General features: G+C 35.9%; 2 protein-coding genes across 5 annotated transcripts; one reads left to right on the top strand and one right to left on the bottom strand.

Annotated features, from left to right (window-relative positions):
* The first annotated feature begins 12976 nt into the window (after window positions 1-12976).
* On the top strand, window positions 12977-39433 carry LOC148943207 (ubiquitin carboxyl-terminal hydrolase 33-like). The gene is made up of 3 exons (XM_089101370.1): window positions 12977-13000; window positions 26630-26896; window positions 34881-39433. Coding segments are annotated over exons 1-3 (336 nt in total). The 5' UTR covers window positions 12977-12998; the 3' UTR covers window positions 34948-39433.
* A 3293-nt stretch (window positions 39434-42726) lies between these two features.
* Window positions 42727-54746, bottom strand: LOC148943206 (ubiquitin carboxyl-terminal hydrolase MINDY-2-like). 4 transcript variants are annotated; one of them, XM_089101870.1, is made up of 5 exons: window positions 54682-54746; window positions 49922-51185; window positions 46908-47048; window positions 45667-45864; window positions 43839-44076 (listed from the first exon to the last, which is right to left on the bottom strand). In XM_089101870.1, the coding sequence occupies exons 2-5, from the start codon at window positions 49961-49963 to the stop codon at window positions 43990-43992; spliced, it is 468 nt and encodes a 155-aa protein (XP_088957996.1). In that variant the 5' UTR covers window positions 49964-51185; window positions 54682-54746; the 3' UTR covers window positions 43839-43989. The 4 variants fall into 4 exon arrangements, with proteins under 4 accessions (XP_088957995.1, XP_088957994.1, XP_088957993.1 ...); XM_089101869.1 differs by lacking the exons at window positions 45667-45864; window positions 49922-51185; window positions 54682-54746 and having other exon boundaries at window positions 42727-44076; window positions 46912-47048; XM_089101868.1 differs by lacking the exons at window positions 45667-45864; window positions 49922-51185; window positions 54682-54746 and having other exon boundaries at window positions 42727-44076; window positions 46879-47045.
* Between the last annotated feature and the right edge of the window lie 17343 nt (window positions 54747-72089).

The raw sequence follows: 72089 nt of genomic DNA, 5'->3' as shown, positions 1-72089 counted from the left end.
AGGCTGGAACCTGATGTAGTGGCTTTGACAGAAACTTGGCTAAAAGACCTTAACTCTTCATTATTGGATATACCAGACTATAGGTTTTTTCTTCGGAATCGAGTGGAAAGACAGCATGGTGGTCTTGCAATTTGTGTGAAAAATGGATATCGAGAAATGATTTTTGAATCAATGGTGTTAGAGGTTTCTTTGTCTGGGCGTAAGTTATTTCTTGTTGTTGTTTATAGGCCCCCTTCAGGAAATGTGGATTAGTTTTCGGACCTGATGGATAATATGTTGAATAAAATACCGGATTCGCGAGTGCCTTGCTTTATAAGTGGTGATTTTAATATTGATTTGAATAATGTGCAAGATGTGAATTCAAAGGCAAGAAGTTTTTTGAATCTTCTGTATAGTTATGGTCTTTCCCCTTCTGTTAATATTCCACCTAGAATATCTGGAGCTTCCGCATCTGTGATTGATAATCTGTTTTTGAATGTTAGCTGCGACTTGTCGCGAGTGTTAGTGAACGACGTTTCCGATCACTGTGCTATTGTGATCCGTGCAGCTATTAGTTGTTGTCGTCAAGGAAATGGTATGACTGAAGTTAAACAGCCTATAATTGATAAGAAAGCTATATATAAATATAGGACTAAACTTACGAATGAGTCATTTGAATGCCTTGATGATACTGATTGTGTTAATGATAAATTTGGTAAATGGTATGATAAACTGATTCAGAAGTTATATGAAAGTCTAGAGTTCGAACAAAAGCGTAAACGTTATGATGTTGCAAAGAAACCATGGATATCGAAAGCTCTACTTAAATCGATTGATAAAAGACAAGAGCTCTATGAAAGGTCTACTAAAACTGGATCTCAATCAGATAAAGATGTTTACAAAAGTTATAATAGAAATCTTAACACCCTTCTAAGACAGGCTAAAAAGCTCTACTTTGAAAATAAATTTAAAGAAGCAGAAGGCAATCCTGCGAAAACATGGAGAATCATCAAGTTGGTAGTGAACCCTCGTGCTGCCCCGACTATCCCTGACATTCCTCATGCTCACTCGGATAATCAAGTTGCTAATATAATGTGTGCACATTTTACAGATACTGGTAAGAGTGTATCTGATAGTGTTGTACAGACACCAAATGATGGTTCTTATAATGACTTTCTCGATGAGGCAGCTGAAGTCTCTATATTCTTAAGACCAGTGACTCTTGCAGATCTTGAGACGACGGTGAAGTCAATGAAGAATTCAGCAGCTGGGTCGGATTTTTTCAGTGTTAGAATTCTTCGTTCATTTTTCTCTATTATTTCAGGTCATTTGTTGTATTTGATTAATTCATGTTTTAAGAGTGGAGTTTACCCGGATTGTTTGAAAAGTGCTCATGTGGTACCCCTGTTTAAGAGTGGTGATAAGAATGATATGAATAATTACAGACCAATATCAATGCTCCCAATAATATCGCGTCTGTTTGAAAAACTGATTTATATAAGAATGGTGGATTTTTTAAATAAAAATTCTTATTTTCACCCTACTCAGTTTGGATTTCGTCATGGGATGTCAACAGAGCAAGCTTTGCTTTTTTTAACAACATTTGTCCGTGATTCGTTGGATGCGGGGTTGAAAGTTGCGTCTATATTTCTGGACATTATGAAAGCATTTGACTCTGTTGACCATAGTGTATTATTATCAAAATTAGAGCATGCCGGTATTCGTGGTAATTTTCATAGTTTGATTTTGTCTTTTTTGAGTGGAAGGAAACAGTGTGTTGGGGTTGGGAGTGTTTATTCTGATTATATGAATGTGAGATGTGGATTACCACAGGGTTCTGTGCTTAGACCCTTGTTGTTTTTAATCTATATTAATGATTTGAATGCGTGTCTTAAAAGGATATTTAGTCATGTGGGACCTGCAGCTAGAAGGTCAAAGATGATATTTCCTAGTTTCGCTGATGACACACAGTTTTCTGTGGCAGCTGTGACTGAGGCAGATTTATTTCTGCTTTTAAATACAGGAATAAGTTGTATTGAACGATGGATGCGTTTAAATAAATTATGTTTGAATCATAGTAAAAGTAAATTTATTCTATATGGAAGAAATACTAATTATTATCCTTGGATCCATGGTATTCAACTAGAAAGTGGATATCTCCCGAGACATAGTTATGTCCAATATCTTGGTGTCCACGTTGACGAGTGTCTTATGTTTAAACCTCATATTGAATCACTGTGTACAAAAATTGTCAGGAATGTTGGAATGCTGCGGAAACTGAAACATTTTTTCCCTCCTAAAATTTTAAGAATGCTGTATTTCTCGCTGGTTCATCCGTATTTGTTATATTGTGTAAGTGTTTGGTCAGCGACGTTTATTACTTATCTACTGCCACTGAGGGTTCTAGAAAATAAAGCTGTTCGTGTTTAATCTGGAATGCGAGGTTCTGACTCGGTTCGAAGGCAATACGACGGTATTAAGATTCTGCCACTGTTCGGCTTAGTTAAGTTTTACTCGGCATTATTCATGTTTGAAAGTTTTAATAACCTGCTACCTGCATGTTTCTCGATTGCATTTACTGAAGCTCAACACAGGTATTAGACAAGAAATACCCATTCAATACGAACCCCGTTCCCTGTAACAACAAAGTCTACATTTTCTATCCGTTTTTATGGCCCGGCTGTCTGGAACAAACTTCCCAAGGAGGTAAAAAATAAGACAGATCTGGATGAATTTCGAAATTCCCTCAGAGTAAGCTGTTTAATTGTTCATGTTTTAGTCAACACAATGAGGTTCTTGGTGATTTGGAAGAGCCTGTGTGGGTATAGTCTGGTTTGGTGGGTATAGTCTGGTTATTGGATACTAGACAGTGTGGGTCGTAAGATAATTGAAAGTTGGGGAAAGTCTTTTTTTTAGGTAATCGACATGAAAGGTGGGTATAGAATGGTTTGGAGGGTATAGTCTGGTTTGGTGGATGTATTGTGGTTTTGTAGGTATAGTCTGGTTAAGCGGTTGTAGTCTGGCTTGTTGGGTATAGTCTGGTTTTGTGGGTACAGTCTGGTATGATGGGTTTTTTCTGGGGTGGTGGTAGATTTCTTCTATTGTTGGAATATTCTGGTTTGATTTTTAAATTATGGTGTGGCAGGTAAAGACTGCTTGTTTTGGTAGAGTCTGGATGTTGGGTGATAGTCTGGTTTGGTGGGCATAGACTGGTGGTGTGGGTATAGTCTTTAGGGGGTGTTTTAGTCTGGTTTGGTGGGTAAAAACTTGCTTGTTTGGCATTCTCTGGTTTGGTGATCGAAGTTATGATTGTGGGGACACTCTGGTTTGGTGGATATAGATTTTATTTGTGTTTGTAGTCTGGTTTGGCGGGTATAGTCTGGCTGGGTGGGTACTGTCGGGTTTGGTGGGTATTGTCTGGTTTGGTGGGGAATGCCTGGAGTTGTGGGGATAGTCTGGTTTGGCGGGTATAGTCTGGTGTGGTGGGTATAGTCTTGTGTTGTGGGTATTGACTGGCTTGGTCGTTCTAGTCTGGTTTGGTGTTTCAAGTCTGGTTTGTTGGTTAAAGTCGGGTTTTGTAGGTATAGTCTGGTGTTGAGTGCGTAGTCTGGTTTGTAGGGTATATACTTGTGTGGCTAGTTTATAAGGGTGTTGTGTGTCTATACTGGTTTGGTAGGTATTGGCTGGTTTGTTTGTAATAGACAGGTTAGGTGGTTGTTTACAGGATTTTTTTTGAGATTCTGTTTTGTGGGTATAGTCTGTAGTTTGTGGTATGGTCTTGATTTTTGTGTGTTTTTAGGAGTGTTGTATAAAGTTTTCAGTTGTGGGTTTGGTCTGGATTGGTGGATATAGTCGGGTTGTGGGGTGATTTTCTTGTTTAGTGGTTATAGTCTGGCTTGGAGTGTAGTTCCTAGTTTTGGTGGATATAGTGTGGTTTGGTGGGTATTGTCTTTTTTGTGGGTTCTTTAAGTTTTTGGGGCTGATAGTCAGGATATGTGGTTCTATTCGTGTTTGGTAGGTATTTTCTGTTGGTGTGGTTATTGTCTTTTTTTGTGGTTATATTCGTGTGTGTGGGGTAGTGTCTGGTGTTGGTGGTTTTGTCTTGTTCTGTTTTTATTTTCTTGTTTGGGGGGTATTTTTTTCTTTGGTGGTTATAATATTGTTTGGTGGTTAAAGTCTGGTGGGTATATTCATATATTGTGGGTAAAGAATTTTTTGGGGTTTCTATTCTTTGTTTGTGTTTCGAGTCTGGTTTGGTGGGTATAGTCTGGCTTTGGTGGGTATAGTCTGGTTTGGTGTGTATAGTATGGTTTGCTGGGTATAGTCTGGTTTGGTGGGTATAGTCTGGTGTGGTGGGGATATTCTGGTTTGGGGGGGCTTGTCTGGATTGGGAGTTAGCGTCTGGTTATGGGGGGATAGTCTGCTCTGGTGGGTTGTGTATGGGGTTGGGGGTATATTAATGCTTGATTGGTAATGTCTGTTTTGGGGGGTATTTTTTGTTTTGTTAGTTATAGTCTTTATTGGTGGGAATATTCTGTTTTAGTTGGTATAGTCTGGTTTGGTTGGTTTAGTAAGTTTTGGTTGGTATAGTCTGGTTTGGTGGGTATTGTCTGGTTTGGTGGGTATAGTCTGGATTGGCGGGTATAGTCTGGTTTGTTTGGTATTGTCTGGTTTGGTGGGCGGAGTATGGTTTGTTGGGTATTGTCTGGTTTGGTGGTGTTAGTCTTGTTGGTTTGGTTTTGTCTGGTTTGGTGGGTATAGTCCGGGCTCGTGGGTATAGTCTGGTTTGGTAGGCATAGTTTGGTTTGTTGGGTAAGTATTGTTTGGTGGGTATAGTCTGGTTTGGTGCGTAAAGTGAGGTTTGGTGGGTATTGCCGTGTTTGGTGGGTAATGTCGTGTTTGGTGTTTATTGTCTGGTTTGGTGGGTATATTCTGTTTTGGTGTGGATAGTCTGGTTTGGTGGGCAAATTCTGGTTTGGTGTGTATATTCTGGTTTGGTGGGTATAGGCTGGTGTGTTGGTGTATTCTGGGTTTGTGTGTAAAGACTGGTTTTTTTTGGAAAGGAACGTTTTGTGTGATAAGTCTTGTTTGTGGGGTAGGGTCAGGTTTGGTGGTTATAGTCCTGTTTGGTGGTTATAGTCTTTTTTGATGGGTATACTCTGGTTTGGTGTGTATAGTCTGGTTTGATGGGTATTGTATGGTTTGAGGGGTATAGTATGTTTGGGTGGTTAGAGTGTGGCTTGGTGGGTATATTCTGTTTTGGTTGGTATAGTCTGGTTTGGCGGGTAAATTCTTATTAGGTGGGTTTAGCCTGGTTGTGTTGGTATTGTCTTGTTTTGTGGGTATATTCTTGTTTTTTGGGTATAGTCTGGTTTTTTTTTTATTGTCTTTTTTTTTTGTTAAATAATTTTTTGGTGTGTAAAGTCTTTTTTTTTTTGTATTGTCTTGTTTTTTGTTTATATTCTTTGGTTGTGTGTATAGACTTTCGTTGTGGGAATAGTTTTGTTTGCTGGGTATAGCCTGGTTTGTTGGGTATAGTCTGGTTTTGTGGGTATAGTCTTGTTTGTGGCTATAGTCTGGTTTGGTGGTAATAGTTTGGTTTGGTGGGTATAGTCTTGTTTGTTGGGTATAGTTTGGTTTTGCGGGTATTGTCTGGTTTGGGGGTGACAATCTTTTTTGGTGGGTATAGATTTGTTTTTTGTGTATTGTCTGGGTGGTGGGTATAGTCTGGTTTTGTAGGTATTGTCTTGTTTTGTGGGTATATACTCGTTTAGTTGGTTTTTTCTTGTTGTGTTGGTATAGTCTGGTTTTGTGGGCATAGTCTGGTTCTTGGTTTAGTGTCTTGTATTTTGGGCATAGTATTTACTGTTTTGGCGTCTCGTTGGGTTGGGAGAGTGTCTGGTCGTGATTTTAGAGGCTGGATTATGGGGCATAATCTTGCTAGTTATTTCTATTCTTGTTTGGGTTGTATACTTTGGATTGTTGGGTATAGTCTGGTTTGGTGGATATATCTTGGTTTTGTTTGTTTAGTCTGCTTTGGGTGGGCTCGTCGTGTGGTTGGGGGAGAGTCATGCTTGGTGGGAAGAGACAGTTTTGGATGTTATTGTCGGCGTTGGTGGGTATAGTCTTTTTTTTGGTGTTAGTTCTGGTTTGTTGTTTCTTGTCAGTTTTGGAGGGTAAAGTATTGATTTGTGTGAATATTCAGTTTAGGTGTTTATAGTAATCTGTTTTGTGTATGGTCTTGTTTGGCAGGTATATTCTGGATTGTTGGGTATAGTCTGGTTTGTTGGGTATAGTCCTGTTTGGTGGGTATAGTCTGGTTTATTGGGTATAGTCTGGTTTTTTGTTTTTTTTGTGGTTTTGTTGTTTATATCTGGATTTTATTTTTAAGTCTTTCTTTTTGGAAAATGTCGTTTTGTGAGTTTATAGAATGGTGATTTTTTTAAATTCTGTTTTGGTGGGTATAGTCCGGTTTGGTGGGTATAGTTTGGTTTGGTGGGTACAGTCTGGTTTGGTGGATATAGTCTGGTTTGGTGGGTATAGTTTGGTTTGGTGGCTAAAATCTGGTTTGGCGGGTACAGTCTAGTTTGTTAGGTTTGCTCGGGTTCGGTGGATATAGTCTGGTTTGGTTTTATTTTGCTTCTGGATTTTTCAGATTCAGTCTTGGTATGTATTTTCTAGTTTTGGTGGGTTAAGTTTGTGAATGTTTGTAGATTCTGGAGTAGGGGTCGATTACATTGGTTTTGGTTATAGTCTGGTTTGGTGGGTATGGTCTGGTTTGGGTGGTATATTGGGTATGGTGTGTTTTAGCCGTTTGGTGGTTTGAGATTCTGGTCTGTGGGGTATAGTCTGGTTTGGTAGGTATAGTCTGGTTTGGTGGGTATAGTTCGGTTTGGTGGGTATAGTTTGGATTGGTGGGTACAGTTTGGATTGATGGGTATAGTCTGGTTTGGTGGGTATAGCCTGGTTTGGTGGGTATAGTCTGGTTTGGTGGGTATAGTCTGGTTTGGTGGGTATAGTTTGGCTTTGTGGGTATAGTCTGGTTTATTGGGTATAGTCTGTTCTGGTGGGTATAGTCTGGTTTGGTTGGTATAGTCTGGTTTGGTGGGTATTGTCGGTTTTGATGGGTATAGTGTGGTTTGGTGGGTATTTTCGGTTTGGTGGGTATAGTATGGGTTTGTTGGTATAGTTTGGATTTGTTGGTATTGTCTGGTTTGGTAGGTATTGTCTGGTTTGGTCGGTAGAGTCTAGTTTGGTGGGTATAGTCTGGTCTGGCAGGTATAGTCTGGTTTGGCTGGTATACTCTGGTTTGGTGGGCATAATCTGGTTTGGTGGGTATAGTCTGGTTTGTTGGGTATAGTCTGCTTTTGTGGGTATAATATGGTTTGTTGGGTATGGTATGGTTTGGTGGGTATACTCTGGTTTGGTGGGTATAGTATGGTGTTGTGGGTCGAGTCTGGTTGGTGGGACTATTCTTGTGTGGTGGGTCTATTCTGTGTGGGGGGGTATAGTCTGGTTTGACGGGTGAAGTCTGGTTTTGTGGCTGTGGTATTGTTTGGTGAAACGTGTCTGATTAGTTGAGAAATGTCTGGTTTGTTGTGTATTGTCAGGAATGTTAGTGATGGTCTGGTTTGTATTGTTTATTATGGGTTTGATTTGATCGAATTGCTTTTTTGTTATAGTCTTGTTTGATTTGTAGATTCTGGGTTTGTTGTGATATTCTGTATTGGTTGTTATTTTCTGGTTTTTATTTTCTTGTCTTTTTTTTTGTGTATTGTCTTGTTTTTAGGTTTTTTACTGGGTGTGTGGGTGTTGTCTTCAGTGTTATTTATTGTCTGTAGTGTTTGGTATAGTATGGTTTGGTGTGAATAGTTTGGTTTGGTGGGTATAGTCTGGTTTGGTAAATAGAGTAGGGTGTGGGGGGTATAGTCTGCGTTTGGGTTTAGTACCTTGTTTGGTAGGTATAGTTTGGTTTGGTGTATATAGTCTGGTTTGTGGCGTAGAGACTGGTTTGGTGGATATAGTAATGTTTTTTGGGTATAGTCTGGTTTGGTGGGTAATTTCTGGTTTTGTGTGTATTGACTTGTTTTGTGGGTAAAGTCTGTTTAGGTGGTTATATTCTGGTTTGGTTGGTATTGCTTGGTTTGGTAGGTATATTCGGGGTTGGGGGGACTATACATTTTTTGTGGGTTTAGTCGGGATTTGTTGATTTTGTTTTGGTTTTTTTTTTGATTCAGTATTTTTGTTTAATGTCTGGCTTGGTGGGTATAGTCTGGGATCGTGGGTATAGTATGGTTTGGTAGGTATAGTTTGGTTTGGTGGGGTAATTCTGGTTTGGTGGGTATAGTCTGTTTTGGTGGGTATAGTCTTGTTTTGTTGGTATAGTCTGGTTTGGTTGGTGTAGTCTGGTTTGATGGTTATAGTCTGGTTTGATGGTTATTTTCTGGTGTGGTAGGTATAGTCTGTTTTTTGGGTATAGTTTGGTTTGGTGGGTATTTTATGTTTTGGTAGTTATATTATGTTTTGGTGTGTCTATTCTGGTTTGGTGTGTATAGTCTGGTTTGATGGGTATTGTCTGGTGGGTATAGTCTGATTTGGTGTGTATAGTATGGTTTGGTAGGTTTTGTCTGGGTTGGTAGGTATAGTCTGGTTTGTGGGTTTATTGTGGTTTGGTGGGTATAGTCTGGTTTGGTGGGTATAGTCTGGTTTGGTGGGTAAAGTCTGGTTTGGTGGGTATTTTCTGGTTTTGTAGTTATAGTCAGGTGTGTTTTGTATTGTCTTTTATGGTTGGTTATGTCTTTTTAGTTTTTTTATGTCTTTTGTTGCGTGTATGGTGATGGTTTAATTGTAAAGTCGGTATTGTTGAGTATAGTCTGGTTTGGTGGTTATAATCTGGTTTGGTGGGTATAGTCTGGTTTGGCGGGTATAGTCAGCTTTGGTGGATCTTATCTGGAGTGGTCGTTAGAGTCGGTTTTTTGGTTGTTAGTCTGGTTTGTGGTTATTGTCGTTTTATTTGTGGTTTGACTTGTATTTTGGTTAAAGACTTTTGTGGTGTTTATTGACATGTATTTGGGGTATTGACTGTTGGTTTGTGTAAAGTCTGGTTAGGTGGGGAAAGTCTGTCTTGGTTGGTATAGTTTTGTTTGATGGGTATAGCCTGGTTTGTTGGGTATAGTTTGGTTTGGTGGGTATAGTCTTGTTTGTTGGGTATAGTTTGGTTTTGCGGGTGTAGTCTGGTTTGGTGGGTATAGTATTGTTTGTTGGGTATCGTCTGGTTTGGTGGGTATAGTCTGGTTTGTGGGTATAGTCTGGTTTGGTGGTAATAGTCTGGCTTGGTGGGGATATTCTAGTTTTGGTGGGTATAGTTTGGTTTGTTGCAGGAAGAGGCTGGTGGTGGTGGTATAGTCTGGTTTTGTAGGTATCGGCTGGTTTGGTGGGTATAGTCTGGTGGGGGGGGTATAGTCTTTTTTGGTGGGTATAGCCTGGTTTGTTGGATATTTTCTGGTTCGGTGGGTATAGTCAGCTTTTGAGGTTAAAGTCTGGTTTGGTGGGTATAATGTGGTTTTTTGGGTTTAGTCTGGTTTGGAGGGTATCGTCTGGTTTTGGGGGGGCAGGGGGGTGTGGGAGGTTTAGTCTGGTTTGGTGGGTATAGTCTGGTTTGGTGGGTATAGTCTGGTTTGGTAGGTATAGTCTTGTTTGGTGTGTATAGTCTTGTTTGGTGGGTATAGTTTGGTTTGGTTGGTATAGTCTGGTTTAGTGGGTATATTCTGGTTTGGTGGGTATAGTCTGGTTTGGTAGGTATAGTCTGGTTTGGTGGGTGTAGTCTGGTTTGGTGGGTATAGTCTGGTTTTGGTAGGTAGAATCTGGTTTGTTGGGTATAGTCTTTGATTTTGGGGATATTCAGTATATGAGGGTTGTTTCGTGCATTTTTTTTATAGTCTGTCTAGGTGTTTCATTACTGGTTTGTTTTGCAGAGAAGTGCTTTTTGGTTTTGGTCTGGTTTGGTGGGTATAGTCTGTTTTGGGGGGAATAGTCAGGATTGGTTGATATAGTCTGGTTTAGTAGGTATATTCTGTTTTGGTGGGTATAGTCTTGTTTGGTGTGTATAGTCTGGTTTGGTGGGTATAGTATTTTTTTTTTTGAATATTCTTGTTTGGTTTGTATAGTCTTGTTTTTTTTATATAGTCTTGTTTGGTGGGTATAGTCTGGTTTGGTGGGTATAGTGTGGTTTGGTGGGTACAGTCGGGTTTGGTGGATATAGTCTGGTTTGGTGGGTATAGTCTGGTTTGGTGGGTAAAATCTGGTTTGGCGGGTACAGTCTAGTTTGTTAGGTATAGTCTGGTTTGGTGGATATAGTCTGGTTTGGTGTGTATAGTCTGGTTTGGTGGGTATAGTCTGGTTTGGTGAGTAAAGTCTGGTTTGGTGGGTATAATCTAGATTGGTGGGTATAGTTTGGTTTGGTGGGTATAGTCTATATTGGTGGTTATAGTCTTGTTTGGGTGGTATAGTCTTGTTTTGTTGTTTTTGTCTGGTTTGGTGGGTATAGTCTGGTTTGGTGATAATAGTCTGGTTTGGTGGAAATAGTCTGGTTTGGTGGATATAGTCTGGTTTGGTGAGTATAGTCTGGTTTGGTGGGTATAGTCTGTATTGGTGGGTGTTGTCTGGTTTGGCGGGTATAGTCTGGTTTCGTGGGCGGGTGTAAGGAGGGAGGCTTTGAATAGATTGGGGTGGAGGAGGATCGTGCGTAGCTGTGTTGGCCTTAGGCGGCTTGGTGCTGTGGTGAGTTGTTAGTAGTAGTAATAGTATTTGTGTCCAGATTTTCAAAAGGGTGTATGTTGTTAAAACTTGCTGAAAATTTTTCTCAAGCATACAAATAGTAGGCCAAACTATAAAGTTTGAAAAAACGAAAAGATTTAAAATATTATTTTCTTTTTTATTGAAAAGACTGTCAATATAAAATGAACAGAAATTAATTTAAAAAACTTTTTCTACAAAATAAGTTTTTCAAAGAAAAGTAAAGAACTCCATTAAACTAAAAAAGAGCAAAAATAGAATCAAATAATCTACCAAGCGTGAAACTACCACAAATCAGTATTGATAAATAAATGAAACCCAAATGAACAGAAATTACAATAAATAACCCAGTCAAACTCAAAACGAGCAGAAATTAAGTTGAGGTGCAAAAACCCAATGCCTTCCCAAGGCCCGAACAAAATTTGCACTTTACTGAAAATTGTTTTTACTTTTGTAACTTTAATAAATCAAATAATATTAACATTTTGATTAATAAATACCAGTATATGTATATTAAACTGACAAAGTACATTCATTTGTATTTTTTCAGTAAAGTGCAAATTTTGTTCTGGCCTTGGGAAGACATAGGGGTTTTGCACCCAACCTATGTTATTTTCTGCTCTTTTTGAGTTTAACTGGGTTATTTATTGTAATTTCTTTTTGTTTTGGGTTTCATTTATTAATTGATGCTGATTTGTGGTTATATGATGCTGAATGATGCTGAAAGTTTCATGCTTTGTAGATTATTTGATTTTATTTTTTCTCTTTTTTTGTTTTATGAAATTCTTTACTTTTCTTTTAAAAAACGTATTTCCTAGAAAGTTTCTTTTAATTGATATTTAGAAAAAAATGATTTTTATGTGTCCTTGCTTCAATAAATTTGACAGTTATTTGAGACAACAGATACAAATGTAGGTAAAGAACTTCTAAATGAAGCTCTAGTATGAATAAGTAATTTGTAAGAAATGCATATCAAATTAAAGATTAAAAAAAACTTGCAGAAAACAAACAAGACAAGTGGATAAACGAATGTACACTTTTACAACCATTTAATGAAGTGTCACAAATATAGGTCACCCTTTAGATTGAAATGTACAAAGCTACAGTTATGTATCCGTTTTCTTTCAAAAGACTGAAGGAGCAAACCTCCAAGCTTTGACAAATTCAATCTCACCTTTTAAACTGACAATGTACATTCATTTGTATTTTTTCAGTAAAGTGCAAATTTTGTTCTGGCCTTGGGAAGACATAGGGGTTTTGCAGCCAACCTATGTTATTCTCTGCTCTTTTTGAGTTTAACTGGGTTATTTATTGTAATTTCTGTTTGTTTTGGGTTTCATTTATTTATTGATGCTGATTTGTGGTTATATGATGCTGATAGTTTCATGCTTGGTCGATTATTTTATTTTATTTTTTCTCTTTTTTTGTTTAATGAAATTCTTAATTTTTCTTTGAAAAAACGTATTTTCTAGAAAAGGTTTCTTTTAATTAATCTTTAGAAAAACAGGAGTTTTATGTTTCCTTGCTTCAATAAATTTAAATGTTATTTTGAGACCAGGGATTCCAAAGTAGGTCTAAAACTTGCAAATGGACCTCTAGTATGAATAAGTAATTTGTAAGAAATGTATATCAATTTAAAGATTAAAAAAAACTTGTAGAAAACAAACAAGACAAATAAAAAATTAAAGTACACTTTTACATCCATTTAATAAAGTGTCACAAATATAGGTCACCCTTTAGATTGAAATGTATAAAGCTACAGTTATGTCTCCATTTTCTTTCAACAGACTGAAGGAGCAAACCTCCAAGCTTTGACAAATTCAATCTCACCTTTGGGCTCTTTGCTTTTCAAATGGGACTTTTGTTTGATTTTTTCCATCCAACTAAAAATAGTAGGGACAGCATCAGGTAGCAGGTACAAGTGTAAACTTCTCATAAAGAGAATTTGGGTTAGATTGTTGACTATTGAGTTTATTCTAGATAGGAAATAATATTGCTTTATTCTAAGTAGTGGGGATGTTGATTTGTTGATAACTTACACTGTTTGTATTTTAGATAGTGAGGTTATTTGGGTTCAATTGACATTGGGAAGGATTATACATATGAATTTCTGAAGCACTTAGGTAGTCCATCTTTTGCCTTCGTTGTAGCAAGTTGTTCTTGTGCAGTGAAGTGCTAAAATATCCTGTTTCCAACTACATTTGTTAGTGTGGTTTGTTTATGCTATGTAAGTGTTTAATTATGCAAGTATTTTCTAGTGTTTATATTATGTAATTGTTTACTAGTTTATGCTTAAGAATGTTATTAGGTGAGAAGTGAATAATATGGTACGGGTATTGAATGTTTTTAATTCAATTAAAATTTGAAGGTTTAATGAGAAGGGGATAAGCCAAATCTGTGAAATATAATTTCAAAAAGGGGGGAGGGAATCTGTAAACTTCTGATAAAGAGAATTTGGGTTGGATTGTTGACCATTGAGTTTATTCTAGATAGGAAATAGTATTGCTTTATTCTAAGAAGTGGGGTTGTTGATTTGTTGATAACTTACAATGTTTGTATTTTAGATAGTGGGGTTATTTGGGTTCAAGTGACCTTGGGAAGGATTATACATAATGAATTTCTGAAGCGCTTAGGTAGTCAATCTTTTGCCTTTGTCCTAGCAAGTTGTTCTTGTGCTACCGTATTTTTTCTGTGTGTATTCTCACGTTATTCAATAAATACCTTATAACAACGTTTACTGACTATCTTCGAATTTATGTAAACCATTACATCCGCCAATTATAAAAGGGCATATAGAAAGAACGCTAAATACAGAGGTTTACACAAGTGACCTTCCACTGAGCCTAAATACCCTGGGGAAAATCATGCAGCTCTCTACTATAATTTACACCAAACCATTTATTAACTGAGAGGGAGGCAAAGGGGTGATTACATATAAAATAAAACGTGATCATACTGGTGCTATTATCTACATTTAATTTACTGAAAGTTCAGTAGCTACTCATATCCAGGGGATGGTAACCCTTTGTTGATTGAGAGGGAGGTAGGGAGGAGTGATCATATATAAATAAAACATAATTATAGAGTAAAATTCTACTTTAGCTACTTTTAGCTATCTTGGAAAGGGGTTGGATTAGAAAATTGAAACTTTCAGGGAGGGTCTACAGGCTAAAGTATGTCCCAGGAAAACAAATATATTTTAGCTTCACAAATTTGGTCAATCTCAATTAATAAGTTTTTAAAGATATGCAAATACATTTCCTAAATTTTGGAAAAAGCATTGATAATGCCCCCCCCCCAAAGACCTCTGGGTAAGGGTTGTAAGTAATGTCCATGGGGCAGATAAGGTTTTTATAGAAAGTGTTGTTGTAGAAACTTCAAAAAGGGCTTATTCGGTTGGAAATTGAAAGGGATAGTGCCCTTATTAATAGTCGAAAGTGATCGAAGGGCGACTAACCCCCCTTGCACGCAGACCATTTACCCAAACACATCCAACCAAAATTTTGAGATAGCCCTTTTGTTAACGTAGTTTAAAGTTCTGGAAATTAGATAATTGAGGATGACAACCCCACCCCCAGCAACCCACAGGGCAAGGGTTGCAAGCTGTGCCCTGGGGGCATATAAGGTTTTTTATAAAATGTGTTGTCATAGAAACTTCAAAAAGGGCTCATTCGATTGGAAATTCAAAGGACTGATGCCCTTTTTAATGTTCGAAAGTGATTGGAGGGCAATTAACCCCCCTCTCACGCCCACCATTTCCCCGAACTCATTCCATTAAAATTTTGAGATAGCCATTTTGTTCAACGTAGTTGAAATGTCCGGAAATTATGTCTTTAAGGATGACAAACCTCCTCGCAGCTCCCAGGGCAAAGGTTGTAAGTTATGCCCTGAGGGTCACTAAGGTTTTTGTAGATAGCGTTGTAGTAGAAACTTAAAAAAGGGCTAATTCAATTGGAAATTGAAAGGGCTTGTGCCCTTTGTAATAGTAGAAAGTGATTGGAGGGCAACTAACCCCTTCTTACGCCCGCCATTTTCCCAAAAAGATCCAATCAAAATTTTGAGATAGCCATTTTTTTGAACGTAATTTACAGTCTGGGAACTTTTTTATTCTTGGCCGACACCCCCCTCCAAAGACCTCTGGGTAAGGGTTGTAAGTAATGTCCTGGGGGCATATAAGGTTTTTATAGAAAGTGTTGTTGTAGAAACTTCAAAAAGGGCTCATTCGGTTGGAAATTGAAGGGGCTGTCCCTTCCTCAACGGCTCGCTCTTTACGCTAAAGTTTGACTTTCTCGCAACTCTATTTTTTTAAACAATAAAAACTTTAGCGTAAAGAGCAAGGCGTGGTGGTGGGGACAGTCCCTTTCATATACGGAATAATTTCTGTTCATTTTAAGTTTTAAAGTCGTTCCTTACTTTCAGTTAAAAAACTTGTTTTTTTTTATTTAATTTCTGAACGTTTTTGAAATAATGCAGGTTTTGATTTTGGCTCACCGTACATGAATAATTAAAACAAAATTTGCATATTAGTTTTACTTTTATTTGGTTAAATGACTTTTTCGAAACTTGTCTAATTTTATTTACGAACGTTTTTATTAGTAATAAATATACGTATATAACTTACGAATTAACTTACGTAACGAACTTCTATATTCATAGATTTTTAATACTTATATTAGGGGTTTGCCCCCTAGTCAATACCTTGCTCTTTAAGCTAAAGTTCGAATTTTTTTCCAATTCTCTAAAAATGACCCCTTAATCACAAAGGCAGTTATTTAGAATAAATAGCTCTTATGAAAGTACAAAAACTCTTTGGCCTAAAGAGTGATGTTTTGACTAGGGGGTGAACCCAATCATATACGTAATATTTTCTGTTCATTTTAGGTTTTGATGTTGCTCCTTACTTTGAGTTGAAAAACTTGTTGTTTTTTTTTATTTAATTTCTGATCTTTTTCTTTAATAATGCTGGGAAATCCGGCGCCCTCTTCATATTAATGTCACTTCCCCCATGAAAACTTCCTTCATGGAAAGACCTTCCCATGTAACCCCCGACCCCCCCCCCCCCCTACCAGGAAAAATCGCCCCTGAAAGCGTCTGTATACTTCCCAATAACCAATACTATATGTTAACATTGGGTAAAGTTCATAACTTTCAGCCCTCCCGCCGGGGACTTCGGGGGATTAAGTCATCCTAAAAGACATAGTTATCATATTTTCGACCTTGCTGAACAAAATGGCTATCTCAAAATTTTGATCGGGTGACTTTGGGAAAAAAATGAGCGTGGGAGGGGGCCTATTTGCCCTCCATTTTTTGGTCACTTAAAAAGGGCACTAGAACTTTTAATTTCCGTTCGAATAAGCCCTCTCACGATATTCTAGGACCACTGGGTCGATACGATCACCCTTGGGAAAAAAAAAACAAACAAATAAACACGCATCCATGATCTTTCGTCTGGCAAAAAATGCAAAATTCCACATTTTTGTTGATAGGTGCTTCGAATCTCTACAGCAGGGACACGCTGAATATGATGGTGTGATTTTCATTAAGGTTCTATAACTTTTAGGGGGTCTTTTTCCCTTTTTTCAAAAATACGCCAAATTTTCTTAGGCGCGTAACTTTTGATGGGTAAGAATAAACTTATATATTTTAAACAAGCATTAAAATTTGATTCTTTTGATGTATCTATTGGTATCAAAATTCCGTTTTTTAGAGTTTCGGTTGCCATTGTGCCGGGTCGCTCCTTACTTACAGTTCGTTACCACGAACTGTTTGATAAAGCAGTTCCATTGCCATTTTTTAAAATGGCCTTTAGTTTTCTTTGAAAAACTTCTTTTTCGGAATTTTTTTTTAAAATTAATTTTTGTTCGGTTCTTATTGCAATATTTGATTGCTTCTAATATCTTATTTCAAAATACTTTATTTAAAAATCAAGCTTTTTTTCATGATCCATCAAAGTATCAAAGTAGCAATATCTAAGTAAAAAAATCCCCGGAGTATTATTAGCTGATGTTTGAACTACTTTTAACAAAATGGCTATCTCAATTTTTTTATCGGATGGGTTAGGGGGAAAAGGTGTGGGGGGGGGGGGCTTTTTGCCCGTCGATGTCTTTTTACTCTTTAATTGTGATCTAGAAGTTTCCATTTTCAATCAAATGAGCCCTCTCTGAAGTTAACGGGATACGTGCATCCCTTCTATAAGAACCATATATGCACCCAGGGCATAACTTGCAACGCCTAGTCCTAGGCCCTGGGGGGTTTTTTCGACCCCAGAGTTTTAATTTCTGATGTTTGAAAGGGGCTAGCTGCCCTCCGATCTCTTTTGACTCTAAAAAATTGAACTAGAACTTTCAATTTCCATTCAAATGAGCCCTCTCTGGAGTTCATACGAGCATTCCTTCCATAAGAACCATATATACCACCAGGGCACAACTTACAGCGCCTGTCCCCGTGCCCTGGGGGTTGTGTCGACACAGGAATTTTTGTTATCTAACTTTCGATTTATTTTTAAAAAATGGCTTTATCAAAATTTTTATCGGATGCATTTGGGGAAAAAGAGGCGTGGGGAGCATAGTTACCCTCTGATCCCTTTTGATTCTTAAACTAAACTAGAATTTTCAATTTCCAATCAAATGAATCCTCTCTGAAGTTTTTACGAGGATCCTTTCCATAACAGCTATATATGCCCCCCGGACATAACTTACAACGCCTATCCCTGGCCCTGAAGGATTGTGTCGACCCCGGAGTTTTCGTTATAGCCTATGATCTTTGAACCATTTAAAAAAAATGGCTCTCTTAAAGTTCTTTTCGGATGGAATTCAGGAAAATAGGGCGTGGAGAGGGGGGGCTAGTTGCCCTCCGATCTCTTTTGACTCTTAAAAAGGGAACGAGAACTTTCAATTTCCAATCAAATGAGCCCTATCCGAAGTTTATACGAGCATCCCTTCCATAAGAACCATATATGTCCCCAGAGCATTACTTGCAGCGCCTGTCCACGGGCCCTTGGGGGTTGCGTCGACACAGGAGTTTTTCTTATCTGACCTTTGAACTATTTTTAACGAAATGACTATCTCAAAATTGTTATCGGATGGGTTTGGAGAAAAAAGTGTGGGGCAGGGCTAGTTGCCCTCGGATATCTTTTGACTCTAAAAAAGTGAACTAGAACTTTCAATTTCCAATCAAATGAGCCCTCTCTGAAGTTTATACGAGCATCCCTTTCATAAGAACCATACACGCCCCCAGGACAACACTTACAAAGCCTACTCCCTGGGCCCTGGGGGGTTGTGTCGACACCGGAGTTTTTGTTATCTAATTTTAGAACAATTTAAAAAAATCTCAAAATTTGTAGAGGATGGGTTAGGGGAAAAGGGTGTGGGGGACGGAGGGGAGGCAGTTGCCTTAGGATCTCTTTCGATTCTTAAAAAGTGAACTAGAACTTTTAATTTCCAATCAGATGAGCCTTCTATGAAGTTTATACGAGCATCCCTTTCATAAAAACCATATATGGCTTCAGGGCATAAATTAGAACACCTTCCCCCAGGCCCTGGGGGTTTGTACTGACACCGTATATTTTCCTATCTGCCCTTTGAACTATTTTTAACAAAATGTCTATCTCAAAATTTTCATCAGATGGGTTCGGAAAAAGAAGGCATGGGGGGGGGGGCTAGTTGAACTTTCTATTACTTTTCTAGAACTTTCTATTTACAATCAAATGAGCCCTCTCTGAAGTTTTTACGAACATCCCTTCCATAAGAACCATATATTCCCCCGGACATAACTTACAGCGCCTGCCAACGGGCCCTGGGGGTTGCGTCGACACAGTAATTTTTCTTATCTGACCTTTGAACTATTTTTAATGAAATGGCTATCTCAAAATTGTTATCGGATGGGTTTGGAGAAAAAGGTGTGGGGCGGGGCTAGTGAACTAGAAAAAGTGAACCAGAACTTTCAATTTCCAATAAAATGAGCCCTCACTGAAGTTTATACGAGCATCCCTTTCATAAAAACCACATACGCCCCCAGGACAACACTTACAACGCCTACTCCCGGGGCCCTGGGGGGTTGTGTCGACACTGTTGTTTTTGTTATCTAATTTGAGAACATTTTTTAAAAAAATGGCTATCTCAAAATTTGAAGCAGATGGGTTTGGGGATCCTCCAGGCCCTGGGGGGCTGTATTGACACTGCAGTTTTTCTCATTACCCTTTGAACTATTTTTAAATAAATTTCTATCTAAAAATTTTCAGCAGATGGGTTCAGAAAAAGAAGGCATAGGGGGGGGAGGGGCTAGTTGAACTTTCTATTACTTTTCTAGAACTTTCTATTTACAATCAAATGAGCCCTCTCTGAAGTTTTTATGAGCATCCCTTCCATAAGAACCATATATTCCCCCAGGGCATAACTTACAACGCCTGCCCTTGGGGGCCTGTGTCGACCCCGGAGTTTTTGTTATATAGTCTTCGAACTATTTAAAAAAAAATGACTATCTCAAAGTTCTTATCAGACGGGCTTGAGGAAAAAAGGGCGTGGAGGGGGGGGGGGTTAGGTGTCCTCCGACCTCTTTTGAATCTTAAAAATTGAACTATAACTTTAAATTTCCAATCAAATGAGCCCTATTTGAAGTTTATACGAGCAGACCTTCCTTAAGAACCATATATGCCCACAGAGCATAACTTACAACGCCTGCCCCAGGGGAGTTGTATCGACACCGGACTCTTTGTTATATGATCTTTGAAGTATTTTTAACAAAATCGCTGTCTCAAATTTTAGTTCGGATGTATTTGGGAAAAAAGGGCATGGGGGGGACTAGCTACCCTCAGATATCTTTTGACTCTTAAAATGTTAACTAGAACATTCAATTTCCAATAGAATGAGCCCTCTCTGAAGTTTATACGAACATTCCTTCCATAAGAACTATAGGGGAGAGAGGGGTGAAACCGTACATTTTGAGGATTTTGACCCCTAAAAAGCGTACTTCTAAAGATACAAACTTCCTTTTTACATGAACAGATAACTTAATTATTCAGTTTCCTTGGTAATTTTTTCAATGACACCCATCAAATTGTTTCTTGGTGAGACTCAAAAATGTGTGACCTCTTCAAGTGTCCAAAGTCACCCCAACCAGGGGGTGACGTTGGACACACATGGGGTAGATTCGGACATTCTTTAATTAATGCTTGTAATTTTTGATTCAGATATTATTAACATTTAATTCAGATAATATTCAAGTTAAGTGTAACATTAAATTTATTTTATGGTAAATTGGGCCAAATCACAGCCAAATACAAGAGCTTTGTCTGTTCGCCCAGTTTCTCCTACTGATAGCGGTGCGGGAAGCTTCACAATAATGTCTTGAAAGTCAGTTTCTGCACAATCTCGACATTCAGAGAAGATGAACTTCCTACCAGACTTGCGCAGGCAGTTTATTTTTGCTAGTCTGCCACTTATTTCTTCAATTTCACCAACATAGTAAACAGCAGAGTTTTGCTTCTTTCCAACCATAAACCTCACAAGCACAAAATTTCCACAAGATAATTCTTCATCAGTCTCAAACTCTCTGATTATATCCACAATGTAAAGACTCGTCATTGAGCTGTATATCTATCTTTGACATGCTGTCTCTAGTTTTGTCAGCAATGAGTGAAACCTTTGACTTTTTTAGTGACTTTTTCTTTTTCTTAGCAAGACTTAGCTCCGTCTCTGCTTCTAGTGCTCTTTTTTCTGGCGTTTCTGTCAGAATTCTACTTTTGCCTTTTCTACGGTTTTTGCGTGGACCCACTTGTATTTTTGCCTGTGGATTTGGTCTGATGCTTTCAGGAGTTACTGCCGTAGACAAGTTTGACTGCTGTTGACCCAACAGCAGTCAAACATTTGGATGTAAAGGCCAAATTCCTGCCTTCTCAAAACCAGCTGTGATGTTTTGAGGATTCAGCTTTTCCATAATGGTATACTTGCAAAATTTTGATATTCCATGTATTAAATTTCTCTGACCTGGTTTTAATTGCATCAAATTGTCAAACGACTCCCTGATTGCATGCTTCAATGGTGCATACACTGAAACATCAAGGGGTTGGAGACGATGGGAGCAATGGGGCGGAAAGGTTAGGAGATGGAAGCCGTTATCTTTACACAAGGAAACTACTTCTACTGAAATATGGGTTTCATGATTGTCAAATAAGAGTAAAACAGGGTCTTTTTTCTGGGATTGACCTCTTTTAGAAAGCGTTCCATGGAACAAAGGAAATTGTCCAAAGTCATCCATCCACTGCAATGGGCTAAGCCAATGCATCCTGGTGGTACATCTCGATACATCCTCCCTGGAGCTTTGACCCTTGGAAAAACAAACACTGGTGGAATTGTCTGACCAGTTGCAGATACAAAGCATAGCATTGTGGTATTTTCCCCTCTTTCTGCTGACACAGTCTGTGCAACCTGTTTTGCTCCCCTTTTAGCAATCACCTTTGGGGCCTGAACAACTGTGGGTACTCCTGTTTCATCGTAGTTCCAAATTCGACCAGGAGGAAAATGATACTTGCAATGTAACTCCTGAAGATTTCTAAAGAAGGCACTAATTACACCGGCATTAAAGCAGGCAGCACGAGCCTGGCTTGTATTTTCGGGTTTTCTGATGGACAAACTGGCGATCCGCTTGATGAAACCTCTTAGCCAATCCACTCCTGCTCTCTCATTCAGTTTCCAGCTTGATGGGAATTTTCTCTTCAATGTTATTGCCTATTGGTAGGCTAACTTTCTTGTTGCATAGGGAGTCAGCCCATGGTTCAGCAGGGAACATTTTTTGAGTTATGCAGCAAGCTCTTTCTCTTCTTTTAGAGTAAAAACAAGCTTAGTGCTCTCCTGAACACTGTCATTGTCAAAATTGCTACCACTAGCACCACTCTGCTCAACATGCTGCATTTTTGCCTTGTATCGTTTCACTGCATCCACAAGGGTACTCTTCTTCAGGGAAAATTCTTCTGCGGTTGCTAGGAAAGACAACTTCCCATGTATAAATTGAATAACAGCACGCCTGACTAATTCTGGATCAGGAAGACCACTCCCCTTTAGAATGTAGTTGCAAACGATCTATAAAAGAAAATTATAATCGTCAGAATCTAAAGAGAACAACATGGAAATTAAAACAGTTCTACGCCAGGCTTTGAGGTGTGCTTTGAGGCATAGAATGGAAAGATGCCTGCAGGCAGTGTAATGTTTAGTTTAACATTATAATACAAAACATTAAACAAAAAAACTTTAAAGAAACACATCAAACATTTGCTTATGTTCATTTTTCTTACGTTTCTACTAGTCAAACAAACATTTCGGGGGGTTTCATACCCTCTACCCCCCTGGATACAGCCTTAGACTCTACTGTTTATCTTTCTGATATAAGTAGGCATTGAATAAAGGTTTATTGTTCAACATATTAGTAAATCACTTAATAATAAGTATTATTTTTAAATATGACGAGTGAAAATGAATTGAACTGATCTACATAGCTGTGAAGGTGGACTGTAAATCTAAGCTTATATAAATGTCACATGACTCCTTTTGAATTATCAATGTCTAGTTATAAATTCAAATCACATATATTATAAAACTAAAAATTATAATACATAAAACAATACTCCATTTAATGTATACAATTCAGAGTATGTATTTGAAACAAGGAGGGGGGGGGGTAAGGTTTATTGGTACACCAGTTAGAAAGTATTGAAGAATATTCGATTAAGATTAGCTTGAATATTTTTGCCATAAACAGTGACATGCCGAGACTATTTTAAACATATAGACAGTCAAAAGTACAGCTTAATTTTGGATAGAAATTAAAGGTTAAGCTTAGCCAAATCATAGAAAATACTGTCCAATCTTGAACACAGGATCTTAAAGTTGGAACAAAGTATCTAAATAATAGGCAGACTTAATCTTGGACAACTTTGATTCAAGACAAAGATTGTTACACAGAGTAGTTGTGTTTAAATAGGCTAGGCTGTAAGGCAAGGGTTAACTTTTGTCTAAGTGTAAATGTTGAAAACAAAGTTTGATAGTCAAAATAAATTACTTCAGTTTCTCTATAACACAACAGGAACACGATCAATTTTACCAATATTCTGCTTCAAGCTACATATAGTTCCATTTTCCAACTTACAAAAGACTTCCGTCAGTACAGGGCGAAACCGGAATCCACGAAAAGTGTCCGGAATCGCCCCCAAAAAAGTGTCCGGAGTTACCCTATGTTGACGCCATTTTGAAATATTTTTTTCGTAGATAACGGTCTGATATTCACTGATGAAAATTACCATGGAAATAGCAGGGGTATACCTTGTCTGATCGTGCTAAATCACGGCTCAAGAGCTACAATAACTTAGAAAATATTTGACAAAGACTACATGTGTCAGGATTTCCAGCAAGCATAAAAAAACTTCCTTACCTCTTTTCTCGGTTGTCTCTTTTCTACAAAATTTAAAACTTGCACCAAATGTGTACATGAAGGACATCTAGAGGGAATTTTTTGAAAGGATTAGCTCAAAAACTTTAGACGACTCGTCAAACGTACGGAGTCGCCCCTGTGCGGTCTCGCCCCTCTCTCCTATATGCCCCCAGCGCATAACTTACAACGCCTGCCCCCGGGTCCTTGGCGGTTGTGTTGACACCGGAATTTTTGTTATGTGACCATTGAACTATTTTCAACAAAATGGCTATCTCTAAATTTTGATCGGATGCATTTGGGAAAAAGGGCGTGGGGGAGGGGGCTGGTTACCCTCGAATATCATTTGACTCTTAAAAATTGAACTAGAACTTTCAGTTTCCGATAAAATGAGCCCTCTCTGAAGTTTATACGAGCATTCCTTTCATAAGAACCATATATGCCCCTAGGGCATAACTTACAACGCGTGCCCCCGGGCCCTGGGGGGTTTTGTAGGCACCTGAGTTTTTTTTATCTGACTATTGAACAATTTTTAACAAAATGGTTATCTCAAAATTTTTATCGGATGCATTTGGAAAAAAGGGGTTGGGGGGGGGGGACTAGTTGCCCTCCAATCTCTTTTGACTCTCAAAAACTGAACTAGAACTTTCAATTTAATATCAAATGAGCCCTCTCTGAAGTTTTTACGAGCATCCCTTCCATAAGAACCATATATACTGCCCTCGGGCCCTGGGGGCTGGAGTTTTCGTTTTATGGTCTTCGAACTATTTTTTAAAAAATGCCTATCCCAAAGTTCTTATCAGATGGGTTTGAGGGAAAAAAGCGTGGAGGGGGGGGGGGCTAGGTGCCCTCCGATCTCTTTAAGGTTTTTATGGAAGGGATGGTTGTTTAACTTCAGAAGAGGCTCAGTCTTTCTATCTGAAAAAGACTATGTCAATAGAAAACGAACAGAAATTAATCAAAAAACCTTTATGCACAAAATAAGTTTTCCAAAAAAAAGTAAAGAACTCCATTAAACCAAAAATGAAAAAAAATCAAATCAAATAATCTACCAAGCCTACAACTACCCCAAATAAATGGGGAATCAACAAATAAATGAAACTCAAAACAAACATAAATTAAAATAAGTCAAACTCAAAACGCGCAGAAATTAATCTGAGTAGGGGTCTAAACCCTATGCTTTTTAAAAGCCAGAATATAATTTGTACTTTACTGAAATTTTTTTTTTATTGTTTTCACTTTTCTAACTTTAAGAAATAAACATTTAATTACGATTTTAAAGAATAAATATCGGCTTACGTATATTAAATTTTTTTCAGTAAATTCATTTGAATTTTTCCATAATCTCTCAACCTCACAACCTCTTCAACCTCTCTCATCCTCTACAATCTCTCAACTCTCAGTCTGTACAATCTCTCAACCTCTACAATCACAACCTTTAAGGATTTTCTTATCGATGCACACATAACATATATTTTTTTAAAAATAGATTAAAGTACTTCGTATAAATAGAAAAAGAAAATATCACCATTTAAAATTCCTGAAAACTAAGTTCCTAGCAGTGTTTGCCACCCTAAGGAAATTTCATGGCGGGGTGATGATGACCTGCGTGCCTTTTCCACCTCTGTACTGGTAGATAAGGGAATGTAACATATTAGCTGTATAGAGAAACATTCTAATTAATTCCTATTCCCCCCGTCCTCTTTCAAAGTTTATCTGAAGCCTCGTGAAGAGTAAGCAGTTTGTCCATCAAAATGTACTTTTGTAGGAATCTACCCTACCCCCGTCCAAACAATGACTTACCCTCAACCCCCCCCTCATTATAGCTGATACGCAATTATAGGTCACCTAACTTAACCTCATATCGCTACAAATAAAGCGAATCAACTTAGCTTAATCTAGTACTGTCACTTCGTGGCATTACTTTTTTCGCAAATAAGAAGCCTAAAATATAGTTACTGACACTTTTAAGTCTATTATCTTCTCAGAATTTTAAATAGATTGCAAATTAATCCTCTTTGGGTAAATTCGTAGTTTCGTGCCCTAAACCGCCTAAACTGTCACCCAATCACCGCCGCTATTTTGGCCTCTGCCCCCCCCCCCTGGAAAATTTTCTGCCGGTGCCTTTGATAAAGGTTAACACTGGGGCTGTGGGGGTGATATCAACCCTGAAGGGAAACTCATTAGACATTTCGAAGTTTTTGAACCAGAACAGAGCTCAAAATCTTGAGTCTATATCATAGGGGTTAAAGAGGGCCTGGTAGGAGAAAAGGAACCGAGAGGGAGACTGATGGCCCTCCAGTGGTTTTTGGCCTTTGAAAAGGACACTAGACTTTTCATTTCCCGTCGAATAAGCTCCCTACCAAGTTTCTAAGATATTCCATTTGGAATGGGAAGGAAAATTTTTTTTGGCAATTTTGTGGCCCTCTTTTGGGCTACATTTAAAAGGAAGCAGTATTTTTTATTTATTTTGCCTCTTCATTGGGGTACCATTAGTCTGAAGTTTCACATAATTAGATATTAATATCTATCTCCCCCCCCCCTTCTCTCTCACTAAAACTTATTCTATATTTATCTGAAGGCTCAATGAGAGTTGGGATGATTTGGCATTAAAATGTACTCTTTCAGAAATCTGCCCCCCCCTTCCGCCTACAAAATGATCTACAACCCCTCCACACTTATGCAAACTTACACATCATTGCATATAATTTTTGAAATAAGAAAAAAATTAGTTTAGTTAAATGAAGCTTTGGAATAAAGTCGGAACCAAAGGTCAGTACCAAATGTATATTTTATAATCTTTGAAAAAGTGGTCATAAAAAAAAGGAATTTGACTAATAGATTAACTGACTTTGTAAACATTGAATTTACAAAGATATTTTTTAGGGCAATAAAATGGGCTAATATCATAGTTTTATTTCTTCAGTGTTCTGCCACTTTCATTTCAAATATAAATTTGTATAGTTTGTCTCATTTTCATTTTTTCTTCTTTTTTTTATTCTGTGCGAGAATGATTGTATTTTCATTTGTTGTAGAGTTGCTTATCTCGGTCTTTACCCCAACACACTGTTTTACTCCGACACAATTTTTGTTCCAATTTGGATTCAGCATTACACATTCGAGACCAAACAGCAATTAATAAATCCAACACAAAATGAAGGTCATAAAGAACTAATTTGATTACTCGATTAACCGGTGTATGTGTAGCTTGATTACACGGCTTTGTGAACTATAAATTTACAAAGCACTTTCTAAGAGCAATAAAATGAATTAATATAATTGTTTTTGTTTTCTTCAGTGTTCGGTCGGTAATGCATCGTCTCACCTCCGTATCAAGCAAACAGTTAAAATCGGTCTCGTTTTCTTTTTTTTCTTCTTTTTTTTATTCTGAGCTCGCATAATTTTATTTTCCTTTCCGTTAGTTTTTTTTTCTTTTAAGGAAATCCTTTGCAAACACGCGTGCTGAGTTGGCTTCTTTGAATCAAGTGCTTTCACAGATGCCTTCCAGAAAACCAAATCCGGGCCTTGTTCAGTTTTTTATTTCCCGACAGTGGCTGAATAAGCAAAAACATTTTGCAGAACCAGGGCCTATTGACAACACTGACTTTCTCTGTAAACACGGAGGTGTTCATCCAAAAATTGTACCTCGAGTTTCAGAACTGATTTCAACTATGACGGAAAACACTTGGGAGCATTTGCATTCTAGGTAACGGCCAGGTCATTCTGAACTATTCGTACAAGAATCTCTCTCTCTCTCTCTCTCTCTTCTCTCTCTCTCTCTCTCCCTCTCTCTCTCGTTTGATTGTTTGTTTGACCCATTTCATTCCGTAATCTAGAATATTCGCTAAGTTATTTGTCATTTTAAGTTTTATTAAGTATCGCTAAAGTCATAGAGGTAAAAATCGTACCGTGAAAGTGGATATTGAAAGCTATTTTCCTGATGGGTGAATAAGTCTTTTTCGTTTTCCTTTCCTTTGGCTTGCTGTAAGGTAAAGGCACCGATGATTCGACAGTGTAATTTCGGAACCACTGTCGAAATTTTCCTTCAAAACGGGATAGCTCTGCTTAACTGTGACTTAGAGTGCCATCTCTTGGAGCTGTCGTTATATTTTGACGGTGCAAAATGTGGACACTATATCTGGAACACCCAGACAAGAAAAGAACGTTCAATTTGGTCAGTTTCCTGTTTTCGACACAAAAGGAGTTCCCAACAAATTTTCAGGTATGTAATGTTCAAACTGTCATTACTTGGTTATCTATTGCAAGAAAAAGTTGGGATAAGCGCCAATGTGTCGAGATACATATGATCTTCTCTGAAATGTAGCCACATTAGCTTTTTCTTGATAAAATTAAATGAAAATGGCGACGGAAATTGTATTGTCGAAACTAGGTTCCAAGTGTCGAAAATTCTTGTTCGATGTAGTGGAATACCAGGCGGACTAAAAATGTCCCTTCAGCCGCATTCAAGCGTAAATATTAGCTTCTATCTAGGGATTTATTTCTTTGGAGAATATCTTGTAGTAACCTTGTCAAAATTTTGGACACATAGCAACAGGCCCTGTCGAAATATAGACGACTTTGTCGAAACTTCACTGAACATGTAAAACAGATGAGAAATAATAGGTGTCGAAATTCCAGGATCCACTGACGAAACCATAGGCACCATAGCTGTCAAATTTACAGGTGCTTTCTGTGCAACGAGAGATTTTGATGATTATTATTTCTAATAATATTTCAGATGAGAGAACATTTAAACAAAAGGTTTTTTTTAAACTTTGAAGTTTTACTTACAGACACTGGATTTTTCCATCATCTGAGGAACTGCCCCTTGGCCTCATACCATGAAGGGGCGTAAATTGCTATGGGGCAGGGGAGGGCAGTTGCCCCCCCAGACCTCGTTTTGCCCCCCCCCCCGACCTGATTTTGCCCCCCCCCAGATTTTTTTAGATTATACCCATATTTATCCTTCATCCGAATAAAAAATACAAATTATATTGAATACAAAATCTTACACAAAATGACACGTAGGCTTATGTTTTGGACGAAACTAAGAATCTGCATATGAAAATAAAATCCACTAAATCAAATAAACTACTTAAATTTCTTGAAATCCACTCCCGTTTTCCTAGACCCTATCCCTTCCGAAATGCTAGTGAAACAATTTTGTTATACTAAATTTGTTATACTAAATACTATTTGTATTTAATAATGTATATTAAAATTTGTTGTACCGATTTTGTTATACCAAATACTACATACTTGAAACAATTTTGTTAGTTTTATTACTTCTACTTTTTGCATAGTCTTTTATACATTAAATGAAGTTGAAGAAAAACAAAGAAACAAGAAGATACGTGTCAAATACACACGGTTCCGCCCACAAGTATTCCCCAAGTATTTAGACGAGTGTCGAATTGGGTTCCGACTTGCGTCGAAAACAGGTAACTTTTTTGTTGTGTCGAATTTGTAGGTGAAAATGCTCTAATTTCGGAAAATTGGAGTTTTGTACCCTTTCCAGACAAAACTTCAAACTTCGCATCAAACAGTTAGATTCCTAGATGTTTTTCCTTTATACTGAAACCCTTTTCAAACCGAAAGTCTTTAAATTAAGACTTCTAGAGTAGAAAAACTGGTTTTTTACAAAAACTGTCGAATCATCGGTGCCTTTACCCTATGAGTTTCAGTAAATACTAAAGAAAGCCTTGTCTGAACAGCTGGGTGACCTTCAAGTTTGAAGGGTCCTGAGTCTACGCATGTATATTGAAAGCTATGGGTACAGTGCTGTGGCATGAGTCCGTCATTTGGTCACTGTCAATGATGATAAACTTGTAACCATGAAATTAAATTGGGAGAGGGGCAGGGGTGTGTGCCTCCTAGCTTCCCCCCTCTCTCAGATCTTAAAAAATACTTTACTTTCATATTTTCATTGAAAAATGTCTTTTATGGTGTTCATTGAAAAATAGAGAAAAACAGCAAAATGGGAAGAGGGCCCCTCCCCTCTTAGATTTTGGAAATTGCATTTCCCCCGCCCCCTCCCTCTACGTTAACGTAAAAAGTCGCCACTATATATAAGTTACAAATAATCAAGTTCCATCGAATTGTTCAGTCCGTTTTTTCCTACCTTATTTTGTACTTAAAGGTTGTGTGGTAGCTTTCTTGTCTATGGCCTCTTCTAAAGCAGAACGCCAGAGTAGCAAAATTCTTACTTTATACTTTGCCGAATATTTCTGTTATACTGGATCCTTTCGACTTTGGTTTTCATTTCATACTTATACTTTTGTTTTATATTCAATAGAATTGTTATATTTTTGGTGTATTCGTATTTGAATTCTTTGCTTATCGGAATATTTTGAAAAATCTGACAAATAATCTTACAAGACGTTGATCTTAATTAAAAAAGAATATACCTCCTCCAATGATGTTTATACGACCTAACTAAATGCATAACAAGAAGACTTTTTAAAATTCTAGAAACTTTGAAATAGATGTTTGTGAATCTTTGCTGACAAAAAATAGATGACGTCTAATATTTTATAATAGATGGTGTTTAATACATGGGAACACAGGAAAAGAACAAAATTGGATAAACATGTTGTTCCAAATGAAACAAAAATAAAATGAAAAAAACATAAACTAAAGAAAAAGCAACCCAGGAAATCCGCATAGTATAAATTTTCTGCTTCTTATAAAGTAAGAATTGTACTACTAAAGTGTATCCTTCAGAAGAGGCCATAGACAAGAATGTCACCGTTTATCTTAGTTCCAAAAATCATTGTCCCCTTTTTCCATTCACAGACGTAATTGCTATTAATATTGTTACTATGAGTAGACATACCAACTCACCCAAAAGCCAGGCCACAACGGACTGTCGTTTCAACTCAGGTAGTTGGAAATTGGAACTAATAGCATGAACATTGTTTGTGTGGTATCTTAGATATCTAAAAAGGCTACGTTTTAGAAGGAAATGCTTCTGAGTTTTTTGTTCAAAAACCTGAAACATATCTTCCCTCGTAAAATAGACTGCCTCAAGTATGCGTAATATATGCATATACTGTATATATCTGGTAATTTTTTTCAGTTGTTTTAGATTTTGAATTTTTTATGTTCTAATAAGAAAATAATGTTCATGATGTCTTTTATTTTCTATAAAGTTTAGCTGACACATTAGCGTTATGAAGGCCGATAAGGGTAGCTGCCCCACTCTTAGTCGTGGGAATTTCAGTTTCAATATTCATTAATTTCAAATTCTATTTATTTTTGGGCATTATTTTTGTCATTATGGATAATTTCTGTCAATTTTAAGCGTGATTTCTTTAATGATTTATGCTTACCATTTCATTATGTTTTAATAATTCCCTATCTCTGTATTGTATTTGTCTTCTATTCATATACTATTCTATTTCTATTTCCATTCCCTTTTTATGGTAGAAACAACTGCATTTTTTTTTTTTTTTTTTTTTTTTTTTCTTTTTTTTTTTTTTTTTTTTTTTTAATGGAAGCAATGATTTATTAAAAAACGTTAACGAAAAGGCCTTCTAAACTGGGCATGTTTTACTACTTTAAAACAAAAATTATTAGTGCCGCTGTCTTCTGGTATCAATAACACCCAAAATTAATCAGAACATGAATAAATAGCTGCTGAAGACCAAATTTTTAGACCTGAGGACCTATTCCAAAATGAAAAAAATTCTTTTATTCAGGGATTGTTCAGTAGTTTAAGTTTATTTTTCTTTTTTATCGTTCTGACTGATTCTTTGTTGTTTTTATGGATGCTGCTCACTTATTCTAATTTTTTTAAGTTAAAGCTGTGCAATACTCAGGACCGCCCTTCATGCAATAATCTTAATGTTATTACGTGTTGTATATTTTGTGAAATAATAAAGTCTGAAGTCTTCCATTTCCAAATTATACCCTGTTCCTCGTGTCCATTGACGGTTCCCACTGTACATGCTCCAGAAATCTCAGTTTCTTGCTCTATTACAACGAGATGTTCCACAGATATCTCTGTCGTACAAATAAACCTCTCACCGTAAGCCCTTACGAGCAGGGGCAATAAGTGGAAGATCGGTCCCAGACAACAAAAAAGATTTATATTGACTCACTTTTGTCTTAACCTTGTTGTAGCACAGTGGATCAAGGCTCTGCTTAGTATACGGTTAGCAATACGGTTCAACAAATGAAATGCAGTTTTAACAGATGTTTAAGATTCAAGGGGTAAATAAAACTATCACAATCACCATTCAACGATATATATTATGTCCCAATATTTTTAACTGTGTTTCGGACTCCTCGCCAGAGCAAGGCTGGGCGCCAACTTACTGCTTCTCCCTGTAAAAAAGACCCCAGTAATTGAAACGTAGATTCGGAGCCCTGTGCGCCAGTAATGGATCAAGAGGATACTTATCCTTTTTATCCACTTCTTTCCTTTGTCTTATATGCCCTTATCCTTTGTCTTATATGCCCTTATCCTTTGTCTTATATGCCCTTGTCCTTTGTCTTATATGCCCTTATCCTTTGCCTTCCCATATTATTACAAAGCGCTTCCTAAAGCTGAACTTTGGTACGTACCAGAGTTGAAAAGTTTGTGTCATCAGCAAACAATGTAGGGGATTTCTTCAGCTAATATGTTAATATTCATAATATTCTCTTTTTTTTCTACTTAAAACATAAGCAATTTATTGATCCATGAGCAGGGAAAATGAATGAGTACTTTTCTAGAAGTATGAGTACTTCTGCATTCACATCCAGCCTCTTTCCTTTGTCATTCAGATGTCATTCAAATAGCACCACGTAACTTTGAAAGAGCCGTGAGAAGGCAAATTGTATATATATATATATATATATATATATATATATATATATATATATATATATATATATATATATATATATATATATATATATGTATGTATATGTATATATATATATATATATATATATATATATATATATATATATATATATATATATATATATATATATATTGCAATGTCAAAGCTGAGTTACTAGTTGTTGTATCTAGATCTACAGAATTTCTTTACTTTAAGTATTCTAAGTAATTGTAGCGTTTAAAATAAGTTTGGGTATTTGTAAAGTAATTTGGAAAATCAAACAGCTCGTGGTAACGAACTGTAAGAAAGGATTGTCCCGGCTCAATGGTAACCGAAACTCTAGAAAACGGGATTTTGATACCAATAGATACATAAACAGAACCAGATTTTAATGCTGATTTCAAATATATAAGTTTCATCAAGTTTAGTCCTACCCATCGAAAGTTACGCGCCTGAGAAAATTTGGCTGATTTTCGAAAAAAGGGGGAAAGACCCCATAAAAGTTATAGAACCTTAATGAAAATCACACCATCATATTCAACGCATTAGAGAACTCTGCTGTAGAGGTTTCAAGCTCCTATCTACAAAAATGTGGAATTTTGCATTTTTTGCCAGAAGAAAGATCATGGCTGCGTGTTTATTTTTTTTTTCAGGGGTGATCGTATCGACCCAGTGGTCCTAGAATATTGCGAGAGAGCTCATTTGAAAGGAAATTATAAGCTCTAGTGCCCTTTTTAAGTGACCAAAAAAATGGAGGGCACCTAGGCCCCCTCCCACGTTCATTTTTTTTCTCAAAGTCACCGGATCAAATTTTTGACATAGCCCTTTTGTTCAGCATGGTCGAAAATATGGTAACTATGTCTTTTAGGATGACTTAATCCCCCGAAGTCCTTGGGGGGAGGGCTGAAAGTTATGAACTTTACCCAATGTTGACATATAGTATTGGTTATTGGGAAGTATACAGACGTTTTCAGGGGGGATTTTTTCTGGTAGTAGGTCGGGGGTTATGTGGGAGTATTTTTCCATGAAGGAAGTTGACATGGGGGAAGGGACATTGCTATGAAGGGGGCACCGGATTTCCCATGATTACTAAAAAAAAGATCAGAAATTGAATAAAAAAAAAAAATTGGGTTCACCCCCTAGTCAATACCTCGCTCTTTAAGCCAAAGATTTTTTAGTACTTTCATAAACACTATTTATTCTAATTAACGGCCTTTGTGATTAAGGGGTCATTTTTAAATAATTGGAACAAAATTCGAACTTTAGCTTAAAGAGCAAGGTATTGACTAGGGGGCGAACCCCCTGATATACGTATTAAAAATATATGAATATAGAAGTTCGTTACGTAAGTTAATTCGTAAGTTACGTATATTTATTACAAATAAAAACGTTCGTAAATATAATTAAACAAGTTTCGAGAAAGCCATTTAACCAAATAAAAGTAAAATTAACATGCAAATTTTGTTTGAATTATTCATATACGGTGAGCCAAAATCAAAATACGAGCCAAAATACGGTGAGCTAATATATATATATATATATATATATATATATATATATATATATATATATATATATATATATATATATATATATATATATATATATATATATATATATATATATATATATATGTCTCTCAAGAAAGGAGGTTTTATTATTCCAGTGTTTTAAAAGGCCAACGGCTTATATATTCTTATTTGCTTTAAATAATAAAGCTATGGCAAATATTTCAACAAATGAAATGCAGTTTTAACAGATGTTTAAGATTCAAGGGGTAAATAAAACAATCACAATCACTATTCAGCGATATATATATATTATGTCCCAATATTTTTCACTGCGTTTCGAACTAAATGTCTTTTTTGAAATATTATTTATTTTCAATGTATTTTAAATATAAAGCGATGCTTTAACCACGGTGGTCGTGCAAGCGTAACGTAGTGTTAATAAAGCTATTGCTCTGTATTAACTCTCTATCTCCTCGACTTCACTTATAGACGTAATAATGATATGTGTTGAAATTAATGCTTGTACGAAAAACGATGGCAGGTATTTTGCCGTTTCTGTGGATTGATGCTGACTGAATAGTAACTCCTGCTGACATTACAACTATGATGCATGTTGTTGTTGGTTCAGTATTGATACCTGACAACTAAAGTCTTTCTTTCTTCTGAAAAAATTATTTGAAAAAAACTACGTTTTCTAAAAAGTTAAAGACGCTGAGTCACAAGTTCGAACCTTAAAACGTACAGGGATTAGGAGGTACAGTTGGGGGGCTGCCGCCCCCCTAACCCGTGCTTCCTTATATAAAATGGGCTGTGCCCTCCTCAACGCCTCGCTCTTTACGCTAAAGTTTGACTTTCTGACAATTCTTTTTTTTAAACAATAAAAACTTTTTTTAAACAATCGGACAACGTTAAAGGGGGGCTGTGGTGGGAAAAATTAACATGGGCTCTTATAGGAAAACGATGTTTTTCGTAAATGTAAATTCGGGGGATAATTTTTTTGGTCTGAAAATATCAAAAGGCCCTAACAAGTCAAATTTCGCTTCGAATGAGTCCTCATTCACCCGGATCCGTTGCCAACTGTGGCCTGTAGGCGTGGCTGATAAAAAAAAAAAGAAAAATGAACATTAAGTGGCTATATTTGTTTTTTTGGAAAACAGAGAAGGAGTGATAGGATTGAGCTGAAATTAATTAGCTCTAATTAGCCCTTATATTAATTATGTATTAATATTTTTCCAGAAAACAAAATTAATTATATATTAATTAATTTTCCAGAAAACAAAACGACTTGACTGTAAACAAATTAGTCGCGTCAATTTTGTTCATACTTTTATTTCTTTTTTTCTTCTAGAGGATCAATGACAAGTCTTCACTCTTCCCAAAGTGGTTTTTCAGCGAGTAAAGTGGTTTTTCAATGAAGTCCCGCAAATCTCTGAACAGCAGTTGTCCGTCACGGTGATGACTAAGATTGTCTGCTTCAAATCTTGCTATCTATAATAATATTTCTTGTAGGAAATATATTGCCCCAATTTTTCCCAGTGCCAGTGGCTTCCCATTTATTTCTTTATACTGCCTGAAGTTTTAGATGATTTTTAACCGTTTGTGTCGATAGTTTCGGCGGCTTATGATGAATGTATAAGAAAGTTCTCATAATTAGATAATTAATTGTCACTTGATGTATTTAGATAGTCGCCTGGTGTAAACTGTCTTTGAGAGTTGGCCACCTCTTGGGTGATTTATTAGAAGGTTTATGTCCATAATAAATATTATTGCTACGGTAGTGATAAATCAAAGCGGAAAAACTTTTCTTTCTTTGCAAGGGAAAATTGAAATTTTTTTTTTTAAATGCATCATCGGGTAAGGCTAATTTCGAGGCTTATTTTAGAAAAGGTAATTTGTCACTTTCGTCTTGACCGGTTGTAGTAACTGTCAGTTTGATATTTTTAAAGATAAGGCGGTTTTAATGATAAAGTTGGTTAATTTTTGGGTAAATAATGAATTGTTTTAACTAAATTGTTTTCAATATTTGGTGAAAATAACTTCATGGGGGGCTTTCAGTTAGAACCTTGATAGAGTATATACAATTTTACTCAGAGTTTCGCTGAGCTAGTTTGAATTTTGCAGAAAATTGTTTGGCATCAAATTAAAGCAAATGTTTTTTTGGAGATTTTGACGTATTATGCAGACTGGTTCCGATAGTTTTGCGGGATGTTTTGACTAAAATACGGCGAAAGTAAGTACTGCTATCAAACAGTTCGTGGTAACGACCTGTAAGGAAGGAGCGATCCGGATGAATAGTAGCCGAAACTCTTAAAAACGGAATTTGATACCCAATAGATAAATTTAAAGAAACGGATTTTTATGCTGATTTTAAATATATAAGTTTCATCAAGTTTAAGTAATTAAAGCCAATGTATCTGCGATTGGCCTATAATAAATTTCATTTTTTTTTCTAAATCTTGACAGATTGTACTAATAATCTCGGGTTTATGGCTAAAAATAGTGCAATGCCCGCTAAAGTGTATGGGACACACTATGTGGGATTCCTTCTTCTTTCCTGCCCTGTGGAAATGAAGAGATCCGCCCTTCTTTTTGAATGAATTCCTGAAAATGGTTGTATTGGAAGCATGTGGGACACATGAAAAAAAATAGAACAGGTTTTGGTATTTGTTTTTCAAAATGTATTCAAAAGAGCGTATTTGCATCCTTTTTATATTGTACTCTTATTTTATTGCCGCTAGGATAAACAAATAAAGTAGCTAATGATAACTTTGCATTATCTTGTAACTTTTGCTACTGCAGATCTTGGTGCAATGGATGTTATGATTTTAAGCAACGGGCTTCCTACAGAAATAAATACTTCCTGGCTTCCTAATAGAAATAAGATGATTTAAACATAATATGAAACTTTAAATGTTAATTATAATATTATGAAGGGGATACCTGAAAATAATTCATGATTTTGGTTTTTATTAAAGCATGTGAGACAAAGCAAAAAATGGAATAAGTTTTTTGTTGAAAATACAGCATGTATTCAAAAGAGTCTATTTGCGGTCTTCTTTTGAGATTTTGTGGTCTTTAACATTAATATGCCCTTTTGACAATATTCGTAAAAAACGAGCTTTTGAATTCAAACAGATTTTCGGTAATTGAACCTTTTTAATTTTTGTTTGATCTCTTTGTGATTTTTTTTCCGGACCTGATAAAATGGCGAATTCAAGCCATTTTGCATGCATATTTGTTTGGATTTTTAATCTCTCTTTCTTCTAAGGTTAATTTTCCGTTTGGATAACATTCAGCGAATGTAGCAGTTCTTGAATTTTAGCAGTGTTTGAGGAAATCAAGCTCTATCGAACTCTAAGAACAACTTCAGACTCTTTGCTCCTTTCTTGCGAATTTTCTTCACTTCTCTACCTAAAGCTCAAAACTTGAATTTACCGGACAGATCGATTGTTAAATAAATATAAAACAGATACAAAAGAGTTTGTCATATCTTTAGATCTTTAGTAGAGTTCTTGTTTTGTTTTTTTTGTAATTTTTTCTCCTGTTAATTGTTGACGCTGACAGTTTTTGAAAACATACTAGCTATTAGATCTGACCAATGTTTCTGGGATTCTTGTAAGTCCGTTTAACAGTTAAAAACGTTTTCTTTGTTCCTATTTTGATTTCCCCCAATTTTTACCCAGCCCCTTTGTGACGTCAGCCAAGAGGTCACCCCAGAAACTTTCTAGGAACCAGATTTTTTTTTATTGACAATTGTAATAACCTGTATATTTCTAGAGCATTACAAAAGGACGTGTTAAACAATTTGATCTTTCTTATAATACTTTTCCTTGGGGGGGGGGGGGGTCACCTGCCTGCTTGTATATAAAGTCACGAGTACGGAAATATTTAAAAAACTTAAGGCATATCTGACGGTACATTTTTTATTCTGTTGCACTCTGTTTTCTTTGACCAGTAGATGTTTTGGTAAAAAAAAAGGGGTCTGCGAAACTGAATGACAAATTTCAAATAAAGTATTAGTGATTTTGGCTAATAACAGTGCTAAATTAAATTAATGGTTTAAGAAAGAATATAACTAGTTTTTCTGGCCGTGTTATTTAAAATTCGTAAAGGATACCGTACAGAAACAGTTCTGAAATTTATTGTTTTGTAACAGTGTAACTTATTGTAACAGTGTAAAATTTAATTTAATGTGTTTCTTGGCCTTTGATCTAGACTTCATTTAATATTTTGACATTTTGGGTGGCAATTGCCGTGAAAAAACTATGATAAAATACTATTTTGACATTTTAGGTGGCAATTGCCGTGAAAAAACTATGATGAAAAAGAGGAAAATTTCAAACTTCTGAACAATTTGGATAGTTGAAGAAAAATAAGTTAACACCCTTCGACGAAAACACCCAAACAAAAATTCCTTAAAAGATGGAGTTCCTTATATTTACCACATATACACTAATTTTTTTTTATGGGGGTTGGTGGTAACTAGAGTTTACAAAATAATTAATTATATTTCATACTATATTTTATGGTTATTTGGTGGTTAATAAAAAAAAACAAAAACAACAGACGAATTATACGAACAATATTTGAAATAGCAGGATAAATATCGATATTCATGGTGGAGAGTGGATACAGACCCCAACCGGCCCTACGTGTCTGCCTTAGATCAGTGGTTCCCAGCCGATTTTGGGCCATGCCCCATCTAGATATTTCTAAAATCATGGTGCCCCCTCGTAATATTTAAATTTTGTTATTAAAAATGTTACTTGTATTCACCTGAAGGAAGCTTGAAAGGCCGTTAACTTGGTATCTTTTTCCGCGTGGTCCTCTTGGCATATTCTATACTAATTAAAAATATTATCTGAATACAACATCATGTATCTTTTTGCTCTTTATATGCATTTGAATTTGACGTTATTAAAAAAAAATAAAAACATTTTCAAGACCAAGTCCCTAAAGTATAGTCAGCCGAAGGGTGCACATCACCGCCAAAAGAACCACGGTGACCCACCAAAATATTGCCATGCCCCACCGGTGGAGCCTTTACCCCACGCTGGGAATCACGGCCTTAGATGATTGTAAAATATCAAGGAAGAATAGATGAAAACTGCCACAACATCCACAACTTGACCGAGAGTTAAACATGTTGTAATCAATTGTGGTAGATTTTAAATTATTTGTTTGCCAACCTTTTCATTTTCCAAAAAAAACTGATATGAAATGAGCGGAACCAACCACATAGTGTGATAACCACAGTTTTTGAAAATTGTGAATAAACGAAGTGTAACAAGAAGAAACAGCGATAGTGCAAAGAAATGGATGGCTGCATAAGTTAAAAACGTGGAAAGAGGAAAGAAAAGGAATAAAATCAAACAATATAAAAGAAAAAAAGTAATGGCAATTATCCTTATTCAAATACTTGAATTGGACTCAATTGACCCAGTATTAAAATGAAAGGGGAGACCACCCTCATACTACAAATAAAAAATAAGACATAGAAGACCACCCTTTTATAACCAGTTCAAAAGTAAAAACTAAAGTCAATGAATGTCAAAAAGACAATCGTCACACGTGTAAAAAGAAATTGAAAGGTCATAATAAAAATTTACAGAAAGCTAATATTGAAAATATCTGAAAACAAAAAGGCTTAACTGAGGAAAGCTCATCCCCGAAGAATGTCTTTGGCTAAGAAACACTAATTTAGCGTATGGGTAACATTAGTACAATTGAGTACAATAACATTAGCTACAATTGAGACGGTGTCGGAGTATCATCTCTTTATTTTATGAATTTTGCATAATTTTTTGTGTTTAACCTTTCTTCATTTTCTATTTTACCTTGAACTTCTTTTTAAATTTGTTGTTTTTGTGGTTTATTCGTAAATATAGAAACTAGCGTCTGTTTTGTTCTGTTCTATATAGTGATTACTTGACAGTTTAGGGAGAGCAGAAAGGTTTTATTTAAAAAAATCCTCCCTGGATAAAAACCAAAATTCTGAAATATGTGCAGTTGGAAATATGCTATTAAGGTAGAATATTCTGAGAACCATTGTTCCTTTTTGTTGTAAGGTCAAAAATATAAAACACTTTTACCCGATCCCGAACTTAGTTTTGATCTTAATTTTACCTTTCACTTATAACATAGTTCAAACGGGTTTAATATTTTCTACTGCAGTAATATTTTGGAGTCTTGGATGACGAAACTTTTTAAATAAAATGGATATTAAAAAGAGTCACCGGTTGAAAGTCTGCTTAGTTGAGCACTACATGGTTTATTGCACCATTCAGTTGTTTTTGCCTCTATTTATTCAAGACATACATCTAAATCAGGGCTTCCTCCATCTAAACTCCCGTCTAATCTAGGTTTTTTCCCTTCCCCCTTCTTCTTGAATAGCTTTTAGATTTTGACTCATTTAATTTTCTTAGAGTAATTACTTGTGGATTACCTCCCCTCCCTCTTATCTGGGGTATCTAGATCAACTCTACCTTATGTCTCTATCTTCCGAAAACTGGTCGCTCTTTCTTTTAAGGATCTCTAAGGGTTCTCCTTCTGTGTGTCTAACATTTATAATTTTTCCTTTCACGTATTTAGTCTGGAAATCTTTTATATATATGTTTGTGTAAGAGCGAGGGGGATAAGATTTACTTAAATTTGCTTCAACAAGACCTCTCCCTAAACTTGTTTTTGGATTTCAATTAAAGATGGGTTGGGAAAACGGACAAAGAGCATCTTTGTAGAGGGGGTCGTCATTCGATATTATCTCACTTTTGGGATAAAAAAAATCCTAAACTCTATCATCATAGTATCTGCAAGAACGTTCTCTTTACCTAGATAAAAATAGTGCGAAGTAAGCGTCTTCATCACGTATTTTTGGATCTTGGTAATCTCTTTGTAGGGCGGGGGGGGGGGGTCCTAAATTATTTTCGTTATATGATCCATATAGTTGTGTTTTTATTCTTACTAACAATCATAGGCCGTGTAATAGCGCTGCTAAAATAAAGAACGAAATGGGCTCAAAGTATTTTTTTTCACCAAGGCACTTTGTATGGAAGTTTTTGTCGTAGAAACTTCGGAAGGACTTCATTTGATTGGTAATTCGAAAGTTCAAGTATCCTTTTCCAGAGTTAAAAGCTTCCCTCTCCCACGTCCCTTTGTTCACAAATAAATACAATCAAGTTTTGAGCTAGCCATTTTGTTCAGCATAGTTGAAAGGCCCAATTACTATGTCTGGGGACATCGATCCCCACAACTCCTGGGGCAAGGAATGTAAGCTATTGAATTTGCCCATTGTCTATAAAAAGCATTTGTTTCGGGAGAGGGGGCATTTCTGATCCTTGGTGTCCAAAAAGACAGAGGTATTCAGGGGAAACTTTCAGACAATGTTCATTAAAATCAAAGCAATATTTGCAACCAATTTGTCAAAAGGACATATCACAGGAATGGCTTAGAGCAAGGGTCGGCAACCTTTTGTTGTAAAAGGGCCAAAATTTTACGTTGGGACATTACGCGGGCCGTACTTAGGTCACACGTCATTACACTGTAGTGTAGTATTGTAGGTATACTATAATAATTATAGTACATCTACAATATTTATATGAAAATATTTTGGGTTTAAAAATGAAACACTTGATGTATATTTTTACTAAATTTATTGTAGTTAATACAATCAATGGGATTTTTGTTGTTGCATTTGACTTGCAAGTGTTTTTTTTTTACATTAGCTTGCATTTTTGTAGTAGAGACGTATAATATTGCGTCTAAATGTAGGTTCGATAATCGAGAAATATCCACTGCGAAGGGGTTTTCGAAAATATCCATCTTACGTGAGATCAGCAAACTGATTTTCAAATTCAGTTTGAAGTTGTATTAGTCCACTTTTCATTTTAGTATTTCATTATTTCACTTTTTATTTTTTCAATTTTCGTTATACCTCTCTCTGAGGATGTTGCTTTGCACACAATCATCTAACCGCTCTCCTTAAACACTTAAAGGAGGAACGAGAACTGTGGTCGCAGAATTTTCGTTACATTTGTATATGGCACTTGCAGTAAAAGGAACTTTTCTAGAACTTACTTTGGGCTTGGAAGAACTGTTCAATGTTGACCCTGTTATAGTTCTTTGCTAGACCTAAGCTTTTGGGGTCAGGCTTGCGTAGTCACAGTTGTGGATTTTGAGCTCGAAAACCTACCAGCCAGTCTATCCCTGCCTCTTTGGCATTGCTGCAGTCCTGAGGGATTGTCTTATTGTTTTGTATAGGCAAATAGCTGATGCAGTCAAAGTCATATGCACTGGCAATTTTAGTTACAATTAGTTGGGGTTGCAGTCGCAATCAGTCACATTCACAAGTATTTGCCTTTGCAAGTAGTCCCGAATTCAAACAGATAAAAGCAGTCACAGTTTGAAAAAGTCACAATAGCAGTAGTACTAATTGCATAAGTAGTAGTAGTAGTAGGCCCTAAACAATTTATTTACTGAAAAACTTTCTGCAGTGATTAAATATAATTAAATTCCAGGGAATATTTTTCATTGAAAAATAAGCTTGAAACCAGATACCTAAAAGATAAATTAATGATCTGCTGAGACAACAGAAGAAGTAACTGAACTGCTAATAGTATTTCTTGATAATATTTGAAGCTTTCTCCCTAACCGCAGAGTTTTCAAGCCCCTGGATGCACTTAATTTTGTCCAATCCAAAATTTTGTTAAAACCATTTGGGGGCAATAATAATCCATTTTAAATTAGATTTTCTTGCCGCAATCTAAGACGACTGGTCACATTTTTGTCACTGTTGGGTCTTACCATTTTTTTTTTGAAATTTCTAAAATATAATCTATGATATCAATGATCACTAGTAGTGTTTCCACTTCGTTTACTTTGAGCAACTTTATGAAAAGTAGTATATTCCCAGTTACCATTTGAAGGACTCCATAGAGAAAATTGATTTCATCACGGAAGAATGATTTCCTCCAATGGTCTGACATTCAATTCTGAACTTTTTAATGCACGTATTCTGAGTAGAAGATAGCTTGAATCTGATCTAAAAGAGAGTTGAAGAAAGGGGATGACAAAAACCCGGATGCAATATTTCTGATAGTCAAAGTAGCTTGTTTGACTACATCCTGTTCTGAACGCTTCAGAAAATGGACCATGACTGGTAAAATTACTTCAGACACAACACACTGGGTCTTAAAACTTTTTTGAAAATAACAGAGTCTAACGATATCAATATCAGCATTGTCACCTTTCAGTAGTTCCATAAGTCGAGGACGTAACTGAATCAGTCCATCACCTACAACAAGCTGAATTTGGTCATTACTTGCATCTGAGATGTATGACATAGCAGAGCATGCATACGCTAAAAGCTCTTCCTTAGAGTTTTGAAGAAGACGTTCTAGACAAGAAAAATAAAGCTTAATTTGATCAATGGATTGTTGGGAAACATGGTTCTTCCATGACTGGAACAAGGTATAAGCAACATTTCTCAGACAATTTACTGTCTTAGAAACCAAGTCCAGTAGAAAATTTTCATCAAAGAAATAACTCGGTTTATATGGATAAAATAGTCGGTTTAGTCGGTTTAGATAGTCGGTTATATCAACTTGATCATCTGTTATATTGACAGATAATTTCTGCTCTTCTTGTTCACTCCACGGGTAGATCAATAACAGATTCCCTTCAAACTTGAATCTGGAATTGACCTTTATGCCAGAGCCAGATGTACGTTGAAGAGTTTGCCATATATTAGTATCATCTCTTAGATAATCTTGATCAGCTAGAAGTGTAAACAACTCATCATTTGCTTTATAGATGGTGCTGAAGTGATTATTTCTGAACAAAACAGCCAATTCATTATTTTTAACTTCAGAGGTTAGATCAACAAGGCCTTGATAAGTCAGTTGAGTGGAAGTTTTGTCAAGAAACTTTTCTGCCTGTTCCCCTCTTTTCCGCTCTTCTACTCTTTTGGCACTAAGTAAATCTTCCTTCACTGAGTCTGTCACTGAGCAGTTTTTTATCACAATTTGGCAAATTGATCGTGTTAATATGTTGATTGTATGATGGATTTCCCACAGTAAATTCTTTTAATTCCGTAATATCTCTTTCAACTATCCAACCATGAAAGAGTTTCACCTGTAAAAGATTGAACACAGTGAATTCAGGAGTAATTTCAAACTCAGAAACGCCGGAAAACTTCACATTTATGTCAATTCCACTTTGAAGCTTTAATAGTCTGGCTTTAACATCAATGAGGCTCTGCTGAAAATTCTCTCTGTCATCCCCAATATCCTTATGTATATTTTCAAGCACAAATTTTTCTGTCAATTCCAACAATTGTTCAGATGAAACCAATTCAATCTGCCCTTTTAAAAGCAAGACATTAACAAAGGCCAGCAAAGGACAAGGAGCACAGGTATATTGTGTAACTATAGGGGCTTCATTGCCCTTCCAATTAATCCACTTTACATGAAACTTCTGAAACTTTCTTGGTGGCATCTCTTCTTTGTCATATTCAGTGAGTATTTCTTCTTCAGGAAGTTGTATCTTATCTGAAATACATAAATCTCCTATAAACACTTCTACAATCATAAACTATTCTAGACTTTGAGTTTTACCGTTTCTGGTCAAGTATTTTACTTAGATAAATTCATTAGCTTATTCAAATATTTTTGCATCTTGTAGTTTTAAAAATTTCCTAAATTGAAACTTAAATTAAGATGATGGATGGATGGATGATAGACTATCTATCAATAAGTGAAAATGACATTATTTTTATACATTCTTGAAAAAGACTTTTGCCAGCTATGCCTCTCACTCAGACTATGTATCTTGGCTTTTTCTCCAATTAGCCATAAATTGATGGCAACTTGATTTTAATTCAAATCAAGTAGTTGCAGACATCAAGCCTTGGCTAATTGTATAAAAAGCCAAGACAGATAATCCAGGTAAGATGCAAATCTGGCTAATATGCTGATTCAAAATAGGTTAGATCTATTTCTACAAAATGACTTGGCTCACATTAATTTTTTTTTAGTACAAACTTTTTGTATTTATTTAAAACTTAATTTCTATAATAAAGCCAGGTCTTGGAAGGGCTGGACCATAATTTGAATTGTTCTGAAAAGATGGTAGGCTCAGTTTTTTTCTTTGAATACTTTTCAAACTGCCACCGACATATCCTGTAAGTCTCTAAGATATATGAAAAGGATACGAGGCCCTTTTGTAAAAACTAAAATGTATGTTCAGGTCTCAATATAAATTATGATCAGTAGCATACTGTAATTAGAAAAATAACCCATATAATTGATTGTTGGAGCTACAACTCTTTGTACCCATATGGGGTAAAAATAAAATTTTGGGGGGTAAAAATGTAACTTTTGTGAGTAAAAAGTATGTACTTCTAATTTGCTATTTCATAAACCTGTTAGTATTTTTTTCAACTTAAACAATTTAGCGACATATCCAGGCCACGCCATTTCACTCCCCACCACTACATTGTTCTCGAGTTAAATCTTTGCACACTAAAGCACAGCCCCGGCTACCAGCTCAGTCCATGCCATGGCGTCAAGATACAAATACATTGACGAGTCAGAGCCACTTTTTCTAGTTAGTTGCTGACAAGACCACTATTTTATCATTAATCATCAATATATCAATAAAGGTTAGCCACAATTTGAAAATTTAATTCAAGTATTTTAATTATTAAGATTGTAAATTTTATCAAGGAACATACACTAAATACGCGGCTATTTCGTGAATTATGTCAGGATGTTGAAGCTGAATGTACGGACCTACTTTCTTATACAAAAGTAAGGTGGGTCTCTCGCAGAAATGTACTAAATCGAATATGGGCTCTCAAAATTGAAGTTGAAATTTTTATGGTTGATCAATAAAATATTCTCGCAGAAAAGTTTAATAATTCTTCCTGGGTTACATATTTCGCATATTTAGCAGACATTTTTGAGGGCAGAAATATATTAAACAAAGAATTGGAAGGAAAGAATATTAATATATTTTCAGCAAGAGAAGTACTGTCAGTGTTTGGATTAAAGCTGCGATATTAGACACAGAAAGTAGAACAGAACAAGATAGCTTCTTTTTCAAGGTTAGCTTTTTTTGGAAGATTGCGAAAATAATACTTTTGCTGACATCAAGGATACAATAGTAAGACATCTTATCGAACTCAGAAAGCGGTTTTCAGAATACTTTCCAGATCTTGATACTCGTGCTGTCAATTGGATTGTAGATCCTTTAAATGTGAAATTGCTACATGATACCATTGCTATGATTGCCAGAAGAACCTTCAGGTTTGGCAGAAGCAATTCTTGAACTTCCTTCTAATACAAAAGCACGTATTCAGTTTGAGAGTAAGCAAAACCTGTAGTCTTTTTGGATGTCAAAAGCTGCAAAGGCTTTCAAAATAGCACATAAAGAGGTGGTTAAAAAATTGCTGCCATTTGGAACAACATATTTGTACAAACAAGGCTTTTCCACTCTAATGAACATAAAAACGAAGAACAGACATCGATTAAACGCCGAAGACTGTATTCATACAACTTTTACATCAAAATTCCCAATTTTGAAGTAATTGTATCGAACATAAAACAAAAATCATTTCTCCAAAACGTGAAGCAAGAATGTTTTCAATTATTCTTTTTTTATAATTTTTTTAATTCTAATTTTTGTTTGTACTACCATTATTATTATTATAATTCGTTGCAGTACCACAAAATATCAACCCTCAATTGTACCCCAACAGGTTTCAATTTGTTATATATATATTACTTATATTACTATTATTACCGTTATGTAGTACTAGGTATTACATTGATAAATTTAATAAATGACGCTTTAATTTAATTTTTAGTGAGTGTTTTATCTTCAAAATTGTCATGAGGGGATATAATATTAAATATGCTAAAAATAGGCGGTTTCGTTTTTTTTTTTTGCTCTTCGCCATGGGGTAATATCAACTTACATAAAAATATTTTGGGGTAATGATTAAAAAAGTTCCCCGACCACTGAGTTAAGCTGATAGAGGCGTATAACTACACGTAAATGAAGGTGCATAAGAGATCATTGTTTTAGCACAAATAAACATTAGTATTTATAAACGTATTGTTACAGTTTGAACTCTGACATTGCAGGATTTGCATGTCATCTCGGCGGAAGGAACCTACATTCTTCAATGGAAATTCAATGAGCCAGTAGACCATCCTACTCATGCCAAAGACTTCATTGAATCAATTACGTCCTCCAAGACAAAATTTATGTATTACTATGAATTCTTAACTCTGATGACTATTGGTAAGGCTTTTGGCCCTCTTTCAAAATTGACTAATTCTAACTACCGTAAAAAGTGCAAACAAATCCAGCATACTTGCCGACTGATGTGATTAGGTGAGGGAGAATCTCCTTTCCCCAAGATGGAATAGCTCATTAAATCAAAAATCTTATCTTTTCGTAGCCTTCTTTTCTTGTTCTTGTATTTTTCTTTCCGAATATGATGATCTTTGTCAACCTTAAAAAAGAAAAGAAGAAACAAAAATTAATGTCTAAAATAGAAATTCAATTAATAATATCACCCTGTGACTGCCCTGTTGATAGACTTTGGAAAAACTGCTTAACATAATGCCAACCAGTCAAAATGTCTTATTTATTGAACCTTGCCTTGAATCATTAGTATTACGCCATCGCATATTCTCCTTTGGGAGATGATCGGAGCCGTAGTCATCGCAAGATGATCCATTTTCTATCATCAATATTGTCTGATTTTAGCCTCTTTTTTAAGCTTGGATTAGAAAATAAGTAAGCATTCCACATAATTGACAATTAATAACCGACGTAGTTATTAGACTGAGAATTCGAGTGAATTCCAATTTGAAACTTCAACCTTTAAGCTACCCTACAAACAAAATCGTTGGTAGACTGATCAAGTGATATGGATGACCATAAACTGCAAAACTGATACATTTTTCCGAAAATTTTGTTGTTGCAACCATTCATAGCGATGTTGACGGAAGAAGAAATGTAGTATGCATTTTTCTATCAAAACAATACATATTTCTGATTTTCAGTGCCGTGTGCCCATTGAACTTTTTGGAAAAGAACGTATAGCTTCTGGATAAAATTTAGAGCAACAACCCTCATTCAAATGAAGAATTGCAAATGATTGTTTGACATATGACTACGGACATCAAACCTTGTGAAATGGCAACCGTTCGCCGAAAAATGTGTATTCTTGTATCATACATGGCGAACAATTACACCACCTGTGTACTGTTGAACGTGTACATTTTTTTTTTTTTTTTTTTAATGGAAGCAATGATTTATTTTAAAAAACGTTAATGAAAAGGCCTCCTAAATTGGGCTTGTTTTACTACTTTGAAACAGGAAATTATTAGCTCCGTTGTCTTCTAGTATCCATAACACCCAAAATTAATCAGAACACAAATAAATTCGAATTTTTTTATTTTTTTTATAAATAAATTTGAATTTCTTTTAATTCAAATTTATAGACCTGAAGACTAATTCCAAAATGAAAAAAATTATCTTATTCGGGGAATGTTCAGTAGTTTAGTTTTTTTTTTTTATCGTTATTTGTCTTTACCTTGTTGTAGCACAGTGGATCGAGGCTCTGCTTAGCATACAGTTAGTAATACGGTTCAACAAATGAAATGCAGTTTTAACAGAAGTTTAAGATTCAAGGGGCAAATAAAACTATCAAATCACCATTCAACGATATATATGTTATGTCCCAATATTTTTAACTGTGTTACGAACTCCTCGACGGAGCAAGGCTGGGCGCCAACTTACTACTTGTCCCTGTAAAAAAGACCCAGCAATTGAAATGTAGATTCGGTGCCCTGTGCGCCAGTAATGGCTCAAGAGGATACTTATCCTTTTTATCCACTTCTTTCCTTTGTCTTATATGCCCTTATCCTTTGTCTTATATGCCCTTATCCTTTGTCTTATATGCCCTTGTCCTTTGTCTTATATGCCCTTATCCTTTGCCTTCCCATATTATTACAAAGCGCTTCCTAAAGCTGAACTTTGGTACGTACCAGAGTTGAAAAGTTTGTGTCATCAGCAAACAATGTAGGGGATTTCTTCAGCTAATTTGTTATTATTCATAATATTTTGTTGTTTTTTTTCTACTTAAAACATAAGCAATTTATTGATCCATGAGCAGGGAAAATGAATGATTACTTTTTTAGAAGTATGAGTACTTCTGCATTCACATCCAGCCTCTTTCCTTTGTCACTCAGATGCCATTCAAATAGCACCACGTAACTCTGAAAGAGCCATGAGAAGGCAAATTATATATATATATAATATATATATATATATATATATATATATATATTTAAAATTAAGGAAGTAAAACATAATTTACATATTAATTTATATGTATTAGGCAAGTGGCTCTTTACAATACAATGTAAAAGCTGAGTTACTGGTTGTTGTATCTAGATATACATAATTTCTTTACTTTAAGTATTCTAAGCAATTGTAGCATCTAAAGTAAATTTGGGTATTTTTAAAGTAATTTGGAAAATAACAATTAAGAAGCAATAGGAATAGAAGATAGGAATAAAATAAGAATGGCAACTGATGTTAGGATAGACTACTCTGGGCAGCCAGTAAGGGACCAAGGAGTTAGGAACATACTTCCCTTGCATTGCTTTAAGTTTCCCTTGCATGCATTCGGGTCTCACTGAAAAAAAAAAAAAAAAAAAAATGTTGGCAGAATGCTTTGCTGCCAGAATTGAGGAGAATTTTCAAAATTATGATTCTCTTTATTTGTGGCATTTTCACCCTTCTTAACAGCGAGGAATTTTGGTGACCAGTTCTTATTTGAACTTTATAAGCGCTGGACAATCCCTGAAAAGAAAACATATTTTCAGCTCAAAATCATTGCTAAATTTTAGTTTTCCTCCTCAGTTATCGCCATCATAGATTACCGTACAGTTTTATGACTCGCCTGATAGACTAACTATAGTTAGGGAATATTGTTTTCCTTTAACTTTGGCTATTTTTGACTTGACAAGTCAACTATAAATTATTCTTTTTTTGTTATGTAAGCATTGAAAAGTGTAATTTCTATTACTCAGGTATGGAAAAACTGCATATAAAAAATAAATGTTATGATTTAAAGCAATCATGCTTGGGATCGTGACAAACCGTAATGGTCTTTTTCAAACATATTTGTTTTCTCAAATGAAAATAGAAAATGTAGTTGATTAAGGTGTAAAAGGTGAACAGCGCTTAATTTTAATGTAAATTGATATAATTTACAGTTTATCCATATAAACCAAGTTATTTCTTTGATGGAAATTTTCTACTGGACTTGGTTTCTAAGACCATAAATTGTCTGAGAAATGTTGCTTATACCTTGTTCCAGTCATGCAAGAACCATGTTTCCCAACAATCCATTGATCAAATTAAGCTTTATTTTTCTTGTCTAGAACGTCTTCTTCAAAACTCTAAGGAAGAGCTTTTAGTGTATGCATGCTCTGCTCTGTCATACATCTCAGATGCAAGTAATGACCAAATTCAGCTTGTTGTAGGTGATGGACTGATTCAGTTACGTCCTTGACTTATGGAACTACTGAAAGGTGATAATGCTGATATTGATATCGTTAGACTCTGTTATTTTCAAAAAAGTTTTAAGAGCCAGTGTGTTGTGTCTGAAGTAATTTTACCAGTCATGGTCCATTTGCTGAAGCATTCAGAACAGGATGTAGTCAAACAAGCTGCTTTGACTATCAGAAATATTGCATCTTGGTTTTTGTCATCCCCTTTCTTCAACTCTCTTTTAGATCAGATTCAAGCTATCTTCTACTCAGAATACGTGCATTAAAAAGTTCAGAATGGAATGTTAGACCATTGGAGGAAATCATTCTTCCGTGATGAAATCAATTTTCTCTATGGAGTCCTTCAAATGGTAACTGGGAATATACTACTTTTCATAAAGTTGCTCAAAGTAAACGAAGTGGAAACACTACTAGTGATCATTGATATCATAGAGTATATTTTAGAAATTTCAAAATAAATGGTAAGACCCAACAGTGACAAAAATGTGACCAGTCATCTTAGATTGCAGCAAGAAAATTTAAATTTAAAATGGATTATTATTGCCCCCAAATAGTTTCAACAAAATTTTGGATTGGACAAAAAGAAGAGTCTCCAGGGGCTTAAAACTCTGTGGTATATGGATAAAATAGTCGGTTTAGATACCAGAGCAAGATGTATCTTGAAGAGTTTGCCATATATTAGAATCATCTTTTAGAAAATCTTGATCAGCTAGAAGTGTAAACAATTGATCATTTGTTTTATAGATGGTGCTGAAGTAATTATTTCTGAACAAAACAGCCAATTCATTATTTTTAACTTTAGAGGTTAGATCAACAAGGCCTTGATAAGTCAGTTGAGTGGAAGTTTTGTCAAGAAACTTTTCTGCCTGTTCCCCTCTTTTCCGCTCTTCTACTCTTTTGGCACTAAGTAAATCTTCCTTCACTGAGTTCTCACAGAGTAGTTTTTATCACAATTTGACAAATTGATAATGTTAATAAGTTGATTGTATGATGGATTTCCCAGTAAATTCTTTTAATTCCGTAATATCTCTTTCAACTATACAACCATGAAAGAGTTTCACCTGCAAAAGATTGAACACGGTGTTAGATGGATGATAGCAGTGATAGATGGATGGATGGATGATAGACTATCTATCAATAAGTGAAAATTACATTATTTTTATACATTCTGGAAAAAGATTTTTGCCAGCTGTGCCTCTCACTCAGACTATGTATCTTGGCTTTTTCTCCAATTAGCCATGGATTGATGGCAACTTGATTTTAATTAAAATCAAGTAGTTGCAGACATCAAGCCTTGGCTAATTGTATAAAAAGCCAAGACAGATAATCCAGGTAAGAGGCAAATCTGGCTAATATGCTGATTCCAAATAGGTTAGATCTATTTCTACAAAATGACTTGGCTCACATTAATTTTTTTTTAGTACAAACTTTTTGTATTTATTTAAAACTTAATTTCTATAATAAAGCCAGGTCTTGGAAGGGCTGGACCATAATCTGAATTGTTCTGAAAAGTTTGTAGGCTCAGTTTTTTTTTCTTTTAATACTTTTCAAACTTTCACCAAAATATCCTTTAAGTCTCTAAGATATATGAAAAGGATAAGAGGCCCTTTTATAAAAACTAAAAAGTATGTTCAGGTCTCAATATAAATTATGATCAGTAGCATACTGTAATTAGAAAAATAACCCATATAATTGGTTGTTGGAGCTACACTCTTTGTATAGTGAATACTCCTCCAAAAGATGCTACTGCTGCAATACAATTTCAAAGAAACATGTCTGGCAAATTCAAGCCCATGAATTACAAAGCAGCTGATTTGCATAATCAAGCTAAATTGCAAATCAAGTGGATGAAACTGATATTCAAAGAATTTTTTCAAATATTTTTTAATGAAAACTAAAAAAGAAATTTTCAAAATCTAGGAGGGATGGGTTATTTTCCAATGAAAATAAAAAGAAAAATTATTTTCCAAAATTTAAGGCAGGGGGAGGGATAATCACAGGGGAAATTGCCCCAACCACACTCATATTGTACCTCTGAATCAAAGCAGCTTAAGAAACTTGAGATATTTGAGATATAAGCTTGAGATATTTACAAGTACACTGTAGTTACTTTGATCAACTACTAATCTTTGTTCTTAAAGACTTTCTGAACGCATATTGGTGGTTTCTATTTCTTAACCTAAAATACATAAGTCTGACTTGAATAACCTTACTTCACACAAAACAAACTAGAAAGGGCTGCAAAGCCATCCAAACCATAGAGATGTATCTCAATTTTGGTTCTTCAGCTTTACTGTTTTACCTTAAAAATGTTGACAAATCATTTGTGCTCATTCCCTGGTTGACAAACATCTGAATAAAGATACAAAATCCAAATTATGATTCTTCTATCAGTCATATTCCAACAGACTTCTTCTTATTTTCAACACAATTCAACATACTCAACATAATTTTTTTTTGCCATAATTAAAAAAAAGTTTTTCTAAGGAAAGTTAAGACCAATTTTAAAACTTGAAAGCAACAAATAAAACTGCTACACATATTATGAGACATAATTTTGAAAAACTGTTTCAAATAAACTGACACATAATATTTCCCTATATTTTTAGAATAGGCTACTAAAAAATAGTGCATTACTTAAAAACTAAGCTTCTTTCAGTTTTTAGAGACCTAAAATTGTGTAGTAAAATTGATTGATTTCATGACTAGTAAAAGACTATTGAGAGCTTTATAGATCAGTCTTTAATTTTCAGCAGGGCATCAAACCATGGCTAATTGTAGAAAAAGCCAAGGCAGATAGTCCAAGAGAGTAAGAGGCAAATCTGGAATGAGCCCTTTTTAGGATTTTATAAAAATGATGCCATTGCACTTGTTGAGACTGAAGGCAGATACCAAGTCTGTTGATTTTGAATTGAAATCAAGTAGTTGGGGGCATCAAGCCATGGCTAATTGTAGAAAAAGCCAAGACAAATAGTCCAAGTGAGTGAGAGGCAAATCTGATATAAGCCCTTTTTAGGATTGAATAAAAATGATGTCATTTTCTGCTTCTAATCCTGCTATGTGTTTTCAGCAAAACAATAGTTATTTAGAGTTTTTCAGAAAAACTGTTTTTTTTTATTAATTTTTTGGCATTTTTTAATTTTAAGAAACATAAGACAATAAACTTCATAAAAGATCTTTTTTCCAACTTTGAAAACAAAACTATAACCCCCAGCAGTGATAGGGCATTAAATATAGTTTTAACTTCACATTTCTCTTAAACTTTCCCTTAATAAAATCTGAAATTGTGTCACAGTAAGAGGTCTTGGGGTATATTATCCTTGGCATCTTTGAGGAGTTGTAAATAAAAAGTCACATGTGAAACATTCATGAAAATAAAAACATCTGTGAAATATTCTCCAACATAAAATAAATACAAATTTTAGAAACCTGAAGGATATTTAAAGAACTTAAGATGTGTAGTTGATATACTTTACAGAAATTCATGCTTTTATTAATGCCTTTGTTGTGCTCCTATGCTGCAAAGAAAACACTGTCATCATTTTGGCTTTTTTGACTATAACATTTTATGAGAACTGACCATTTGAAATGAATATGGGCACTTGAAAAGGAATATACGTTTAGAAAAATTGAACTGCCTGAGAATCAAAACCAAGCTTACCCTGGCCACACCAGTGCCTTTACTGCTAGACTCCTAAGTCTTATGTAGAAGTGTTTGTTTCTTTTTTTTTGCTGTTCCTAATCACCTGTTTATTGCATGCTAGAAACTTTAGAAAGCAAGACAGCCTAGAACTCAAATTTCCATCACCACTTGATGCTACTTTTTCTGCTCTTTTCATCTATAAATTTACCAAAAGTACTGTGATACAATTAACAGTTTTGGACTGAGCCTTAAAAAATTTCTCTAGGATGTATAAGTTGCCTGCTACTTTCAGTGACATCAATTGGGATGGGATTAGGGAAGCTCTCCCTCCTGTATTTTTCTTCCCTATACCTCCCTTAGATTTTTAAAGTACATTTTTGGAGAATTTTATTGAAGAGAACCACTTTTTGGTATTTTCATTGAAGAACTGAAAAACAACAAATTTGCTCACTCCAGATTCTAAAATACATTTCTCCCCCCACTAAACTTTTGCAAATTGACACCATTAACCTAGCCTAGTTCTGTTAGTCAGAAGAAAATTTATGAAAAAATATTAAGGGGGCTGGGAGGGGTAGTATATCATAAGTGTGTAGTATAATATAAAGTGCGTACATCAGGTACCATGTGGCACTTTATGATGGCATTACCAAGTCAAATTTATAAGAAGCAAACTTTTTTTCCATACCCATGCAAAAAAAAAAAATTATTTTCCTTGTTATTCAAAGTTGGGGTTCGATACGAAGTGCCTTGGTCTAAAAGAAAAAAATACATTGTGCCCACATCGCTCTTTACTTAGGCAGTGCTATTGCGCTGCCTATGATAAGATAAAACTTCAATTTGGATTTTAACTCCAGAGTACAAAAAAACAAACAAATTAAAAGCAGATGGAAACTCTTATGAACAGAAATACTTACGATTGAAAGAGATAAATAATGAAACCTCAGCGTGGCAGTGTTTTTTTTTTATTTCTTCTCTAATAGTTTCCTTCTCATCAGCTCAGCGATGCAAACTATCGTACTTTTTCGGTCATTGTCGCATTGTGTCGTGTCCCAGACGCAGACATTTTTTTACTTTAGCACTAAAAATTGCTTTGAACACACAAATCTTGTCAATTTTAGCTCTTTGGGAATTGACCAAGATGGCAGTCTTGGTTTTCAAAGGCTCGGGCGTATATCGGCGTGTTTTTCATGGGCTCGGGCTTGTTTTTTGTTTCATTTACTGGCAACACTGAGTCCCCTCTTTGACTTTTATAATGTTTTCTTTATAAATGAGCGAGACCGCATAATGTCTTTTCTATGACATCTTAGTTCATTATATATAATTGAGAGGAAACCCAAAAAGTCATATGTAAGATTTCATTCATACCACCTTATAATAGAATGATGTATTAAAAAGTCATATGTAAGACTTTATTCATGTTTGCTACATAATAGTATGAGGTATAAAAAGTCATTTGTAAGACTTAATTTTTTTGGCTCTATAATAGCCTAGCATGAGGTATAAAAAGTCATATGTAAGACTTTATTTAAGTTTGCTGCATAATTGTATGAGGAATAAAAAGCCATCTGTATGACTTAGTTCATAATGCTTTATTGTAGAATGATATATTAAAAATTCATCTGTTTGACTTTATTTAGGCTGCTCTATAAAAGAAAGGCATAAAAAGTCATATGTAGGACTTCATTCATGTTTGCTCTATAATAGTATGAGGATAAAAAGCCATCTGTATGACATTATTTATGTTTTCTCTATAATGGCAGGATACATAAAAAGTCATCTGTATGACTTTATTCATAATGGTTTATAGTAGAATGACATATTAAAAAGTAATCTGTATGACTTTATTTATGGGTCAATATATACAAAAATATATTATTGAGTTTCAAATAAAGTTAATACGCCATTCGATGCCTTTTTTTATGCTGATTACTAATAAAATAAGCATTTCTATCGGAATTTAATTTCAGCCCCCCCCCCCTATATAGGCTATACCTAACCCACCCTAACCTAACCCTGATTTGGCATATATAGGGGGGGAAATGCTTATTATATTCGTAATAAGCTAAAAAAAAAGGCATCAAATGGTGTATTCACTTTAGTCCTAACTCAATAATATGATTTGGTATATATTGACCTATTTATGTTTGCTCTATAATAGCAGGAGACATAAAAAGTCATCTGTATGACTTTTTTTTGTCATTTTCAAGAGCTCAAAAATTTGAATTTCCGATAGGAATGATTATTATATTCGTAATCAGCATAAAAAAAGGCATCGAATGGTGTATTCACTTTAGTGCTAACTCAATAATATGATTTGGTATATATTGACCCCATTTTAACCTTCTCCCGATATATTTAGAAAATTGCCAGTAAATATTTACCAAATCATATTATTGAGTTATGACTAAAGTGAATAGGCCTATACCACTTGATGCCTTTTTTTATGCTCTTTACAAATATAATAATCTTTTTTTCGGAAGTGAATTTTAGCCCCCACCCCGGTATATACAAATTCATGGTATATATTTGCACATTAGGGGGGTAGGGGTAATTTTATTTCTGATGTAAATGAGAGGTAAGATTAAACTTTCCCCCACCCCCCTAATGTACAAATATATACCCTGAACTGGTATATATAGGGGTGGGGGCTAAAATTCATTTCTGACAAAAATGATTATTATATTCATTAAGAGCATAAAAAAGGTCATCAAGTGTTATATTCACTTTAGTTGTAACTCAATAATATGATTTGGTAAATATTGACCAAATTGGCTACTTGACTGGTTTGAAATTTAAATTTTGAAAAAAAAAATACAATTTACCTTAATTTAATGGTAAATATCTAGGTGGTGCAATAAATTAGGTAGGATGAAAGTGAAAACCTGATTTGATGCCTTTCTAATTCAAGAATAAAATGGTGCTCTTTAATAATTTCAAGAATTGCATCTTTCATGATGTTCTTTCATAATTTCGAGAATTGCATCTTTCATGATGCTCTTTCATAATTCGAGAATTGCTTCTGGGGCTAATTGCATCTTGAGCCCTTAAAGCAGCATTCCCAAGCATGTCTAGCTAGAATCCCATGTCTAGCCAGAATCCAATGTCTAGGCAACAACAATTCACAAGCAAAATTTGGCGCTTAGCTAGACACACTAGACAAGGCACTTGGCTAGACATTGAGTTCTAGGCTCTAGAACTCAATGTCTAGGATTTTCAATTACAGCCAATCAGAATGTGTCAAGATCCTGTATTTTCATCATTTTTGTTTACATTTGTAAACTGAAATTGAATTTTTTTTTCTCATTAATTGTTTTTTTCATTTTAGGCAAATATACAACACCAGACATAATAATGAAGTTCACTAAGGCAATTGTTTTGCTTATCTCATCCATTAGCTTTTGATAGTAAAAATAGGGATTATAATATTTGAAAGTTTTGCCTGCATAAGCTCCGTTGATTGGCTAGAAATGACAATTTGAAACTAAATTTGTAGTTTTAGCTAAGCACCGAATTTTACATGTGAACGGTCATTGCCTAGACATTGGATTCTGGCTAGACACGTGTCTAGACATGGGATTCTAGCTAGACATGCTTGTGAATGCTGCTTAAAGGGGCACCTAAGGTATTTTATTTTAGTAACCACACAAAGAAGTTATCAACAATAGTTAAGTTATGGGAAAATGGATAAAAACATATCAATAGTTTAGAAAAAGGTTGTTTAAGAGTAATATATTCCAAAAATACTTATATAGCAATTCAAACCTCGTTTACTAGGCAACTCGAATATAAAATTTATTCTTACCATTTCAAGTTTTTTGAATGCCATCAACAAAAATAGTGGGTAAATTTTTTGCAAATCATATTATTGACTTACAAATAAATTGAATATATCACTCAATGCCTTATTTGGTATAAATTTAGAATTGGTCCTCCTGATAAAGAGACATGCTAAGAAAACAGTCCTTACTATAAAATATGTAGGCTATAATGATCCTATTCATCATATTATCCTAGGGGAGAACATTTATCATCAAGTCGTTCCTATTTTTTACTTATTTTTCCAGCTTAAAAGAAAAAAAAATCAATTTTATCGACCCTAGACACGCATTACATAAATATTTGGAAATTGCCAGTACAAATTGAAAGATAAATTGTTATATAAATAACATTTATCCCACTCATTGTTAATTCCATTTTTTTAACGAGCAGTGGTAAAAATACAAAATATTAATACAACCTTATTTCACTTCAAAATCAATGGACTTGCTTGACCAATGGCCAGGGTGAATGCTAGGTAAACACTATCTATAAGAACAATTTTATAGCAGCAGTTTGAAAAGATTTATGCTTTCTGTCGGAGCTCAAATTTTCAAGTGAGAGGTTAGGGCTAGCAGTCTTTGCAGATGACCTCACCATTTGGGAAGCAGGATACAGCAATAATGAAGCAATTGGAAAGTTAAACGCTGCTCTGAACAAATTAGTTCAATTCTCCAAAGCATTTGGAATGAGTGTATCAGCCCAAAAAACAAAAGCAATGATGTTCAATAACAAAAACATTTCCACTCCAATGGCTTAAAATAATTATTGGAGGAGAGAGACTTGATTTATTCAAAGAACGCAGATTACTGGGATTGAAAATAGACCATCGATGGACTTGGAATAAACAAGTAGAGGTGATGAAAGAGGTCTGCCTGAAAAGGATTGTAATTCTAAACAGAATTACCTCTACAAATGGAGAAACTCACCATCTATATTAGGAACTTTACTAACAATATATAATGCCAAAATGGGGTATAGGATAGTTGCTTATGGCCATACCAATAATAAAAACATGTTGAAATTGGAAACTATCAAGAACGTGGCACACTGACTGGCTCTTGGCTTGTGCCCACACACTTCTAGTGTTTGTACAAGGAAACTAGCAGGAGTTGTCGCTATAAGCGAGAAAATAGCCAAAGCTACTGTTAAATATTATACCAGGATCCAAGCCTGTGGGGAGAGGCACCCCATTTTCACTCTTTGTCATGGGAGAGCTAAGCAGCAAAATAAAATTGGGATTGCTTCATGGCAAGCTTTTTAAGCACTCAGTCCAAACTGGTTATTAGATAAAATTCAGGTTGATTCTTTTAAATTCTCTCCTCTATGGAAGTTCTACCAATCAAATGTCAGCCTAAAGCTTATAAAAGACAAAAAGGAGAATATCCCACACCAACTAATTAGGGCTGAATTTTTAAGAAAATAGGCTACAGAGTTTAAAGATTATCTGCACATTCATACTGGTGGATCCCTAGTAGGGAATAAATCTGGCGCAGCAACAATAATGCCACACACCTCTCTGTCCATTCAAAGGCCTCTCCCACTGAACCCCTCAGTTTTGACAGCTGACCTGGCAGCAATAGTTGAATCACTCAAGGCGGTCAAAAATATATCTCCATTTCAGCAAAGTAGCAATCTCCTTGGACTCTCAGGCTGCTCTTAAACTAATCAAAACCTCAACCTGGGACACAAAGGACACTGATTTGCAGGAGATAAGAGAACAACTTGATTCTCTATATAAGATTGACATAGCAGTGGCTTTCCAGCATATTCCTAGTCATGTAGGCACCCACTATAACAAAAAAGTGGACATTCTGGCTGCAGAGACTGCAAAGTTGATCAACCCACAGCTTGCTCAAAATTATTCAATCACACTTAGAGATGCAATTAGAAACCACCATCCTTATAGAAAGCCTCCTCCTGCTTTGGCTCCAGTTTTCCAAGAGCCTGAAATAAATTGGGCATACTTTAAAATAAAAAGCTTAGCAGTAATACTGAGAAGAGAAGAATTCAGATGGAAGCAGTATAGCGACCCAAACTGTTGACTCTGCAACCTGACTGAAGAAACTTTGCAACACCTTCTCTTTGAATGCACTGCAAGTACTCTTGGAATTTATAAACTACATACTCTATCCCAAAATTTTAAACTTTCATCAGATATTAAGCTGATTGTTGATGCTTCCTTGCCATCCTGCATTGAAAAGAAGTTTTACAGAGAGGCAATTGATGTGTTCATGAATTTAAATGTTATTTGAGTGAGTCAAATTTTTGCCATATGCTGTTAACTCAACTCTATTTGATGTGATGTTGCTAAAAAGTTTCTTTGAAATCAGACTTTGTTTGCTGGTTAGAACTGGTCTGAAAGCTCACCTTTTTCCTTCTATAGAATATACAAATAATGTCACCAAGTTTATTTTACTAGTTTTCTACAAAGAAGTTTTGTAAAACTTTTGCAATGTTGGTAAAAGACTTTCTCTCTAAAGAGCAATAATCTTACTTTATTCTCGCTACATCTTACTTTCTTACTATAATATCACTTTATACTAAGCTTACTATTATCTCACTTTTATTGCACCTCCTCTAATGCCAAGATTTAGGCTATGTCTATGACTGCTTATTTTGTTATTTTTCATTTCTTTTGTATTTATTTCTTATCAAAACTTGATTCATTATGCCATTCTGAAAAAAAAAACATCGAAGGTTTAGAAATAGCATAGGGCTGTATCCAGTCTTTATGGTAGGGGTCATTGAATCTGAAAGTTAATGTAAAAAATCAATAAACATATGTTCTCTGATCAGGGTTGGTTCCAGGATTTTTTAAGGGGGGGGGCGCATAATAGGTTAATCCAATAAACTTGCATTAGGAGCAAGTTTATTTCATGCAAACTTGCGTTAATTAAGTAAACTACTGAATTAAATATACTACTTTAAACTAAGTTAGGGGGTGCCCCCCCCCCTCTGGATCTGCAATTGTCTCTGATAGGGATGAAGTAAGAATCTTATTGTTGTTACTGTTAATTTAGAAATCTTGCTACAAAATTGCTAGAAATTCATATTGATAGCCAGGTGGAACAAATCTTAAGAACCAACTTTTCCTCTCCTTCTAGATGTGAAACATATAGAGTATTGATTGAGAGTTTGTTGTGTTAACACCTTGCCTTTAGATATTAACCTTTTAATAAAGTAAGGTTTCAACCAGTGCGATTCCCTACAGAGATTTATAATCAGATTATTTTATTTACTGGTTATTGACATTTTTGCTGCTTGAACTTAAATTCCCTTGGAATTTAGTAACTTAGTAAGTACTGAGATTCAGACAGAATGATTTAATTACCTTAGAGGATTGTACTATTTGTGCATAGCAGCAATACTGATAACATATATCAGGCAATAAGCAGAAGAGGGGAGGGTTCCTGCCGCAAGCGCCGTATGTACCTGCCGGTATTTAGTTACCCTTAAATTGTGGGGAATTGGCGAGCAGGTCCTGACGCTTCCTTTGTTCCTAGTATTGTGTGATTCAGTGGACTTTGGCTGTTTTTGTGCGAACGTGATGACTGAAAAGCTGGTATTTAACCCAGTTCTGTACGTTTTGAGCAGATCACTGACTGAAGGAATGATATTCGATCAGACTGTGAAAAGTGCAGCAAACTATTTTGAACATGATACAATCATACAAGCTAAAAAGACCCTTCACAGTGAGTTGGACATTCAAAGCCGGAGGGTTTTGTATGCCAAAGATGAGGACAACATAGCTGATATGTGCAAGTCACTAGTCTCTGCGGCGGAGCAAAATGTCCCGATCCCGAAATATGTGATATTTAGTCCGTGCGAAGTAGCTGCCATTGGTGAGGCAGTTCACGCTACAGTGGTGTCCAAAGTAAATGAACTCTCCAGAAAATTGGATGGATTTATGCTAAATAATAGCGGCTCTACAGACACCCTGCCAGATGAATCTCAATCGTCTCAAACCGCACCCCCTAGGCCACTTTACTCTGTGATACTCAAAGACCCTCCAACAGACTTAAAGTGCCCAAGTGAACGCAAAGCATATATCAACAAACTGTGCCCATATCCAGACGGCGATAAAACCGAGTTACGCCGCACTAATACCAAGTGGAGTCTCGTGGTTCGTTCCAAGCAAACCGCGAGCCAGATAGTGGATGCAGCTAAACGTGCGAAACCGTCGCTCAACTTATCCCTCAAGGAACCTGCTTTTCTAGCTTCGATCATACGAGTGCCGGAGGATCTAGACGAACAGTCTCTTAAACAGCTAATCCCCAAGTGCAATAAAACCCTACAGTGTGGCAAGTCTCGAACATTTAAAGTCTACTTTCCGACTCGAAATGACCTCGATACCTTTCTCAAAGTCTCAGTGAAAATAGGATATGAACGCCTCCCAGTCGAAGAGTTCGTGTTCTTGCCTCGGCGCTGCTTTAATTGCCACGCAATCGGTCACCTATCCGCAGATTGTAAGAACGGTTCATTATGTTCCAAATGCGGCTCCGCCGATCACAAATCTACGTCCGATACCCCGTGTCAGAAGGCAGGCTTTTGCGTTGGTTGCAAGAAGCAGGATCATACTTGCTATAGTTTGAAGGGCCCGAAAAACAGTAAACCCTCAAACTATTGACCTCGTCACTAACTCTTTTATCGTGGAATATAAACGGCTGTTTTATTAATAAACTTCGGGTTCTGGAAAACCTCTGTTCTGAGTTTAGTGTGATTTGTCTCCAGGAACATTTTGTTACTAAACATGGTCTGAACATACTTGAGCTTGAGGATATGACATTTTATTGTGTACCCGCTAGACAGCTGAACAATAGAGGCCAACCCTCGGATGGACTTATTACGCTTGTGAAATCAGCGCTCCGTTCTAGTATCTTCAAAGCCAATGATTATTATCTAGCTGAGAGAGTGGATTGTTCTGTGTGTATTGGTGTGTATCTTCCCACAGACTACAATAATGACCAGTCTGGGCATAAATTTGCGCTATCTTGGGAAAAACTAGGTTCATGTATAGACAAAATTCAACCCGTAGGTTTACCTTGCATTACAGCCGGTGACTTTAATTGTAATCTCTCCGAGCCGAATTCTCAAGCTTCACCGCGTACAACACTAGTTAAGGGCTTATTTAGTGATTTCTTGTGTGTTTTAGATAAATCGTCCAATTTTACGTATGATCACACGTCCTCGCGGACTTCCAACATGGACCACGCTGTAGTATCGTCAGATCTGCGAGCGGATATAGTAAAGGTTGTGTTTGATTATCAGTTGTCTGATCATCTTCCCATAACTTTCTCTGTTGGTATGCCATCTTCTGGTCACCAAACCACACCTCTTTCTCCTTCAGCACCTCGACACCGTCGTAACTGATCGAAAATTGGTCAAGCCTTATTCATCGAGTTGGTAGATTCAGTCCTGAGTAAAATCAGCGTCCCATTTTTTCTCCTTCAGAAGTAACTCCAGTTACCTCAAAAAGAGGTTTCAATTCGTGTAGATATATATTGCGCAGAAATCTGCCATACTCTCCGCTTTGCAGAAAAACAAGCTGTTCTTTTGCAACGAATTCGTAAAGGAATCATTCCTGGGTGGTCGTCAAATCCCGCTCTCGTCATTTCATATAGTCAAGCAAACTTTTGGTTTTCAGTATGGAAAGAGTGTGGACGTCCGAATATGGGTCTTGTGAACAGCATACGGATTTTCACAAAGCGAAAGTTTTCTAAGGCCCTGGCTCGGCATTGGAAAAATCTAGTCAATCATTATTCTGCCTGTGCGAAACAAGATAGAAATATGATCTTCAAGTTTGTCTCTCGTTCTGCAAAATATTCTTCTTCACCATCCCCAGCCGACATCCCTGAAGATGAATGGTATGCCCATCACGAATCAGAGTTCTCAGCTCCTGACCCCTCCATTGAACAATCTTACGAGGCTGCCTTAGATCACTTTCTATCTTCTCATCCCAATGAAGATTTTATTGTCAGTACCCGCTCTGTTGAAGATGCCATCCGTAGACTCAAATGGAATGGCTCTTCGGGCATTGACGAAGTCAGTGCGGTCCACTTGAAACACGGAGGTAAACTTCTCGCGGCACATCTCTCTCTGCTTATGCAGATGATTTTCTCTCAAGAGATTGTTCCTGCCGCTTTCTGCATAGGAGATCTGACTCCCATTTCTGAAAAGGAAAAATCTGAAACTCAATGTACAGCATTCCGTCCAATAACTGTAGCTACGTCACTGTGCAAGCTCTTCGAGTTGCTGTTTATACAGGAACTCGAAAAAGTATGCTACACTCCTCCGCATCAGTTCGGCTTCAAGCGAGGAACTGGATGTGCTGATGCCTTAACAGTCGTTGCTAATGTGTTGATAGATGCCGAATCTTCTGGAGAGATCCTTTCTTTGGTAGGACACGACATTAGACGTGCATTCGACTCTCTAATCAATGCGGCGATGCTTTTGAAGGCCGGTAAACATGGGTTGAATCTAGCTGTCATTCGTTTTCTCAGGAATCTGTATTCTAGATTACGGATCCGACTGAAGCTACCTCCTGACAAGTGTTTGGCCCCCATTCCGCGCACCCGACTAGTTCCAGTCAAGAAAGGAGCAGTCACCTCTCTTGACCTTTTCAATAACTATGTCCTTGATGCACAAGATCAATGTCCATCTTTGCTGATTCTGTCATCTGCTAACTTGTCTTTGGTATGTTACGCGGACGACATCCTGAATCTTAGCCGAACTCTTCAGCGGGCAATTGATATCTTCGAAATCCTTGAAGCCGAATATCTTAAAGTTGGACTTCAGTTCAACTCTTCAAAATCGGAAATCGTCCTATTCAATTGGAAAACTGATTTTCGTGTTCCTACCATTGCCCTTGGCTTTAGCTCTGTACAGACAGTGAATCACCTCATTTATCTAGGTTTACCGATAGGTTCGTCTATCCGTAACACCCGAAAACTTCTCCTCAAAACAGCTTAAACGACGAATTTCAACGTCTTACGCTTCAGTTGTATCGTAAAAACTCCGATTCAACCGGCTGCTTCTAGCAAGCTTGTATAACACCATCGCTCTTCCTCACATTTTATATGCCACGCCCTTCTGGAAAACTTCTCACTAAAACTGACCAGAATATAATCAGAGTGATGTATTTTTGTTTTGCGAAGCATTTGCTTCGTCTACCTCCGTGGTATAGGAATTCGCATGTAATTGAAAATTTTAAAGTCGCAGACCCTGACGTCGCCGTCGCTAGACGAATAGCGAAGCATAATAGAAAAATACGACGAAATCTACACGAATGGTCCCATCTGCTCATTCAGTGATTCGTTTTCTTTGTTTGTTCAGTTTGTTGTAGTTTCTGTTTTCTTTTTTTCTTTTTTCTTTTAAGTGCTCCGTCTTGTTGTATGTTGATTTGACGGGTTTTTCAATAAATAAATAATAAATAGGCTCTATTGAGAATTCACAAATGATACTGATTTAAAATAAACATATATTTCTAGGCATTTTAGCATTATTACTGTTCTGGCTGAATATTAAACCTTTTGAAAGTTCATTGACAAAATAACCCCCAAGTTCAATATGAAGTAAGCTTAAATTAGGGTCACAATACAAATATAAATCTAAGTGGAAATGAAGTAAATTATGCTCAGGACATTAATATATCAATTAGTGAGTAATTAGATCTTTAACATATCTGATATATTGTTGCCTAAAGATTGTATCTGACATTTTAAAACTTCTGAAATAATTGCCAAAAGCCATTTGCTGAGGTGCATTCAAATAGAAAATCAGTAGGACAATCCTCCTGATTTGTAATATCCTGCCATTCCTCCCTTTGAGAACAGCTTAGCAAACAGTTTTGAGAAATTAGCTCAAAAATATCAAAATGTCAGTTATAATCTTTATTTGTAACATCAACTACGTCCAACTATGAAGGTAGAAAATTCCCTAAACACTTTAGTTACAGTATTAAATTAGGTGGTTACATAGTTTGCTAAAAATCCAGCTATAATATTCAACTATAAATATCATTTTTTTTTTTTAGGAATTCTTTTACAGAATTTCAATTAGGTGGGCAATTCCAAGATTAACCAAATGTTAATCTTTTCATAAGCAAAATGATATTCATAACAATTATTGTCTTTTCATCTTTAAAATTATTAAAACAATTCCATAGGCTACCTTGGAGTACATGCAGGTATAAATCATTAAAGCATGTTTATCTCATATCTCTTGACCTATTTGGATGTCATAACTCTTTAGCTTGGATAATTCTTTATATTCTATGCCAGTAGTGTCAATAGAGGAGGGGGATGTGCGCCTATAAAGTACCTTCATTGGGGTTATTTTCAGTGAAAATACCTTTTTTGGGATGTCTTTTTGGGTATTTTCATTGTAAAGTTAGAAAAAATGAAAAATTTAACCAGTGAAAACTCCCAAAATCTACTGATGGCTTATGAATACAAAGTGCATTTAAGAACTTAAATAACTTACATAACACTATACAGAAATAACAACTAAAAAAAAACAAATGATTTTCACTAAAATCTCTTGGTAAGATACTGCTGGTGGAATGATTGCCCACTCATGAGAGGCATACTGCTTTACCTTATTGGAAAGTCTACAAAATCAAGAGGAGTGACATTCAAAATAATGTAAATGAGGAGTGGACTGAGAAACATGAGCTGCTAAGAAAACCATCTGTCTGCTTAGCTGGAAAGGCAAGGATGGGCAGGGGCTAAAGTAGGGTTGAGAGGGCGGGCAGGGAGGGGGGGTGAGTATTGAAGAGTGATGGATACTGGATTTGTTGTTATTATTTTTCTTTTATATTTTCATTTATGTATTATTAGTTTTGGTTCAATTATTTATTGATTTATCTTTTTTCATATATATTGATTATAGTTAATTTATTTTTGGTTTATATATAATAGTTTTAATTAAATAGTCAAGTTTTGAGTAAATAGTTAAGTTAATAGGTAATTAGGCTGGTTACATGGACTTTTACATGACTGCAAACCCGCATAGATTTTCTCCAATGTGAAATTGCTGTTGAATTTATTTATTTATTTGTTTTTGAATTCGGAATAGCCTAATAATAAAACTTATGCAATCACAAAGATAGTTATTTCAATGTCAGAAGGGCATACTGTGCCTTTTCAAAAATATTTGATTATTGAAGCTTCTCCGATTTTTACCAATGATATGTACTAAGCTTGAAACTTTTGGTTTTCTTTTTTATGGTTTTTGAATTGCTGTAATCCCTTTTCAAAATATCAAATCATCATTTGTAATAATTGCAAATTTTCGATTTTTGGGCCTTCCTATTGACAATATATAACTGGTTGTGTTCAAACCTGTAAGCTTAATCATGTGAGTTGATTTTATCGAACAAAAAAGCAAACTAGTTTTTAAATTTTCAGGTATTTTTCTAGTTTGAGTTAAATATTAGATTTATTGCTCTGGCCCCATAAAAATACTTTTACAGTTTACATAATTATCTCAGCGATTCTGAAGTGAACTTCAAAATTTTTCAAATTTTTTTCGTGTCTAAAAAAGACATTGCTTATACTTAAGACAATAAATTTGGTAATGATGTTTTGCCAACAACAATTTCTACTAAGCTTCAAACTTTTGGTTTTTTTAAGGTTTTGAATTGTTGTAATCCCTTTTTAAATATATACTAGAATGACTGGATCTCATAGAAGGGAAAAAAATTCGGAATTTTGTTTTTCTCAATCCCACAAAACGATTCCTCTTTCTAGATATTGAGATGGCCGAGATTTGAGTTCGATCAAGTGACGTTAACATGTGTTGCTCGTCACTCTAACCTCCTGAGACCTGACCATAGAAATAATTTTCCAATTATGTTCATTTCTTTGTAGTTGACTTAAAAAGAATCATTTTGACCATTGATCAACTAAAAAAGAAAGTTGTCACACCATCTATCCTTCTGGAGGAAGTCCACAGCTGTGGACATTGGGTCTCTGTCGAGCTAAAAGTATAGTAAAAAAAACTGTTTCGTCTATTAAAAAAGATTTTTTAAAACGTTGAAAACAAAACATTACTCTTCATGAAATTTCTAAAAGCAGTTGTTCTCTCGTGTCAAGCAGATAATGATTCTACACTGCAAGCACATTGACATTTTGCAGCATCCATGCCTTCTGCATCGGGCTGCGTTCGCCAAGCTGCAAAATTCTGGTAGATGCAGTGCAGCTCTGGCATGTGGTGGAGGGATTGTCCTCTTTTCACGCTCAAAATACGGAGCTGAGTTTCACCCAAGAGTTTTTTGTTGCTATTTTCTTGACCTCGTGACTCCAAGCTTCTAGAATTGAGCAAAACACTTGGCCACGCTGAAGCGAAGGTCAATAAGCTGTTGGAGGTCACCAGAAACTTCTGGGCCATGGCCCATCAGCTCATAAAATGTATTGGCTAGTGCAGCATCCACAAAATGATGAAACAGGCGTACAGTCCATTTTTTAGTACGCATCTTAAACCTGTAATAGGTAACCATGCAGTCCACAAGGTTGAGCCCACCCATGTAGGTGTTGTAGTTGAAGACTACTCATGGACATCTGACCTGCACGTAAGACCCCTGGCGCTTGTCATACCGTTTGAGCTCTGTCTCCTCTTCTATGCCTTTGCTGTTTGAAGACAGGAAAACCACTTTTTTATCACACCACTGAATCACAGCTACTGATCTATCTGAGTGCACAGAGACAGAGGTTTCTCCGCCCTTTCTTTTCATCTCTGTTTTGGCATAAAGCGTTGGGCTGTTGGTACACAAATGGTTCTTCATGATAGTTCCAGTCGCATTTATTTTTCTTTCAGCCAGCATGTCGAGGAGCTTAACAGACGAGAAGAATCGGTCAAAATAGAGGTATGTACCCTCTGGTAGGGTCTCAGACAAGCGCAATACGATCCCAGCTGACAAACCATACGCTCTCAGCTCTTCTCACAAGGTGGTGGTTCCCTGGTAGATTTGAAAGTCAAGTATCAGCCCCGAGGAGCTGGCGAGGGCAAAATTCTTTAATCCAACCGGATTGGGCTTGTTTGGGACATATGTCTTGAGAGTCGACATACCCTGGAAGGGTATCATATGTTCGTCAATTTAACAGTTCTTGTCACGCGGCAACTGGAAATAGATATTATTGAAGTTGTCAAGGATTGGCTGCACCTTCAAAGTCTATTTTTGGTTTTTTCTTTGTCTGAGATTTCTGAATCAACAAACAAACTTCAGATTCGTCCAGATTGTAAAGAATCCGTCTCGACTCATCTTTTGCGATATGGCTTCCACGATGAACATCCCAGACCAGTATATGCGAGGTTCCGCATCAGGATGACCATGCCACCAAAAGTTTTCAGCTCGTTTGGATTTACATTGAAGCTTTTGTGGTGGGCCAACTGATAGTTGTACTTCATGCAAAAAGCTGTACATTCGAAGCAGCTCTCTGGGTAATATTGCAAAAAGAATCGTTCTGGACTCCAGTGGTCATGGTCCTGGCCCACGTCTGGACCACGGCCTACGCCGTGTCCACGAGCACGGCCCATGTCCGGTCCACGATGATGATCGAACCGTTGAGACTTCCTCCAGGACAAGGTTGCTGCTACTTTGTCAGCCTTCAGGTGTTTGCCATGGGTTGCTAAGGGTACGTTATCATTAGATTCTTCACTTTCAACATCTGGAAGAACAGCATAACTGCTTGATGACGGAATGGCTGAAACAGCTGGTTCACCATCTGAGTCTGAAGATGACAAAGAGTGGTTTTCGATCCATTCCTCATCATCATCTAAATCAGAGAGATCCAGGTTGCTCTCATCAAGTATTCCAAGGTTGTCATCAAGGGGAACTGCAATGAAGGAACAGGTTCAGTAAGCTTAAAACTAATAGACTATTGCCAATTTAGTAAAAAAAACAATCACTGGCCTCTGCTATCCCCATTAGAATCGAGATCTGAACTACGAAAAATCAACCTTAGCTTTTTACTCAATTGGAACCGCATGTCCACAGACGTGTACATTGAGGTTTTCCAAGTTCCAAAAGATGGCACATATCAAACTAACTGCTTTTAAAACTATCTAAGCACTGTCTACAATCAAGAGAGTAAACCTGATTTTTCTCACAACTCGTTCTCACGACTTTCTTTTTTTTCATTTTTCTTACCTTTGCCTGTTTTCATCTCCTTTTTTAGCCTTTTCAGTTTGTGAAAACACCACTAAAAGTCGCAGAAACTTTCTAAAAAAAAACACTGATGGCATTTCAGGTCCAAACAGCACGTTGAAACAACGGAACCTTTGCTAGATGTTAAGGCCTCTGCACAAAAAATACTTTACCGGGATGTCCACAGACGTGGACACCAGAGCTCAGGAGGCTAAGTTTGAAAAAAATCTAATTTTTGGCCAAAAAGCTGACATATCAAGCCATAACTCCAGAACAGTAAATAATATAAACCCACTTAGTATCTCAAAGGAAAGCCAATATAATTCTTCAAATTCATATTCTATACACAATTGTTGTTATTTTAAGTCAAACCAAATTGCAACAGTATTTAGCCCTAAAACGTGACTTGGTACCACTAGGAGCGCACTTTTTGAATTTCGTTATTAAGTGATAAATTTTGCTTTTTTCGGTATATTTTTTAGTTTAAAGTAGAAATATAACAAAAAAAGTAATACTGATAAGTCTAATGACATTTTTTTTTTTAAAATATAAAAGTCAGGTATATAGTACACACAAAACTGACCCGAAAATGATACAGACCAAGTATAATCATGAGTTGATAATTTCACATTGTTATTTAATCTATTACTAGAGCTTTTGTTTAAGTAGTTTTTGAAACGTCAGGATGTAATACTCGGCATTTGCTCACAACTTGGAGGACATGTTGCTTTTGGCCTTTATCTTTTGTCAGAAGGTTGTTAAAGCCGTTTATTAATTAAACACCACGCTCAGCCATATCATTAACTACTTTTAATTTTTTGACTATTTTGAATCCTTCTTGGAAGCCATTATTTTGAGGCCAGGTGTTTGGATGTTGTATTAGGAAATCTGGTTTTTAATTAAATCGATCAAAGAATGTAAACGTTTCTTTAGTTTACCAATCCTCCATCAACTACCCGTTTTAATTTATCTTTCGTGACTTTTGGCTTTACAACCCTAGTGTGCTCTGATGGTTCATCATTGCTACCGAACAATTTATTAGCCATTAACAACTTTTCGTCGTCTGTAATGGTGGGATCGAAAAAAGATAATCCCACCAACTCTGCATTCAAATACCACAAATGGTTCAAAAATTTGGTCAGGGCTATTTCTGCAAAGTTGTTGTCATATTCTTTATAGTCTAGCAGACTATGCAAAATACCTAAATCTTACTTTGGTGCAACATGAGCTTTTGGAGTATATGCGACAAGCCTATTGCTTCCTCCTTTATTGGATAAAATAATAGTAATAATAATAAATTGAACGAAGCTTTACACTGACGGCGAAAATGAACATTTTAAAGCAGGAAATGGCCTTTGCCATCCACCTAACGTGACGAATGGCTCCTGGAGTTCTAAAACCCACAAAATTGCCGTATAAAGATCCAATGAATACCAGAGCCATCTCTAATAACTCCTTATAGTTATTAAATAAAAAAAAACAAGTTTTTAAACTGAAAGTAAGGCGCGACATTAAAACTTAAAACGAACAGAAATTATTCCGTATAGAATTCCGTAATAGAATTTTTTTTTGCAAATCCCAAGAAGAAGAATAATGTATTCAATCCACTGAGTCACATATACTGATACACAGCATGCACAGCTGTATCCGTAATTTGGCATAACCTGTATTCAAGCTACGTTTAGTGAGGGTGGACTTTCTAATGTTGCTGAGATTCTCTGAAAGCCTTGGCTAGATAAAATACTTTCTAGGATTGTAGGCCTTGTTCATATCACCCTTGTCACGATTGCCACATACCTCAATCCGTGTTCCTGACGATCTTCTCCAAATTTAGAGTAAAATAACAAGACACTTGGACTTGGCCTTACTGGATTCTTGCATCTTAACAGATACAAGTGCCATGACAATCCCTGTGATTCAACCATTACATAATCAAGCCAGTTTGTGGGTATCACATGACGAAGTTTCAGCAGTCAATGCAAGGAAATCTTCCGCCAGCAGCTGCATCTGTCACGGCTTTCTAAATTTTCAGTAAGGCGTCTTTAATTCTATAAAAATCTTATCAACTCAAGTTGAGGAAGTTTTGTAATATGAGTGTCAGAAATACCTTTACGAAGCCGTCCTAAAATTTATTTCCCTGCTTCAGGGAACCTTACTGTAAAGCTTTCTAGCTTCAATCTGCAAAAATGTGAAATTTCGTAATTTTTGCCATAAGGAAAAAATTACGGATATTAAAATTACGAAAATTACGTGTTTATTTGTTCTGTTTTGTTTTATATTTTTTTGTCAGGTGATCATATCAAACCAGTGGTCATATAAAATCAAGAGAAGGCTTGCTCGAGCGGAAATCACATTTCT

This window comes from Artemia sp. Qi Xiang Cuo, chromosome 15 (assembly GCF_049724085.1).
Source record: "Artemia sp. Qi Xiang Cuo chromosome 15, ASM4972408v1, whole genome shotgun sequence".
NCBI classification, from domain to species: domain Eukaryota; kingdom Metazoa; phylum Arthropoda; class Branchiopoda; order Anostraca; family Artemiidae; genus Artemia; species Artemia sp. Qi Xiang Cuo.
The sequence above is the reverse complement of the archived record's forward strand: the minus strand, read 5'-3'. Positions and strand labels throughout refer to the sequence as shown.

Excerpts from the sequence above, each read along its gene's own strand:
- LOC148943207 (XM_089101370.1), top strand. Across the intron at positions 26,897-34,880 it reads TGGGAGCATTTGCATTCTAG|AGGATCAATGACAAGTCTTC; the intron begins GTAACGGCCAGG and ends TTTTTCTTCTAG.
- LOC148943206 (XM_089101869.1), bottom strand. The coding sequence starts at position 44,023 with ATGCCACCAAGAAAGTTTCAGAAGTTTCATGTAAAGTGGATTAATTGG.